Here is a 72,089-nt window from a genome sequence, read left to right as displayed (position 1 = left end):
TACACCAATAAGGACACGAAAATAGGTCAAAACGAGGCCCGAGACACGTCTATAAATAGGATTTTTCCATTGTAAATTAGACATCTTTCGTTTTTGTAAATTATTTTAGCTTTCCCCTTGTAATTCCTCTCCATCTTCTCCATATCTTCTTCAACCTCCATTGAAGCTCCTTCAAAGCTTTTCCTCAAGGAATCATCAAGGTCCGTCCTTAAGATTAAGTCGCCGGCTGCAGAGTAAACAGGTTCCCTGAAAGGGATTTTTGTATCTCCTTTTATCTTTCCTTGTTTGTACTCTTTGATACAGTTGCCGAACTTGACTTATTGTATCTTGTGACAATTATCTTCGCCTTTAATAATAATTTAGCTCTTGTTTTGTTCTATGATTATTTGTTTAATCTCTGTCTTACGCTTTATTCAATTGGTTTAACTCATTCAAAAGCCCCAAAATCTAGTAGGCACATATTGCGAGCTGAATCTGACCTAGTCAGAGCCTAGGAGATTGACGACCTCTTAGTTGATTAAGCGCCAATTTACTGAGCCTTAGACCTAGTTTCGGCCTTAGGGAATCACGCGCTAGGAACCTCAGGAGGGTAAGTAGGGTTAATCGCCTTGAATACAAGTGACTCAGATTAGGTTTTTATTCAATAGACTTGATAATCTATCTTCATTATTATCGTTCATACCATGTTCCTTCGGATAATTTCATTAATGAAAGATCAATTAGGGGTAGAGTAACTTAGTTAGGCGTAGAATAACTTAGTTAGAATTAGATAACTTAGTTAGAATTAGATAACTTAGCTAGGATTAGTATAATTCAACCTAGGAGTAGATTAGTTTAAACAAACCAACTCAAAACCCCCTAAGCCTAGATAACATCCGAGATCGAGTAGCTCGGTACTTGCAGAAATAAATCCTGTGGACGATAACCTGGACTTAAACCAGAAATTTATTACTTGATAACGACGGGGTACACTTATCCCTTAGTGAGTTCTCATCTAACCTTAGGTGAGGGCGCATCAAGTTTTTGGCGCCGTTGCCGGGGATAGTAGATTAATTCTATAAATACCCGACAACCGCCAATCATCAAGTTTTTGGCGCCGTTGCCGGGGATTTATTTCTTCTGCAATATCGAACCAAAGGTCGACTTGTTAGTTTAGGCATTCTTTGTGAATATATCCTTTGTTAATATCATTTATACTTGTTTATATATATTCTTGTTTATAGTAACTATACTTATTGATTACTTAACATTATTTGTACTTACAAAATCGTTCTTCCAGCAACTATGGAAAACAGAGCGTCAAATCCGTCCATGAACGATCTTAACACAAAAATGGATTTCCTTGTGGCTTCGTACATCCATAATGGCCAACCAAGGACACCATTTTGCGAGAGATGCGGCCAGAATCACCCCGGTAGGGTATGCCACATCAACTATTACGTACCTAGAGGTGAGAATGTGAGTTATTTGGGTAATCATCAAAGGTATAATTCTGAACCCTCAACTTACAACTACTACGATCAGGAGCATACACGATATCCACCGACGCCCTACATGGCACCCGTGGATACCCTTCCATGCCCCCATTCTAACTCTGACTTTTATGGCAGGCAAACATAGTACTCAGGAGGAATAATGACCCTCTTAAGAGAGATATCCGTCCGATTGGCAGCCAACGAGGAGGCATGCAGGACCCTGAGTAACCAGCTTGCCACAATCAGACAAGAAGAAAGGGAATGCCACGAGGGGTTCCTCTTACAAGAAGAGGCGATTCAAGCCATCGCCCTAAGGAGCGGCAAGGAAGTGGACACACCCGTGGCACCTCCATCGCAAATGTATCCGTCACCTCAGGTAAGTAGGGAACCGGAAGTGGTAAGCAACCCCGGTCCCGCATCTGAAACTCCAGCTCCTGAAGTAGCTGTAGAAAAAGTAGTTAGGCCTTATACACCAAAACTGTCATTCCCTCAGAAGCAGAAAAAGGCCAACTTAGATAAGAAATTTGCTCGGTTTTCGGAAATCCTTAGTAGATTAGAAATAAACATTCCATTAATGGAAGCACTAGAGGAGATGCCGAACTATGCAAAATTTCTTAAAGACATGTTGTCGAAAAAGAAAAAGTTTGGGGAAAATGAGATAGTGGCTTTAACAGAACAATGCTCGGCCATAATCACCCATAAATTACCCCCCAAACTTAAAGATCAAGGGAGCTTTACCATCCCGTGTAGGATAGGCAATATGCACATAGATAGGGCATTATGCGATTTAGGAGCAAGTATTAATCTTATGCCTTTATCAATTTTCAGGAAATTGGGACTCGGAGAACATAAACAGACAAACATGACACTGCAGCTGGCGGACAGGTCGATCGCATGACCTAGAGGCATAGTTGAAGATGTATTGGTGAAGGTGGACAAACTGATCTTCCCGGTCGATTTTGTGGTCCTCGACATGGAAGAAGATGACTCCGTCCCCATTCTACTCGGGAGACCGTTTCTTGCAATCGGTAGGACACTGATAGACGTCTATGGAGGTAAATTGGTCCTAAGGGTGCAGGACGAAGAGGTAACATTTAACGTTTATGAGTCTATGAAATTTCCTCAAGAGCGCTCCAAAAGTTGTAACTTTGTAGATGCACTAATAGATGAATGTGTTGAGGAAGTTGACCTTGACATAAGAAATGCCTCTTTAGAACTCGGTCTAGGTGGTGAGGAATGTGAAAACTCGAATGAACCATTTGAAGATCTCCCACCTGAAAAATGTTATTGGGTTAAGGGTAGAAAAGAGGACCTTGATCGAGAGATCAAACCTAAACCCAAAACCTCGTTAGAGGAACCTCCAAAATTGGAGCTTAAGCCCTTACCCAATAATCTGAAATATGTTTTTCTTCAACCTCCCACAGATTTACCCGTTATTATTTCTTCTTTGTTGACAGTTGAACATGAAGAAAAATTGGTGGAGGTGCTGATGGAACATAAAGGAGCCTTTGGATGGTCGATCCACGACATCAAAGGCATCGACCCCAAAATCTGCACGCATAGAATTTTCCTTGAGGAAGAGATCAAGCCATCTGCCCAACCTCAACGACGGCTCAACCCTAACATGAAAGAGGTGGTAAAAGTCGAGGTTATAAAACTCCTCGACGCAGGTATCATCTTTCCGATTTCTGATAGCCAATGGGTAAGCCCGGTTCAATGCGTGCCTAAAAAAGGGGGAACAACGGTAATGGAAAATGAAAAAGGAGAATTAATCCCAACTAGAAAGGTTACGGGTTGGCATGTATGCATAGATTATAGGAAATTAAACGAGGCCACCCATAAAGACCACTTTCCCTTACCGTTTATTGATCAAATATTGGAACGATTAGCAGGGCACGAATTTTTCTGTACTTTAGATGGGCTATCCGGCTATATGCAAATTCCTGTGGACCCTTTGGATCAAGAGAAAACCACATTCACTTGCCCCTATGGGACTTTCGCATATAGGCGGATGCCTTTCGGATTGTGTAATGCCCCTGCCACATTCCAACGTTGTATGATGGCTATGTTTTCTGATATGGTCGAGGAGTTCCTAGAAATTTTCATTGATGATTTTAATGTTGTAGAACCTACTTTTGACCAATGTCTTGAAAACTTGGACCGAGTCTTAGAACGTTGTGAAGAAAAGAACTTGGCACTTAATTGGGAAAAGTGCCAGTTCATGGTCCAAAATTGTATAGTGTTAGGACACAAGGTGTCGGGAAAAAGGATCGAGGTCGATCCGGTAAAAATTGAGGTAATTGAGAAACTGCCACCTCCTACCAATGTAAAATTGGTTAGGAGCTTTTTAGGACATGCGGGGTTTTATAGACGTTTCATAAAAGACTTTTCAAAAATCACTAAACCCCTCACTCAATTATTACTAAAAGATGCTGATTTTAATTTCAATGAAGAATGTATGTCTGCATTCAAACTACTGAAAAAGAAATTAATCGAATCACCTATTATGGTAAGCCCGGATTGGTCCCTTCCCTTTGAGTTAATGTGCGATGCCAGTGATCTGGCCGTAGGAGCCTGTCTTGGGCAGAGGGTGGATAAACTTTTTCACCCAATCTTCTATGCTAGCAAAACCTTGAACGATGCACAGCAAAATTATTCAATAACTGAAAAGGAATTGCTAGCCGTAGTCTTTGCCTTTGACAAATTTAGGTCCTATTTGGTACTATCTAAGGTAATTGTATTTTCTGACCATGCAGCCTTGAGATATCTGATGAGCAAGCAGGATGCAAAACCTAGGCTGATCCGTTGGATCTTACTACTCCAAGAGTTTGACATCGAGATCAGAGACAAAAAAGGAGTGGAAAACGTAATAGCAGACCACCTATCCCGGTTAGAGTCAGATCAACAAACCTTAGAGCACGAGGTAATCAAGGAGGTATTTCCGGACGAAACATTGTATTCGGTACGATCTCTCCCCTGGTTTGCAGACATCGTGAACTACAAAGTCGGTAACATTCTTCCCCCTGATTTAGATGCAAGCAAAAAACGTAAGTTTATGTTTGAAAACAAGCAATATTTTTGGGAAGAACCATATTTATTTCGATTCTGCACTGATGGCATAATTACGAGATGTATACCTGAAGAGGAGGTAGATTCAGTGATTAATATGTGTCATTCTAGGGAACCAGGTGGCCACTTCGGGCCAGATAGGACAGTGGCAAAAATCCTCCAAAGTGGGTTTTGGTGGCCACAAATGCATAAAGATGTTAATAGCTATATTAAATATTGTGATGCATGTCAGAGAGTGGGGAATATCTCTAGGAGAAATGAGATGCTTCAACAAGGTATACTCGTGTGTGAGCTATTTGATGTTTGGGGCATAGATTTCATGGGACCCTTCCCCATGTCACACAACAACCAATACATTCTTGTGGCGGTTGATTATGTTTCCAAATGGGTAGAAGCAGAAGCTCTACCCACAAATGATGCTCGAGTAGTGATGAGATTTCTGAGAAAGAATATTTTCACCAGATTTGGGACCCCCCGGACCATCATCAGTGATGGGGGATCCCATTTTTGCAATAGGCAATTTGACATGTTGCTCCAAAAGTATGGCGTAGCTCATAGGGTCGCAACACCCTACCACCCTCAGACGAGTGGCCAGGTAGAAGTGTCAAATAGAGAGTTGAAACGTATTCTTGAAAAAACAGTAGGGAATGCTAGAAAAGACTGGAGCCTTAAGCTGGATGATGCTCTTTGGGCATATCGGACAGCTTTCAAGACTCCAATAGGAATGTCCCCCTATCGTTTAGTTTTCGGAAAATCTTGTCACTTACCGGTTGAACTAGAGCATAAGGCTTATTGGGCGCTAAAATATTTGAATTTTGACCCAAAACTTTCAGGTGAACTACGGCTAACTCAGCTGCACAAACTGGATGAACTCCGGTACAACTCTTATGAAAATGCCAAGCTATACAAAGAACGAACCAAAAGGGTGCATGATAGGAAAGTACAAAAGAAAACCTTTGAAATAGGTGATCAAGTACTACTATACAACTCCCGACTGAGATTCTTCCCGGGCAAACTCAAAAGTAGATGGCACGGACCATTCTCGGTCATCAACGCACACCCCTCCGGAATGGTTGAAATCAAAGGGAGGGATGGAGCCACCCAAAAGGTAAATGGGCACCGCCTAAAGCTTTATCTTGGCAAGAACGATTCGGACGTACAAGTTCTGCGCCTACAGACAAGCACAGAATGGGCGGCCGATCAGTAAGTTGTCTTCTCCACCCTAACTCTTTACACTCGTACTTCATGATTTGTGATGCAATGTTGGAACTTATTGCATGTTTTAGTGTGAGGAGGAGGGGTAGACAAACTTACAAAAATTGTATAAATTTTAAATTTTTGTTGCGTCGTGTCTAGTTTAGTTTAGCGTTTTTTAGGTTTTGTTTATGTTTTTGCATGTTTAGGACCTAAAACCGTGAACCTCCTTCGAATCTAAACTTCGTTATTTGTCCTTGAAGGCTGAGAACCGAATCTAAGATTGCATGACAACTAGTTTAGGTGTAGGACACAATCCTTGTATCTGTAAAAGCATGAGCTAAAGTTTGCATTTAGACCCTACTTTTGAAGAAATGCTAAAATCATTACTTAGGTAGATAACTTAAGAATTGAAGGCATGTGATGTTAAACTTGAGTTTGGGGAGAACTAGTAAACACAAAATTGAAACCCAAAGAATTGTGAGTTGAATTTGAGCCCAAGAGCGAACATCAATAAGCTCTTTTTCTTGACATTTTTGTGTGAATGCTTTGACTTGCGGAAAGATTACAGATTTTGCACCTAATACTGTGTTGAACCTATATACAATGATTTGAGATGGTAGACGATGAAATCAGCCTCATTAGAATTAACCCTTTTCTTTACCTTATTTTCTCTTTTTCATCCACTCGAGGAAGCCCCTTTGAGCCTATATTTTTGTAGTTTATAGATTTTTCTTTCGTTCTAACCCAATTTTTGCAAACCATCACTTGGTTTGTTACTTAACCCTAAGTTTTTTCAAAGCTCACATCGAGCCTTTGTTTTCCTCTAGCGCTTTGTCTTTGTTTATGGCATCATAGTAGCAAGCCAAAAGGCTAAAAAGTGATTGAGCATCATTATCCAAAAAGAAAAAAAAGAGAGAAAAATAGAAAAAGAAAAGAAAAGAGACGAAAAAAAAGGAGAACTTCATTCCTCAGTTCTTAAAATCAAAATGTCTCAAGAAAAAAAAAGGGGAAAAAAATAATGAATAAAAAGCTCAGTCACTTCACATTTGCTAAAGCCATTTTAACTTTGTTTTTCTAGCGCTAGAACTATTAACCCTTGTTGTACCTTTAACCCTCTAACCACATTACAACCCCAATTAGAGGCTGTTTTTGATATCATCGGAGTCATATAGCATAGTAGAGAAACTCTGATGAACGTGCAAAATCAACGTAATCCTAAGCAAGAACATAAGCCGAGAGTAAACACTTTAGCCACCAAAATTGTGTGAATGAGTGAACTACCTATGGTGAGGTGTTTTACTTAGCGATCCCCTTAAACTCGTTTAATTGAACATGTGTCCATTTGCTTAAAACTATGACCCATGATAATTGGAATGCGGCTTTTAGATATCGTGTCTCTACTTTGTATTTCCGAATGCATGTAATTACAGATGCTCGAAGTTGTGTCAAGCACCTAGTCAAACCGGGAGGTTTTCTAGCTTGCTTGTGATGGCGGGTTTAGTTTTTAGTTTACTTGGGGACAAGTAAAGTTTTAAGTGCGAGGAGGTTTGATAGGGGTCAAAAACCCCTATCTTTGGGTACGGTTTTAGGACGGGTTTTAGAGTTATTTGGTTAATAAGCGAGCAATTCTCGCATTTAAATGCTTTTGTGTGAGTTAGTTAGGAATTGGAAACGTTCTATTTACTTTTCATCGTTTAGGCTCGTTTTATGATCAATTTAGGCAAATACGGCCGAAATAGCATGCATAGTAGAATTCCGTTATCTTTTGAAGCTAATTGGTCCGTCAAAAGTCGCACCAAACGAAGCGTTTGCTCAAAATAGGCGATTGACGGATCAATTTGGCTTTTGGACTAATGTTTTTTGGAGTTTTTATGCGTGTGCAGGTGTAAGTTCGGACGAAAAAGGGCATAGAAGTCACTCGGCATGAATCGAGCACGCTTCGGGTGAAAACGCTCGGTGAGCAGGGCCCCACGGGCCATTTCTGCTCGCCGAGCAGGGCGCCAGACGCCTGCTCGGCGAGCAGGGGGCTGCTCGGCGTGAGCAGCCCTGCTCGCCGAGCAGCCTTCCCTGCTGGGCGAGCAGCCCTGCGGGAATTGGTCAAAAAGACCAATTCCGCCCCCACGAAGCCACGTTCGGCCCCACGTCTTCCTACACCAACAAGGACACGAAAATAGGTCAAAACGAGGCCCGAGACGCGTCTATAAATAGGATTTTTCCATTGTAAATTAGACATCTTTCGTTTTTGTAAATTATTTTAGCTTTCCCCTTGTAATTCCTCTCCATCTTCTCCATATCTTCTTCAACCTCCATTGAAGCTCCTTCAAAGCTTTTCCTCGAGGAATCATCAAGGTCCGTCCTTAAGATTAAGTCGCCGGCTGCAGAGTAAACAGGTTCCCTGAAAGGGATTTTTGCATCTCCTTTTATCTTTCCTTGTTTGTACTCTTTGATACAGTTGCCGATCTTGACTTATTGTATCTTGTGACAATTATCTTCGCCTTTAATAATAATTTAGCTCTTGTTTTGTTCTATGATTATTTGTTTAATCTCTGTCTTACGCTTTATTCAATTGGTTTAACTCATTCAAAAGCCCCAAAATCTAGTAGGCACATATTGCGAGCTGAATCTGACCTAGTTAGAGCCTAGGAGATTGACGACCTCTTAGTTGATTAAGCGCCAATTTACTGAGCCTTAGACCTAGTTTCGGCCTTAGGGAATCACGCGCTAGGAACCTCAGGAGGGTAAGTAGGGTTAATCGCCTTGAATACAAGTGACTCAGATTAGGTTTTTATTCAATAGACTTGATAATCTATCTTCATTATTATCGTTCATACCATGTTCCTTCGGATAATTTCATTAATGAAAGATCAATTAGGGGTAGAGTAACTTAGTTAGGTGTAGAATAACTTAGTTAGAATTAGATAACTTAGTTAGAATTAGATAACTTAGCTAGGATTAGTATAATTCAACCTAGGAGTAGATTAGTTTAAACAAACCAACTCAAAACCCCCTAAGCCTAGATAACATCCGAGATCGAGTAGCTCGGTACTTGCAGAAATAAATCCTGTGGATAACCTGGACTTAAACCAGAAATTTATTACTTGATAACGACGGGGTACACTTATCCCTTAGTGAGTTCTCATCTAACCTTAGGTGAGGGCGCATCAGGTTGCTCAGCTTACCCCTTATTTAAGGTGTCCGATTGGAGTCGGTTGCGAGAATTTTTGGGATTAGAGATCCTAAGCGGAGTTTCTTACCACCTCGTTGAAGAGCTCCAACTAGGAAGAAGGGAAGGTTGAGTGGAGTGTAGGTTAGCATGTGCAAGATGAAGCACTGCTCGAAGTTGGAGGCGGATGAAGCTGAGCTGAGTTTGGGGAAGATAAAGGTGGTCAGCATATAGTGGACCATCTTTTGTTCTTTACCCATGCAGGTGCTGGGTATTTCACCCTTATGATCCTTGGGTTTACAGAACCCCTTGAGCTTCTCAGCCGTGTCTTTTGGCACTTTCTCCTTCGTCGTTCTAAACTGAATTCCTTCGTTTGGTAAATCTAGTAAGGTGGCTAGATAGGCAGGGGTTACGATGATTTTCTGACCTTTAACTGTGGTCTCCAAATAGTCAGAGTCATCTGCATCAACATGTAGATTCGAGTAGAATTCCCGTACTAACCTGGGATAGGTTGTTCCTGAAAGAGAGAAGAGACCTTTCCACTTGTTCTTCTCGATCCATTCACAGAATGGTTTCTCAGACGAGACAAAGCTTGGAGAAAACCATCGGCATTTTAGAACCTCCAGATTGGCAATCTTTTTGTGAACCTTAATCATGGTTCTTTTCACTGGTTGTGAGGAACCGGCGAGGTCAGCCTGAGTGGGTTTGTTTGAGGTTTGAGTTTTAGGGGTTTTGTCTTTGCCGGAAGCCATTGTTGAAGGTTTTGAGGTTTTAAGGAGAGAGAGAAGTTCGATTGCAGGAGATTACAAGCGTAAAGAGTGAAGAGTGGGGATTCTTCCACTTTTTATATAGATTTATGGCGGCCCCTATTCATTAACTAGCCGTTTTACCTAGGGACATTCAACCGACAAAGATTCTGCCATTTATGACATCTTCGGCGCATGGGATTTGCCATTAATGTGCGTATTTCCAAGGTGCCAGAGGTTACACGTGTAGGTTCATTTTACGCAAGTGGGTTTCTTTTTTATTTTTCTAGAATTCGAAGCATTTGCGATATTGAGTGCCTAACTTTTGTGAAGATAATTTTTTCTATCTCTAATTAACTCAACATACGTTACTCACTCAACATGTATATGTACTCAGCATAGAGTGATTACTCAATACGTTTATCTACTCAGCATAGAATGTTTACTCAGCTTTTATGCCTACTCAGTATCATCACTCAATATATATGTCAATTCAGCATAGGGTGGCTTTTCCATTTTCAAACTTAGTAAGAAGTAGATATTTTACTCAACATGGCATTTGCACAATCATTCAAATTTCCACTCACATGGCAATTATTCAATACAGATTTAGTTAGAGTGGATTTGACATACTAATTGCTTCCCTTAGTGTGTTGAATTGTTCTCGTGCCAAGGGCTTTGTGAAGATATCTGCAAGCTGATCATTTGTTGGCACATAGGTCAGCTTGATCTCATCTTTTAGTACATGATCTCGGATGAAGTGATGCCTTATGCTAACATGCTTCATCCTGCTGTGTTGGACTGGGTTCTTTGATAGATCAATGGCACTTTTGTTGTCATATTTTATCTCTATTGTCTTTGTTTTGACTCCATAATCCTCAAGCTGTTGCTTTATCCATAGGACTTGAGCAACACATCTTCCAGCAGCCACGTACTCAGCTTCAGTTGTAGATAGGGCTACGGATGATTGCTTCTTGATGAACCAAGATACTAGACAGCTTCCGAGAAAATGACATCCTCCCGAAGTACTCTTCCGTTCTAGCTTATCTCGTCCATAGTCAGCATCAGTATATCCAATGAGTGTGAAGTCATTTGAGGTTGGATACCATAGACCTGCATCAACTGAGCTTTGCAAGTATCTAAAAATTCTTTTCACAGCCGTTAGATGAGATTCCCTGGGTCAGCTTGATATCTGGCACAATAGCATACTGAGTATTGAATATCCGGTCTACTAGCAGTGAGATAGAGTAAAGAACATATCATACCTCGATAGAGTTTACTATCAACTGACTTACTCTTCTCATCCTTGCATAGGACAGTATCAGTTCCCATGGGGGTTGATATTGGTTTGTAATCTACCATGCTGAATTTCTTCAACATTTCCTTGGTGTACTTAGACTGACTTATAAAGATGTCATTCTTACCTTGCTTGATTTGAAGTCCAAGGAAAAAGTTGAGTTCACCCATCATGGACATTTCGAACTCAGTTTGCATCTGTTGGCTAAATTCTTTGCACAAAGATTCGTCAGTAGCACCAAATATTATATCATCTACATATATCTGTGCAAGTAGGGTATGTTTACCTTTTTTCTTAATAAACAAGGTTGTGTCAGCTTTTCCCCTGACATAGTTCCTGGTCAGCAGGAAGTTGGTCAACCTCTCATACCAAGCTCTTGGAGCTTGCTTTAGGCCGTACAGGGCCTTTTTGAGTTTATAAACGTGGTTTGGAAACTTTGGATCTTCAAACCCAGGAGGTTGATTAACATATACCTCTTCGTTTATAAAGCCATTAAGAAACGCACTTTTTACATCCATTTGGTATAGTTTAAAATTCATGTAACTGGCATAGGCACACAATATACGTATAGCTTCTAATCTAGCAACATGAGCAAATGTTTCTCCATAGTCTATACCCTCTTGCTGACTATAGCCTTGGGCTACAAGTCGAGCTTTGTTTCTAATCACATTTCCATGCTCATCTAGCTTATTTCTAAAGACCCACTTGGTTCCTATGGGCTTTTGATTCCTAGGTTTAGGTACTAAATCCCACACCTCATTTCTAGTGAATTGGTCAAGTTCCTCTTGCATAGCATTGATCCAATACTCGTCTTGCTCAGCATCGGCAAAGCTCTTTGGCTCATATATTGAGACGAATGCAACATTGCTGAGGTATTTTCTAAGCTGATCTCTGGTCATTAATTTGTTGTTGGCGGCATCAAGAATGGCCTGTTCTGTATGTCCTCTTGGGATCTTTATTTCCTTGGACAGTGTTGAGTCGTTTGGAAGAGGTGTTTCTACAATCTCTATAGGAATAGATTGGTCAGCAAATGATATTTCAATTTCTTGCTTACCTTGGGTCAGCTCCTGTATAGATGACACAGAGGCTTCTGGTTGAGAAGCGGAAGCTGAGCCTGGTTCATCTTCTTCAGGCTGAGCTGACTTACTTGTCGGGTCAGTTTCATCGAACTCAACATGTAGAGACTCTTCTACAACCTGAGTTCTTTTATTAAATACTCTATATACTTTACTGTTTGTTGAGTACCCTAAAAAGATCGCCTCGTCATCTTTAGCATCAAATTTAGCAAGGTTGTCTTTTGTATTGAGTATAAAGCATTTACACCCAAAGGCACGAAAGTATCCAATGTTGGGCTTTCGACCTTTTCAAAGTTCATATGGGGTTTTCTTAAGTATAGGTCTAACTAGAGCCATATTCAGTATGTAACATGCCGTGTGAACAGCTTCACCCCAGAAGTACTTTGGAAGCCTATTTTCACTCAGCATTGTCCTAGTTATTTCGACAATAGTTCTATTTTTCCTTTCAACAACCCCATTTTGTTGAGGTGTTCTAGGAGCGGAGAAATTGTGGTCAATACCACTGATTTCACAAAATTCATCAAACTGTTGGTTTTTGAATTCTCCACCATTGTCGCTTCTAATGTGAGCTACTCTTAGGTCTTTGTCATTTTCAAGCTTTTTAATCAGTGTGGTAAACATCTCAAAAGTTTCATCCTTGCAGCTCAGCAAGATGATCCAAGTGTACCGAGAGAAATCATCTACAATAACCAAGGAAAATTTCTTACCTCCCAAGCTGAGTGGCTGGATAGGTCCGAAAAGATCCAAGTGTAGTAATTTCAATGGTCTTTTGGTTGAGACAATATTTTTGCTATGAAATGACTTTTTAGTTTGTTTGCCTTGCTGACAAGCTTTACACAGTTGATATTTTTCAAACTTTAATTTGGGTAATCCCTCAACTAATTGCTTTCTAGCTAATTTGGCAAGAACGTCCATGCTGACATGCCCAAGTCTTCTATGCCATAGCCAGGAGTTGTCCTCTTTAGACACTAAGCATATGTTTTTAGAAAACTGTTTTTCTAAGTTTAACATGTATACATTTTCTACACGAGGGGCAGTTAAAATTAATTCATTTGTATTTCCCTCGAGTATTTGACACTTAGTATCATCAAATACAACCTTTCTGCCGCTCTTGCAAAGCTGAGCTACACTCAGCAGATTGTATTTGAGACCTTTAACTAAGGAGACAGACTCAATAGTTGGGTTACCTCCGATAGTACCTGAGCCGACTATCTTACCCTTCTTGTTGTCTCCAAAGCTTACACTTCCACCCCGTTTAAGCTCTAGTGTGATGAACTGAGTTTCATCACCTGTCATATGCCTTGAGCATGCGCTGTCTATATACCATAGTTTTGATTTCTCCACGCATGTCAAGCTGACCTGCAGTTTAAACTATTCATTTTTAGGTACCCAATTCCTTTTGGGTCCTTTCTTGTTAGTATAAATAGGTGCAAAATCATATTTTAACTTGTGACGACATACTTTTGTGGTGTGGCCTGGCTTACCATAGAAATCACAAAAAGGTACCCTTTGTGGGTTGAACTGAGTATGGTCAGCATTATTGTGTTGGGCATGCCAACATACTTTTGTGGTATGCCCTTTTCTTCCGCAGAAGTCACATTGGACAATCCGCTTGTTATGCCAACACACATCCTTTGTGTGCCCCCTTTTTCCACAACACTCACATTGAGTGAATTGCTTACACTGACTAGTATTTGCGTACTCAGCATGGGGTTTATTTCTATTTGAGCCCTTCCTTTGACTCTGTAACATTGTGATATCCTTTCTAAGTTTCCTTGACTCAGATTGAACCTCCGTGACAAACTTATGTAAGATTTGCATGTTGGTATGTAGGTCAGAGTTGTCCTGGAGAAGATATCGGAGGTCACTCAGTTTGACCTCTTCAATCTCATCACAGCGCCTGCTGAGTGCCTTAATCTTTTTGTTACACTTCTTAGTTAGTGTATATAAGTCACTCAGGGCATTTACCATTTCATTTCTAAGGAAAAGTAAGGATGTTACCTCATTGTTGTTTTCCTCCTGCTCGGAATCTTCAGAGAGGTTAGCTTGCTCAGATTGGGATTGGTCAGCTCCATCATCTGCCATGAAACATATGTTGGCTGTTTCATTTTGCTCAGCTACGGATGATGTTGACGCATCACTGTCACTCCATGTGGCTGAGTCTCATATGTTGATTGACTTTAGACTCCTTAACTTTGCTTGTGCCTTCAGAGGTTACTTCAAGCTTCTTCCAAATCTCCTGTGCTGACTCGCAACCTGAAATCTTATTGTATTCTGCAGCATCTAACGCACAGTGAAGCATGTTTATAGCCGAAGCATTATTTTGTAATTTTCTGAGGTCATCCTCTGTCCACTCAGCCTCACTTTTAACGATTTTCTCATCGTTAACAGTTTTGTATGGCACATGTGGACCTTGAACAATTGCAAGCCATGCACTCATGTTTGTGGCTTGAATAAAGTTTTTCATCCTATTCTTCCAGAATGTATAATTTGACCCAAAGAATATGGGAAGTCTAGTGATTGATAGTCCCTCAGGGAGTATCTGTGTTGTTTGGTTTCCTGGAAGGAACCGAGTGCTATTCTCACCCATTTTTAGGGATCAGCTCAAGATTGTTAAATCTTTGAGTAGTGAGCTTAGGCTCTGATACCACTTGTTGGTCCCTGGTAATTAGTTCCAAGGGGGGGGGGTTAGGAACTAATATAACTTTTTCGCATTTTAATTAAGCTGACTGGAAGTAATTTTGAGAGTTTATTAACTCGGCTTTTGGTCAGCTTGGTGAGATATGTTTGAAGACAGCTTTAGTCAGAAGTTGACTAAAGTTGTTTTCTTGTGAGTTGAGAATTGACACTCTTGGAGGTCAGCTTCTAACTCAGCACCACTTATTTTCTCAAGGTCAGCTTAGGAAATTTATATGCTGAGTAAATATAGCAAACAACACATACAATATAAGAGAGAGTTCAGAAATTACTCAGTATCACTTATCCTGGTTCGGCCTCTCTGCCTACGTCCAGTCCCCAGAGTCCTCCGAGCTTTTTGAATCCAATACTGAGCTCTTTAACGGTAGAGCACAAACCAATTACAAGGCAGTTGAATATGCAAGAGTACCTTCCTCTATTCGTCTACTCAACTCCTACTAAGTGCTACAACCCAGCACCTAGATTTCTCTACCACTGAATGCTTACAACCAAGCACTCAGCTTAACACTCTCAATATTCCTATTGATCACAAACTTGTTCTTTTTATGCTAAAGAACACTTTAGATGATTATACAACAATCAATCTAGCATTTACACAGAGAATGAAAAGTTGGTGTAAGATCTTTTTGTATTTGAGTGCTTTCAAGATTTTTTCTCTTTGTATTTTTCTCTTGATCCTTCAGTAATAAACCAAGGTTCTTCATTGTCCTTTTATAGAAGGAAATTCCAGATTTGGATCTTGAATTGTTGTTACCGTTAACACCAAAACGGAACAATTTCTGACCAGCTTCAGACTGCTCCGCCATTCCCTTTCTCTGTTTTCTTCAGGCGTCAGATTTGTCTTCTTGCGTCTGGCTTGTCTGTTTGTGCCAGTTGTCTTTTACCAATAATCCAATGACCCATGACTCTTGGAATTAGTCTTTTATGTGTCTTCGAGGTTCCAATTATTGGTGCAGAAGATTTGCAGACTTTGTCCTTTAGTGAACGGATCCTTCATGTTGTCCTGACAGTCATTCAGCTTTCTTCGTAATCTTCGGATGTTCAACTTCTAAGCTGAGTTCATTCTTGGTCAGCTCCGCTCTGTGTAACCGCTTCTGAAGAAATCTTTAACTTTAGTCAGCTTCGTTTTGCTTCTAAGTTCTACTCCACTCCGCTTACATTCTGTCATGCTGAGTTCCGTTCTACTCAGCTTTGCGTGTGCTGACTGTTGTCCTGTCTTTACTTTATATATATTTTTGCACTCAATATTGAACAAACACATTAGTATAATTAAATCAAAGCATTTAAATTTAATTGCCTCTTAATCATGGATGATTTTGTCAAATCAAAATCTTGTGGAAAGGTGTTTCAACAGAGGAGAGTGTGACTCGCGCTTGGTGGATGAAAGCTCACTCTATTATGCAAAATCATGTGCAAGGTTTGGAGGAACGCCTATATGGGGCGAGTCGTTTGCTTGTGGCTCTAGATTATGATCTCCTACTCTCGCAATCTCTTTAACGCTCGTTATCTCAACTTGAGCAGAGGTTGCTGGTTGTAGAAGAGTCTAGGCAGAAGCTTGTGAATGATCCAGCTATACACGCCAACTCTACGGTAGAAGCTAAAAGTGAGTGAGGTGGGTTTCATCACTGAAACTGTTATTAGACTCTGTTTTTAAGAGCATGAGAGAGAAAGATCTGGATGCTGACTTCAAATTCTAAGTGAACCTTTTCCCTCCTGTAGATAACGAGCATGGAGATGAATTTCCAAATGATGGGAAATTTCCTTAATTTGAGCGTGGCTCTCATCTGATCGGTGAAGATCCTCAACCAGATGACGATGATCCCCCAATAGAATAATTGCTTTGTTTTTCTTTTGTATGTAAAGAATTTATATTTATAAATATAAAGCATTTTTTTCAATTGTTTCTCTTGTCAATTTCTTACTAATCTTTTCAAGGTTTTGCTTCGACATTTTGTGCTATGATTTTATTTGTGAATTACTATACCCAGCCTTGAATTCCCACCCATAGCCCCGTAAAAAGACCAAAATACCCTTTAGACAATTTTTAGAATTTTCAAATCCTCTCAAACAACTTAAACTCTCTTTAATCTAATCCGGACTAATTTATCAACGAAAACATGGATCCGGGCTAATTTATCAACGAAAGGGAGTTATGATACGTATTCCCGTTTGATTTTGATGTTTTTTGGACGTTTTTTGCATCGGATTTTTCTGTTATTCGAAATCAGAATCGGGACATGGGGGCGTGTGGAGATCACGCCATCACCTTTGGTGCGGCATATGAACATCACGCCGCACCACAGGTGACGGCGTATGAATATCACGCCTCACCACAGGCGACGGCGTGATATTCATACGCCGTCACCTGTGGTGCGGCGTGATGTTCATACGCCCGTGTGGCGTATGTGCAATTATTTATTTACTTTTTTTAATTTAGTTAAATTTTTGTAATTTTTAGTTTGTTTAATTTAGTTTAACTAAATTTTTATGTTGTTAATTTTAGTTAAGTGTAGTTGTTGTAAATTTTATTTTGTTTAATTTAGTTTAACTAAATCTTTATTTTATTAATTTTAGTTAAATTTTTATTTTGTTAATTCATGTATTTATGGGTTTAATTCAATAGCGGACTAATTTTTTTTGCCCTCCCGACAAGCGGGCGTGTGGCTATCACGCCCCACCGTGAGGTCGGACGTGTGGCTATCACACTTCACCGTGTGGTTGGGCATGATAACTACACGCCTCACCGTGTGGTCGGGCGTGATAGCCACACGCCCGACCACAAGGTGAGGCGTGGGGCTATCACGCCCGACCACACGGTGAGGCGTGATAGCCACACGTCCGTGTGTCGGGAAGGCAAAAAAATAGCCTTTTCCCACCCTTAACCCATTAAAGGGCATTTTCGTCATTTCATGGGGCTAGAGGTGGGAATTTGAGGCTAGATATAACAACACCCTTTTATTTTAATCTAATAGACATAGATGTGTGCTTGGAGGGATCGAAAGTCGTTTATGTGTTCAAAATGGTGTATGTTAGAGTTTTTTCGATCAGAAATTGTGATCTAAATCCTTGTAGCATGCATAAGATCGACTTTTAATTTAATCTAAGTGAACTTTAACAATCACACTAATACCGACGTGAAGATAAAGAAATGATGCAATTTTTATTATTTATTTTCGATTATCTGTGTAGATAAGAAGTTGAAATAACAATTACAATATAAATTTTTCTTTATCCGATGGAGCATAGAATGGTTGGGGAGTCTCTAGAACTTTCTAAATGTATTAGCATTTAGGTCCAGAGGACAGGTGCTCCATCCAATTCTTTCAATCATAAATGTGCAAGTTTACGCACTCTATTATTTGGTACGAGCTTTCTTATCGAGCTCTCAATTTTCCCTTGCCTTGATGCTGCGTATTATGAGGTCACCTAAGAAGAATTGTCTCAGTCTGACTTTATTGGCATGGACTAACTTGATGTTTTGTATATGTGCTTCCATTCGCACTCTCATTTCTTAAGGAGATCCAACTAACGCCTTATGTTAGTCTCGTTGTCTGCTTCAGAATAGAAGGTTTGGCAGTTGCTCCTATCTCCACTGGAACAAAAGCTTCAATCTCATAGGTGAATAGAAGCTCATAGGTGAATGAAAAAAGTGTTTCACATATGGCTCTTTTAGGCGTTGTCATGTGATTGCTCTAGTCAGTTGGAATCGTGCATTTTCAATCAGTTGCTCCTATCTCCACTGGAACAAAAGCTTCAATCTCATAGGTGAATAGAAGCTCATAGGTGAATGAAAAAAGTGTTTCACATATAGCTCTTTTAGGCGTTGTCATGTGATTGCTCTAGTCAATTGGAATCGTGCATTTTCAATCTTTTCTTTAGACCTTATAATAAAATATTATATTATATGACATGCAAAATCCATATTAATATAATGTGTAACTATTCTAAGTGGATTTTTTTAATAGAAGAGTGCCGTGATTGGAGAACGTTTTACCAACCGCTAGAGATGCTCTAAAATATGTATAAAAAACGTTAAAAATATAACTATCAATTTTTTTTATATGACAACACAATAAAAAGACAAGTTGTTTGATACAATTACCCGGTTCAATCATAAAAACAATATTGAGCGATTTGTATGATAAAAATAAATTAATAGTCTCTAATAACCTCAAAAGATAGGTCCCGGAAGGAGAATGAAAACATATATTATGTACCCATTTTATATTGGAAACATCCAGTGCCAAAATCACTGAATTACGGGTAGACATTTTACCGGAGATTATACATAAACATAAACATGATCCTCATCATATTAAAAGCCTTGAATCCAATTGAACAAAATCCCCCACTTCTCAGCCAAATCACATAAATACTACATCCATGATCCTCTTCCAAGTCTTATTTCTACTAGGAGAAACTTTAAGTATAAACTACCAATAGACACAAACTCGCAAGACTATGAAATTCATATTTAGCATTGCAAATTAGAGGTACCATGTCAACATGTATTGCCGAAACTAGTAAAAGGCTCACAAATTTTTGAATCATCTCGCAAAATGCCACCAACTGCTCATCGATAAGTCACAGATCAAGGCCGTTCTTCCGGGGCAGGATCACGGAGTCAACATTTTAAAAGGCATGTAGACAACAGACTCTGCATCTCAGAATTAATTGCCACTGCCTGGCTCCTGAATTTGGATTGATGTTTTTGCTAAACTTGCCTCCAGTTCAGCTAATTCATCCATGTCCAGTTCATCATCGTCGTCGTCATCAACACCATCATCATCATCATGAGGATTTTCTGCATTGCCTGAAGATGTTGTAGAAGTGCTCGGTCCACCAGCAGAAGAGTTAACATTATCCTGAAGAGAAGCAAAACCCAGTTATTTCAGTTGGCAGTTCAAGAGTGAGCTTTCATTTTCAAAGCCTCTCTTCGGTCTATGGATTACAGGACTTATACCATATCATATGCATCAGCATTCCATCAGAGGACAAGTGGCTATGCGACAGACTCGGTCAACATTAAGTATATAGAAATGCATCAAACATGTACCAGTTCATTGCTTTGACATGGTACATTTGCGATTATCAATTAAGCTATAAACAACCAGAAGAGGCACTAAATGTTTTCCACTTCTCACCCTTCTTTTTCTTCTTGTCATTTCATTAGATTCACTAGAGGGTTGGAGTGGAAAATAACTTCTGTATATATCAGGAATGGCTTCTTTGGAACTGACTATGACTATGTCAAAAATGGCAAAAGACTGGCCAATGCCAACTAGTGGAATAAAATACTAGGGCTGTCAAATTCCAACACTATTTACAGAGACAACCCGCTTGACACAGCCTATTTGACACGAATATCATTTTTGTCTAATTTATATCGTATATAATCATCTGGAATATATAGATCACATAACAAGATAACCCATTTTAACACCCCTATTATTTTCCCTTCATTAACAGATAGACTGAACCACAATATAGTCAACAAGCTACATTGTGCCAAGATGATACTAACAAGCTCCACATATAACCTAGAGTTTACCATGTTACACCCACTCTCTCTTTTTCATGGAAACCATACCTTCTTTTCCGGAGCATCAGATTCTTCGTCTCTCTGGTATTCCTCATATGCTTCAGCATCATCCACAAACACACTAGCATCTGATAGAAATAGCTCACGTCCACTAGAAGGTAATCAAAAGTAGGACAAATTTAATTAGTTAAATATAATTAGACTAGAGTATAAATGATCACATCTCCATGTCTGTTTAAATGAACGAGAGTATTTAATCATCTATATGAAAGGGTGAGCCAAGGTAGTGCAGGAAAAGGGAAGGAAGATATACCTCATTCGGTCATTCTTAGCCCTCTCTGCCTGCTTTGCAGCCAAACCAGCCTCTCTCTCGTCCATCTTTTTCTTCTTCCATTGCATGAACAACTCAGGAGTCATAGGTGTCGTAGTTGTTAATTTGGCACGCTAAAACCAATAGCAGTTATGTTATTAAGTGCAATTGGATAGCAGTGGCAGAAGTATTGAACAAAGCAAGCGAAGGAGATAATTTATTGTGCAAATATATTATCACCTGATTTTCAATCTCCTCTTCGATGGGTATCTTGTTAGCCTCTTCCTCTAAGAGAGACTTCATCTGAGATTTTAACACATATCCAGGCGGTAGAGCATGCCGATAATGACATTCTTTACTACCATTCGGGCAGACCCAAAACCAGCCATATTGTTTCTTTTCAACAGCGTCCAAAAAGTATTTGCAAACCTACAGAAACAAAATCACAAATTCAAATTTCAATTTATATAATACAAATTCTATAGTATCATGTCAATCTGAATTTCAGCACAATTTAGTTTTGATCATAGAAAACCATGCTGCTTCTCAAGGCTAAAGGGATATTACTTTTTATTTCGGGGTACTTGGTTATTCTGATTCAGTTTCATGCTAATGTACATCATATGCCTGAATGCACGAGCTAAACCCAGCAGTACATGTGGACCAAACTCATTGGAAAGAAAAAACACTTCTTTCCTCTTCTTCCTAGTTTCTTTTCAAGCATCACAGCCAAAAAAACACATATATTGCTAGTGCTATTGTCCATCCACTATTCCACTTCAATTCAGCTTTAGCCCTTCACTAATATTCTCACACTCATACTAAACAGATTTTCAAGGCCCTTTCCCTCCTGGGTCTACAATAACTCTAAGCAGTAATCTACTCAAAAAATTAATGTCCCTTACAAGGACAAAGGTATAACAGCCATTATTACATGACAACACCACATAGTGACCGGTTTATTCAATGTTCTGCATTGATAATGGCCAATACCTATAGCGCTGGCGTTTAGCGGCTGTAACAGCCACTGAATGCTTAAAGACTACACTTTTTCCCGATCAGCTCCGGGATGTATTAACTTGTACATTCGCTTCTCCAAACACCGCTTTTTGCAATGAACCCGACCTAAAATTTCAAAGCTTAAGCAACATGACATCTAATTAGATTTCCTTGATGGAAAGGCAACATTCAGGAAAATGAAGAGTTCATAATTCATTGTTGGTTTTAGCAAATTTCCTATAGAAATATTTGATTTATGCTTTTATGGAAGACAAGACACCTCTACAAAAATGATACAATCGCTTGTTAGTCTACAATTTTCATACTATACACTTGATTACAATAGTAATTTAGTTAAAATGCTAATTAGTCTTCCAAATGAACGAATACATCTGTTGCAAGCTAAATCAATTATTGACAATCATAAAGAAAAGACCCTGTTTTATGTATTCATGCCCAGTCGTCTTGACAATCCTTATTGCTTGTAGATACGTTAGATATTTACTGAAAGCAATTTCTGATTTATACAACATGCATTTGTGTCTAAAGACTCTAAACAGGCTATGACTATCAAAAGCAGCTGCAAGAGCCCCATATACTCTGCTACAACTTAGGTACATGTTGTTGCATGGATGTAATGTCTGTCCAAGATTGAATATGGCCAATTGATTTATGTTGCATCAGCAAATAAATAGCAGTCACATATAACGGAAATAGGTTTCTCAGGCCATAATATAACAGTGCCACTATAACACTGGCAAGGTTTTTTCAGAAAATTTGCAAAACAAAAGAAAAGCTGAAAACTAATAAATATTAAAAGAAATCATTAACACTAAGAAATTAAACTACAAAATTAGCATAAAGACATCAAATCTAGCATATATAATCTTCATAAATGAAATTCAATGTATTTAGAATGGGTATAGTATCTCAAAAAGAAATAGCGTACAAAAAGAGAAATCATGATTGGAACAGGAATGAGGCACAACATGCTTCAAAAGAGGATCAACCTCTTTTAAATGGAACGGCAGTAAACACAAAAATAAAGGTTGTTACACAAGCCAAAAAATATGCAGATTACACAATGAAGCAATAAGTACAAGTGTGAAACCCATTACAACAGCTTTTAAGGTATATAATTACTGTATGTGTGAAACCGCCAAAAAAGTTGTCGAGTACAACACCAGTAAACATTTGTTACACTTCTGTCATGGAGATTACTTAAAGCCATAACAGAGACGTACATGATACGAATATTTATTTGATGTTTTTGTTTATATGAGGTTGGTAAGGTGGAATCTCTGCCCTGATCTAATGGATTCCTTGGCTAGAATAGCTAATAGGCTAGCATGCCTCACACGGGTGCAGGGAATCCCGCTTGTGCTCTGATTATCATTAATCACTATATTTTGAGTATGGAATCCAAATAAATACCATTCGGAATTACCCGATTAGCTAAAGATGTAATATTAGACATCATCAAATAAAAGAAAAAGAATAAAAGATACAACACGACAATATCTGTCAACCAAGTCTGTTCTATTCCATTGCAACCATTATTGTAAGCCATGGTAGGGAGACATGCATACACATTGTATATTTCTGGCCATATCTCATCCAACACTTATTCTACAACATTTATTTGATCATCTTTAGGTGTTGACTATGGAACCCAAATAAATACAGTTCAGAATCCGGTGATGGTACAAAATTAGACAATATCAAACAGAAACAAAAGGAATTACCTAAGTCAGAATGTTGAAGGATCAATTCTTTAATTCCTAACGGGAAGAAATACTACTACACAAGTCGAAAAGAGATTTTTTCCTTACAACTTCAATCATCAAGTATTGAGCAGTGAGCACAAAAGCAACTATTAAGATATCGTCTCATATCGAATAAAAACAGAACCTATTAACATCATCACAAAATATTAGAAATAGTAACGGTTCTTTAATTGCTAATAGGCAGAAGAATTACTGTCGCAAAACAAAAGTCATTTTTTTTGCTTTCCATGTCTTTTGCAAAGGTCAAAAGATTAGAAACAACATCTCCCATCTAAAAGACACTTTCTACGATTAGAAGGAAAATAAGTTCAGCAAAAATTAACCATTCAAGTTAAACAGATAAGTACGAAGATGATGAGAAGGCTATACATTACATGAAATAATAGGGTAAAAGAATCAAATCTATTTTTGTTATCTCCAAGAAGCAAACTTACAATGTCAGTAGGTTTGTTCTGATTATACTCATTTTTCTTCGACTCCACGACCTTTTCCAAGGTATCTAGATCCCAATCCTCCATGGTATCTTAAGAGAGAGAGAAAAAAAGGATGTATGAGGACAAAATCTCAAGCATAACTAGCATGGTGTTCAAAACTGAAAAAAAAAAATCAAATAAATTAGGTTCATGATCCAAAAACCTTCGTCGTCACGCTTATCACTATAAATGTCAATCTTTTCTCCTTTCCTCTGAACATTCAAATCATGCGAGAATTTGCATTTGAAACCTTTAGTACACTGTCCCACTTTGAAGAACTCGCACACTATAGACTTAGGATCAACACCTAATCAGATGGGTCATTAGTTAGTACATTTAACCAAAATATGCATAATAAAAAGAAACAAAAGCTTTCAACTAGTTGATATTGCATTCTGTTCGAGGGATATGATTACCAATAGGAACTTTGGGCTGGCTAACAGCAACCTTGAACAATTCGTTCAGCTCCTTCTCTTTGGCTTTATCTTCTTCTTTCTTTTTCTGTTACAGTAAAAAACGTATGTTAGTTCCCTCAAATAGAGTTGAATTTTAGCAAATGAAACATCAAATCAGTAAAAGAACTTGAAGTTAAATGGGAATTTAGGTGAGCAAAAAGGAAAAATGGAAGAAAAGGCTAACCTTAGCCGCCAGCTTAGAGGAGTCAGGTTTGGGCTGTACGGATTGCTGGAGACTCTGAACATATTTCTGGACATTTTTACTCTTATTTTTGTTCTTGAGACCGAAGGTCTTGTCTTCGACGACCTTCTGCTTCTTCGCTAAATCGGCTTTCTGCTGCTTCGGAGGCATCTCTTATTTGCATCCAATCTGAAGACAAACTGGAAAAGAAGCAGGAAGCTAGCGTTTTTTGGATTTGGCGTTAAAACTATATAGAGGTCCGGCGGAGGAAGAGAGGACTCTCGGCGGAGGCGGAGCAGCGATGCAGAGGTGGGGCGTTTTATTTTGGTATGTGAGGGTGGATGGAGAGGATGAAGGAAATGGTATTCTAGAAAGTGCGTGTAGGCTGGGCTAGATTGGGTTGGGCTGGGTTTGAATGACTGAGCTTCATTTAGTAATTTACATATAAATTCACTTTTAAAAAACCATTTATAATTATAATTATTAATTATATCAACTAATTTGAATTTAATCTTCATGTTGCAAAAGAAATCGGAATTTTTAAAAAAAAAAAACATTTTTAACAAACATTTACAATTCTAACTTTAATCTCATATAATGCACATGGTGTATAATAATTCATATTTTGAATTAATCAATTTGCAGTTGTTAATCATGCTTGCCACAATGCATTGAAGTAATTGATTTAATTCATATATTTACATGTGATCAATTTATTAATACAGAATATATATGTATAACAATTTTTGTTCGAAACAATTTATAACTCTGATTTATTATCTCATTTGAACCAAAAGGGGATTAGAGGTATGTCATTTCTTTTCTAGAATCAAAATAAAGAGACAGAGAATTCAAGGTCATTCAATTCTTTTCTCCTTATTTCCCTTTCTGTATTCCATTCTGGTACCTTTATACAAACCAAACACTCCCTTAGTGATTTCAGTAAATATTAGAATAAGTCAACTTTCTGTTACTATTTTATCTGTTACCATCACATCATCGCGGATATAAGTGTTATGAATTATCCACTCATAAAATTATTGTATCGAGACATGTTATTTTTTATGAGTCCAAATTTCTCTTCTCTAATCTCAATCAACCTAGTTCATCTTCCTATGACTTTCTAAGTGTAGGACTACTACCACTACATGCCACCATACAATCTGCCCCTCCACTCTTGGACCACACTATAGCAGATCAGCCTCCTGCTGACCCAACTACGCCTAACGCGGCCCAACCCGACTCTCCTACCGCGCCCAACTCTCCGACCCAGCTCACTTTCCCGGTCCAATCCCTACCACTCTCGCCCGAGCATTTCCAACAAGCCTCCTCAAACACTCTCATGTCCTCTCCTCACTCCCCAAATCCAAATCCTACTACTCCCCACTCACCACCCACTACTTCACATCTAGCAGTACCCCCGACACCCATACCACCTTACTCTCCTCAGATACGCACCCGAGCTCAACATGGCATCTTCAAACCAACGCAGCCTCTGAACCTACACACTCATACCCAACAAAAGCCTTCACCATTACCCACTAGCCATAATAATGCATTAAATGACCATAATTGGAAATTAGCTATGCACGATGAATACGATGCTCTCATTAAAAATAAGACGTGGGTCTTAGTACCCCGTCCGTCTAATGCTAATGTTATTCCAAGTTTCTAGCTTTTCAGGCTTAAATACAATTCAGATGGCTCATTTGCTCGTCACAAAGCACGCCTTGTTGGCAATGGCATCAGACAACAAGCTGGTATCAACTATGGGGAGACTTTCAGTCCAATTGTCAAACCTGCCACCATCCGAGCCATTCTTAGCATCGCTCTCTCTAAAAATTGGAGTCTCCACCAACTTGATGTCAAGAATGCCTTCTTATATGGTGACCTACATGAAACGGTGTACATGTCTCAATCGCCAGGTTTCCGTGATCCGGCTCATCCCACTTATGTGTGCTTACTTAAAAAAATCCTTATATGGATTTAAGCAAGCACCCCATGCACGGTACCAACGGTTTACGACTTTTGTAGCTCAATTGGGTTTCACTCACAGTCGGTGTGATAATCCTTTATTTATTTATCGTGATGGAGCTAACATTGCTTACATTCTTCTTTATGTTGATGACATCATTTTAGCTTCCTCTTTAGATCAACTTCGTGACTCCATCATGTCCAAACTTGGGGCCGAGTTTGCTATGAAGGACTTAGGTCCTCTAAGTGATTTTTTGGGTATTTCTGTCACTCGCACATCTAGTGGCCTCTTTCTCTCTCAATGAAAATATGCAGCTAAAATTATTGAGAAAGCCGGTATGTCAGCCTGCAAACCGTGTCTCACACCCGTTGACACCAAAGCTAAGCTCAGCACCTCCTCTGGCAATCTGTATCATGATCCCACTTCTTATCGTCGCCTTACCGAAACCTTACAGTACTTGACTCTCACGAGACCGAACATCGCTTATGCCGTGCAACAAATTTGTCTATTTATGCATGATTCGTGCACCCATCACATGAATGCACTCAAACGCATAATCTGGTACCTTCAAGGAACTCTTCATCTGGGTCTTCATCTTCATCACACATCACTCAACAAATTGGTCTCCTACACCGATGCGGATTGGGGCGGATGCCCGGACACCCGACGATCAACTTTCGACTATTGTGTATATTTAGGTGACAATTTGCTTTCATGGTCTGCAAAACGACAACCCACACTCTCTCGCTCTAGTGCTGAAGCCGAATACCGAGGTGTCGCCAATATCGTCTCTGAAACATGTTGGCTCTGCCACCTCTCATCCTCGAGCTTCACCACCCTCTCCCCACCGCCACCTTGGTCTATTGTGATAATGTGAGTGCCATTTATCTTTCGGGTAATCCTGTTCAACATCAACGCACAAAGCATATTGAAATGGATTCACTTTGTTCGGAAGAAAGTGGCATGTGGTCAAGTTCAGGTTCTCCATATACCTTCTCGTCACGAAATTGCGGATATTTTCACCAAAGGTCTACCAATTCAATTGTTTGAAGACTTTCGCTCTAGTCTCAACGTACGTCCTCCTCCCGTTTCGACTAAGGGGGTGTATTAGAATAAGTCAACTTTCTGTTACCATTTTATCTGTTATCATATTTTATCTGTTACCATATTCTATCCCTAAAATCTTGTGAAGATCACAATTTGATTGTATTTCAATTACCTATTTAGGGCCTTAATCATAAGGATATTTATTTGTAATTATTGTATAAATATTAGTGAAAGGAATGAACCAATTCTATTAGTAAATATTATAATATTAAAGGATAATATGTAAAAAAATGTTCTTAATATTGACAGTCCAAAGCAAATTTATACATAACTTCGTAAATTATGTAATTATACCCCTAACGTAGTAAGGTTTAACAATTGGATTAACTTTACATCTAACTATAATTATACTCTTATGAATATTGTTATATTCGCTATACGTCTGTGTTATGTTATCACTAATTAGTAATATATACGCATCTGAAATAGATATAATGAGATTATAAAGTGTTTTTTTTTTAAGAATTGTGAAGTGTTTCTTAAATGACTGAATATTAGTTCAAAATTTCAAAGTAAAATTAGTTCAGCTTGTAAATTATGGATAATGTGCAGATATTGCATTTTTTTAATAAAAGAATTGTAGAAGAAAATGGTAAGGAAAAAAAAAAAAAAAGAATATGTATATATCTAACATCCACCACTAGAAAGTGGGAACCTTTCAATTTCAATCCATAGGAGAATGAGCATAAAAATCAAAATTAACGGTTGTTGCACATCAGAACCAAGCTCACTATGAGGGAGCTGGTCATTCTTGGCTCCATTGTTGCTCCTCCTCCTACCTCTTCTACTTCTCATTTTCACTCCCCTAAACCTAAATCCAAATCTTCTCTCCATAATCTCCTCCCTTCTCCTTCCATTTCTACTCCTCCTTCTCGCTCTCCTATTCTCTTCGCCACCTCCTTCTCCCGCCACAATTCCCTTCTCGATCATGCTGCTAATCTCGCCGAAGACGGCCACCTCTGTGACTTCCTCACATTTGCGGATTCGCTTGTTGCTTCTGGTGTCGAACCGTCGCAGTTCTTTTCGGGACTCAGTTTGGTTGCTGTAGCCAAGGGGATTTCCAAGAATCTTAACCAGGGGAATGTGGAATCTGCTGTTGAGGCTTTGAAGAGAATTGATAAGCTAGGAATTCCTCCTTTGAAGCTGTTTGATGCCGTTTCCATGGATTTGCTCAGAACAGGTTGTCTTCGGATTGTCAATCGCTGTAACCTGGAGGAAATTATTGTTTTAATGGAGACTCTAGCTGGTAACTTTTTTTTTTCTTTTTAATATTATTGCTTATTGAATTAATTCCAGTTTATGTATCGTTCTGCTTTCGAGAATAAATCTGCTTTCGAGAATAAATCTGCTTCCATCTAAGTCGAAATTTTCTGCTCGTATATATGCAACTATACATGCTTTTGTGACGATTTTAGGCTAATGTTGTATTCTTGAATGATTCAGTGTCAGTTTGCTCTTGATTGAGATTCTTTGCGGTAACCTGGGGAAATTATTGTTTTAATGGAGACTCTAGCTGGATTTTTTTCTTCTTCTTAGTATTATTGCTTATTGAATTAGATTTAGTTGATTTATCCTTCTCTTTTTAGACTAAATCTGCTTCCAAGTAAGTTGAAATTTTCTGCACGTTTATTTTTTGTGATGATAGGCCAATTGTATTCTCGAATAGTGTCAGTTTGCTCTTGATTCAAATTTTTTGCCTTGAGTAAAGATGATTCTTTTTCACAGGCTTTTCCTTCAACATCAAAGAACTGGTGGAGCCATCTCAAGTTATTAAAATCTGTATTTATAAACGCAATCCACAGATGGCAGTGAGGTACTGTATTTCTTTTTGAATAAGTTGTTCTCTCGGACACAGCTTGTTATCTCATGTTTGATTTCATGTCATTGAATTATAGAAACATGGCTGTCGTATTGGACATGATTTCAAAAATTCTCCTTTTCTTAATCACTGTTTGTCACTATAACTAATTTGCTTCTGCAGGTATGCTAGTCTATTTCCACATGAAGGCATATTGCTATGCACTATTATCAAAAAATTTGGAAAAAGAGGGGATTTGGATTGTGCATTGGAGGTATATGAACTATATAAGCAGCAATCAAGTGTTCCAAATATGTACATTTATCGTGCAATCATTGATGTTTGTGGTCTCTGTCGCAACTTCATGAAATCCAGGTACATTTATGAGGTACATGCCTTGGCTATCTTGGACTTCTAAAATAACTTATTTCTATCATTTGGTTTAAATGCCTTAATTCTTAGCTTTTGGATCTCCTTTAACTTTTGCCGACGAATGAATCATGCATCTTACATTATGTAGGATTTAAATGCGTGTATCCTTTTTGCGCACATAATCAATTTCAGATTTCTGCGGGTTGTGGGGATTTGACCAGCTTCACTGATATGCTAATGATAATAATCAAATAAGGAAGGAGCTGCCGATTGAAGAATAGACATTTGATTTGAGTTTATACCTTCTGCATTCTGATCTATTAGAAAAGCTAGGAGTTTCTGTGTGAATAGCTTTACTGCTGTTCATGGGCGAGTGTACTCAATGTCTCTGTAGGTTCTTTATCGGATCTGCTATACTAAAATAATGAAGCATTTTGAAACCCAGTAGAACCTTATTTTGTTACTTGCATAATTCTAGGTTCATCTTTACTTTGAAACTTTGTTCTCATACTAAACATCTGAACAAAAAGCTGGAAATAATATTTGGAGTTTTTGTTCATATGAATCTTTTTGCAGGACATACTCAGTCAGAAGGTTGTCCCAAATATATATGTTTTCAACAGTCTCATGAACGTGAATGCCCATGATTTGGGCTATACATTTTACGTGTACAAGGACATGCAAGTAACTCTCTCTCTCTCTCTCTCTCTCCTACATACACACTCCATGCACGTACACATGGGGGCAAATACACACAGAACAACATTATGCTCCTTCTTCACGTCCCTTAAAATTGAGCTTTATTTTATTAAATATCCATTCATGAGTATTTTTAGCCCTTTAATTATCATCATTAAGCTTTTGACTTGCTCTGTTGCTATTTATTTTATCAAACATACCAACCAATCAAAAAAAATTAGAGATACTTTGTATCTTCTTAAAAAAATAAAGAAAATTCACGTCTCGTAATACTACTATGAAAATATCAAGCATACGAGTGAACTTTTATTCCTTATAATGCAAGATTAGTTGATTTGATATTATATTTTTCATTGCCATATTAGAGGCAGATTCAATGCATATAGAAAGGGCGGCCAGGTCGCACTACGCGTCCCCGCTGAGCGAGGGTCCGGGGAGGGGTCCCACCACAAGGGTGTACTGGGGGCAAGCCTTCCCCTGCCAATTTATTTGGCAAGAGGCCGCTCCTAAGACTCGAACCCGTGACCTCTTGGTCACACGACAACAACGTTTACCGTTCGCCAAGGCTCACCCTCGCAGATTCAATGCATATATTTTGCAAATTTTGTCAGCCACACAATATGGTAAACCTATTTATTTTACAAGTGCAGACTCTTGGAGTAACAGCAGATATGGCATCTTATAACATTCTTCTTAAGGCATGCTCTCTTGCTGGAAAATTGGACTTGGCCCAAGACATTTATAGAGAAGTAAAACAGTTGGAATCAACAGGACTGGTGAAGTTAGATGTCTTCACATATTGCACAATTATAAAGGTACATCCCATTGGCAATATATATTGCCAGTTAGTTAACCTTCCATGGATAATCTCATTTTTCATTCATTTGGTTCTTTCTGGTAGTATTTGTTATTTCATTCAGTGGCTCTTGTTTGTTCATGCTTCCAGATCTTTGCAGATGCAAAATTATGGCATATGGCGTTGAAAGTAAAAGAAGATATGTTATCATCTGGTGTTAATCCTAACACATATACATGGTCAGCATTGATCAGTGCCTGTGCAAATGCTGGTCTTGTAGAGCAAGCTATTAAATTATTTGAAGAGATGCTTCTAGCTGGCTGTGAGCCAAATTCACAGTGTTGCAACATCCTTTTACATGCTTGTGTAGAGGCTTGCCAGTACGATCGAGCTTTTCGGCTTTTTCAAATCTGGAAGGGAAATGAAGTCCATGATATCTGTAGTGAAGATTACAATTCCAGTGGAGATAACATTTTGAATACGGAGCAAAGCCAGCAGCATCACGTTGCTATTGTGCCAAATGCAGCATTTAATTCACATCATTTAAGCTTTATTAAAAAATTTCCATTCACACCCTCATCAACAACATATAATATATTAATGAAAGCATGTGGTGATGATTACCATCGTGCAAAAGCCTTGATGGATGAGATGAAGTCAATGGGCCTTTCCCCTGATCATATAAGCTGGTCAATCTTAATGGATATATGTGGAAGTTCAGGAAATGTGGAGGGTGCCATACAGGTAAGTGTTTTCATACGAATAATTTTTATTATGTGTATCTGTAATATTGTAAAACTGTGCGGTGCTTGTTGAATGGGGTTCCAGATCCAATAATGTAGCTGATCATATATATATTTTATAATCTTAGCTGATCATATTACTCATCGAACAGCAGGGTGAATATAAACAAATAAAACAAGTTAATGCATAAGCTGTAACTATGCATTATTTAAGTTGTAACTCATTTTAGAAAAGTGTCGCTGTCTCATTCCATTGTAAGCTAGCATCATTCTGAACTGCATTCTCATTCTCCACTAGCTGTTAGCCCCATTCAATTAAAGACTCATCTCTTGTATAACATTAGTATAGTGACTATGGATATTAAGACCCTGTGCATAAAAATGTATCTTTTGGAAGCAACTAAAGGTAACTTAGATAAGGTCCTTCAAGAGTAATGCTTGTGCATCAAGACCTTAGCTAGCTGCTAGCCTTTATGCTTTCATTCTCAGCTCTGTTAAAATGTGTCTGGGCCAGTCTTTTAAGTTTCTAGCCTTTCTCACTTCATGAATAACTGCCAGAACCATTTCTTTTATCAAACAACTTTTGGGCCGTTGATATGCCCTTTTCTTTGTCTGTCTTTTTACTCCATGGTCATTGTGCACAGAATTTCTGTGTTAGTACATACTCTGATAGGGTTATTCCCCTCAGTGCAGATTTTGAAGAACATGCGTTCTGCTGGAATTGAACCTGATGTTGTTTCATATACAACAGCTATCAAGGTACGAACCTTTCTTTTTCCTTGCTTTGGATAATACTCTTTTAATTTAAGTCTCTGGTTGAGCTATTGCGCTTTCTAGTGTAAATTCATGGTGCTCTTTTACAGGTTTGCGTGGAAAGTTCAAATTTGAGGCTGGCATTTTCCTTGTTTACAGAGATGAAAAAAAGCCAAATAAAACCAAACTTAGTAAGCACTTAAGAGGTTCTTTTGCTTAATTCAACAATGCTACTTGTACTGCATAGAAAGTTTCTTGTTTCAGTTTGGCTGCTTAAAGATGTCTCAAAATTAATAAAATGACAAATGGGTTGCTAATGTGAGTTCTTAATCTTTACTTTCACAATAACTGAACATGAAAGTTTTATTTAATTTGCGTAGAAATATCATTCTATGGCAATGTGAAAGACATTTTGCTTTTCCATCACTAATTATATTCAGCTTGCATTTGATATTCTTTTACCTTCTTTCAGGTGACATATGATACATTACTAAGAGCTAGAGTCAGATATGGTTCTTTAGAAGAAGTGCAGCAATGCCTGGCTATATATACAGATATGAGGAGAGCAGGGTATGCATTCAATGAAATTTGTATAGGCATTTTTTCATGTAAAATTGTCATTGTTCTTGTATCTCCTTTCCTAATTAATCAAATAGCTTATTACAATTCCCAAGTAATATAATACTCTGCCATACGATGCTTCTATGTTACTTGATAATCTAAATTTATGTCCACCTTGTAATACCAATACTTTTTTACAACAATTTGTTATGTCATTCATTAGGATAAATTTCTCAATTCGCTACTTCATTTTTAATACAATGATGCCGGAATGCTTACAATCTTGCAGTATTGAAAGTCTGCATGGTCAGTTGCAAAGAAAAAGCATTTACCATCTACAAATTATGCTCATGTCTGCCATTTTCTATTGCTGATACAATAATGATAAAATGACTCATTGATTGCCAATTTAATACAAGAGTTCACGACTTTCATCACAATGCGCTGATATTGCAGGTACAAATCCAATGATTACTATCTTAAGCTACTAATTGAGGAGTGGTGTGAAGGAGTAATACAAAACAATTATCAGAGCCAGTGCGAGTTTGATCCCTACAAAAGAACAAACATTGGAAGACAGCACAGTCTGCTTCTTGAGAAAGTTGCAGCACATTTGCAGAACAGCACTCCTGAAAGATTATCAATTGATCTGCGAGGCTTGACCAAGGTGAAATTCTTAAATACTGTTCTTTGCATAGTAGATTATGGTTCGTAGCACTTAAACAATCTTATTTATATATTAGTTCTGGCCTTAGTTTCTCATTTTCATTATAAAATGCACCTACCTGACTAAAGTATAGGATCTGTTTACTTCATTTTCTTTTCTTTGAATAAAATCATTCTTCACATTTGACGTCAGCAAAGTCACGCCGGCCAACTTGTGAATAAAACTCACTGAATTGTCGATGTGGCACAAAAGACAATTGGCTAAATGCCAACTAAATGTCACACCAAATAGATTTGACTTTCAGAGCTAATGTAGCAGATTGTGGTGGCCACTTGTGTGCCACTTGGCACATCCTAAGCCAAAACAAATAAATAATAGCATCTTTGTTAATATGGCGCTTAGTTGGCATATAGTCAACTGTTATATGTGTAAAACGTCAACATTATGATGATTTTTTGTGCCAAATTAACCGAAATGTCTCGAGGTAAAATATGAAGTAAATTGATTTTATTCAGAAAATGAAGATCGGTGACATTTGTGAAACAACACTTACACTTAGTAACTGTCGATGCAATTTACCCATTTGTGAAACCATTATATGTTTAATTTGCTAATACATCTTCTAACTTATCTTAACAGGTTGAAGCTCGGATTGTGGTTCTTGCAGTTCTTAGAATGATCAAAGAGACTTACACATTAGGTATGGCAACAAACTTGGACTAGAAAAGGACACTAACTACTAACTACTACCCTTCAAGGATTATACTAGGTTGTACATAAGTTTGAATGGGGACTAGGGTTGCAAATGGAGCGGGTTGGGGATGGGACTACTCTCCCCATCTCGATCATCGTTCTGTTAATGAAATGGAGAAAAAAATAGTCCCCATCCCCATGGGAATCCCCATTTCCCGTTACTCAAATTCTAAATAACATTTTCATTTTCTTTAGTGTGATTTAAAACTTTGTCGTATGATAGGATTAGAAAAATATAATACTTATTCATTATTATGTTTTATTTTCTCTCAATGCTCAATTCTTCAAAATTTGGGCGATCCACTTGTAGAATACAAAATAAGTAATAACAAATTTTACAATATTAAAATGTGTGTGTGTATATATGAAAAGGCTATAAAATATATATTTTTAAGAATCCCTTGTGGACATGGTGCGGATGGGGATCCCTGTGGGATGTGAGAGAGAGAGAGAGGTCCCCGCCTTAAGGGATTTTTTTTCCGCATCCCTACCCCATGAGGAAAGTTAATGAGGATGGGGCGGATCCCTGCCCCAGTTGCAACCCTAATGGGGACCAACTTCAAGCATATTGATGCTTCACTAATTTCTGATTGCAGAAGGACATTCGGTAAAAGATGACATGTGGATAAACTTAGGAGTTGGAGAAATAGACATGCTGACTGCAACACCTAAGTCAGAGGTGAAAGATGCAATATTTGAACTTCTCCAGAATGAATTAGGGCTTGAAGTTTTGACTGCAGCTCCTAGACTTCCTGTTCCCCAAGAGATGAATTTGGAACTGGAAACACCAGTTAAATCAGGTTCAGATCCCAACTGGCAAAAAAGTTTTGGGAATGATAGCAGCAGAATGGTGTCTTCCCCTCGCCGACCTGTAGGTCTACATAGGCTACAGGTCACAAGGAAATCACTTCATCGTTGGCTGCAGAAAAGACTGATTTCAACAAAGTGAGTAATCTTATTATACATGTGCCAAATTTTGTATATGATTGTACATGCGCTCTTCGACTTCAGAAACATCATTCTGAGGAGCACAACTCAATGCTGATATACAAGATAAGTTGTAGTTCAATATTTATTTAATAAAAGAAAATTAGCTCTCTCTAATCTCTGTTATCATACCACTATAATTTCCTCTATAGGCTCATCACGCACTCGTGAAAATACTACCTGTAATGCATGATGTTCCCGCATTGTGCATGTATTATTAATACAACCATTTTGTCATTCAACATGCTCAAATTCTCAGGAATTGGATGATCTTAATGCTACAGCAATTCAATTGATCATGAACTATACTGAAAATCAGTTGATGTAATCACTCATGAAACAGAAGAATAAACCTGTACAACAATTGCATTCAAAAGTTCATACAGAATTACGAACATGCTCAAACTTTAGGAAATGTAAATGTTACAGCAATCCAGCTGATCATGAATTAAGCGCCTTTCATTTCCTCTTTTTGTAGCTCATTTTTTTTCTTTTACTCCAAAAAATAGATATAGAGTATTTGGATAGCATCAGAAACAACTGCTTATATAATGTTACAACAATCCAATTGATCATGAGTTGCACTGAAATTTAGTCACTGGTATTATTTATAAAACAGAAGAACAAGTGTATTTGTAGCTCTTTTTTGCTCTTTTACTCGGCCATTATATAGAGTTTTTAGTTAGAATAAAAAATGTTTTGGAAAGAAAAGCAGCTAACATCCACCAGACAACAACAAACAACAGCTAAAGTAAGCAGCTGTATAATAATATATGCATTCAAAAGTTCATATAGAATCAAAAACATGCTCAAACTATAGGAAGTCGAAAATGTTGATGTTAGAGCAATCCAATTGATCATGAATTGTAGTGAAATTTAGTCATTGCAATCATTCAAGAAACAGAAAAATAAATACCCATTTGGTTCTCTTTTTTTAGCTCCTTTTTTATGGGTTGGTATCCATGTTGCACCACACATTGTACGTGGAGAGTCGGTTCTGGTACCAATTGTAACACCCTAGTCCAATACCATATAGATATTGTCCGCTTTGGCCCAAATCCAACACCTTGGGCCTCACGGCTTTAAAACGCATCTGGACGCTTCTCTTTAGTAGTGTTTCTGCGTTTTGTGTCCGTGTCTATTTAAAGGCTATTTTATGAAAGTTATTTTTTAAAAACAATGTTTATGGGTGTCTGTGTCGGTGTCCATGCAACATAGGTTAGTATTAAAGGACAGTTATATTCAACTACTAACAATAACAACAAGAAGCAAATAATAAACAGCAACAGCCGAAACATAGGTTAGTATTAAAGGACAGTTATATTCAACTACTAACAATAACAACAAGAAGCAAATAATAAACAGCAACAGCCGAACCGAACAAGGCCTAAAATCTGTATAATAATATTTGCATTCAGAAGTTCATATAGAATCAAGAACATGCTCAAACTTTAGGAAATGGATAACAACATTGATGTTACAGCAATCCATTGATCATGTACTGTAGTGAAATTTAGTTGATGTTATCATTCATTAAATAGAAGAATAAATCACTAAACCATTTTTCTTGTTCTTGTAACAACAAACAGATTTAATGACCATTACACAACTCAGAAAACAATTCCAATACACACCTTAAATCCAATCCTGCTGCTGCAGCTTCAACGGCAAATAAACCTGAGACAAGTACTGAAACCCGAACGAGCTCAAAGCCTGAATCTCAGCCTTCTGTTTCGTCTTCACCATCAAGCTCAACTCCTCAACCCATCCCGGATTCTTCTTCACAAAATCCTCCTCCAACATATCCTTCCCTGTCTTAATATCCTGCTCAGTCATCGGCAACCTGCATTGCTCCGGTATCTTATACTTATCCAAATCGGATGGTCGAACCCCGAGCCACTTGATATCTGGAGTAGTCAGATTACCACTGTCATATGACATGTTCTTCGATCCACACCCATAGACTGACAAAATCTTTAGCCCATAAGGATCACTATCCACCAATGCTAAAACTGGCAACTTCAACTCCATTCTCATCTTCCTCAAAAACAACCTTGTAGCCACATCCGGCTGACCTTTCGCCGTAACGATAATACAGGGGAATCTATTGTAGAATCTATCCTCTGCTAACCTCATATAAGCTGCATCTTTCTCTACTAACAGTATGAACAATGCATCACTCTGCATATCCCCAACCCTATCAATATTTGGGGGAATTGCTTTCCCTCCCATCCCCATTTTAGTACAATCAATCATATCTCCATTATCACTAAAAATCAACCTACCAACGACGACGCCTTTCTCGGAGGCTACCACATTGAGTGAAGATCTGGTACACCCGAGCATACACGAAACATCATCCAGAACGGCGTCGGAGTGAGTCTGATCTTGGAAAAGCTTGACGTCGGTGTAAAAGAGGTCTCGCTTGGTGACGTGGATGTCTTTGCGGCAGAGCTGATGGATCAGAGCGAGGATTCTGGCGGTGATTGTGGCTTTTCGTACGGAGGAGATGTTGGCGAAGGGACGGAGGGTGTTTTTGTCTTTTAGTACTATGCGGTCGAGCTCAGGGACGTAGAGCTGGTTAGTGGAGGCGCGTGAGGGGACATTGAAGGAGAAGCCTTGACCGGAGAGGATGGATTGAGTGACGGAAAGGACTACGGATTCGATGACGGATTGGACGGAGGAAAGAGAGAGGTCGGAGACTTCCCGGCAAGTGGAGGAGAGGGAAAGGTCGGCGAGGGTTAAGGGCTTTGAGGAGGAGGAGGCGGCAGTGGTGGACTCTAAGAGGGATTGGAGAGTTTGCATGATTGTTGAGTCGGGCTTCAAACGGTTTATGAAAGGGAGTTCAGGTTCGCCGTCAGGATCGGCGCGACGGCGTTTCTTGCCCTTGGAAGTGTCTGCCATTTCTGAGTTTTTGGAGGATAGGCGGGAAATGAATCATTTCCCGGTCCTTATACTAGCCACTAGGGCTGGTAAAACAGTGATAAGGCAAAATGATGAGAGTAAACGATGTCGTTTCTGTAAATTTTCTAGAGAAACTAGGGATTCAAACGTGCATCAAAGGTAGTTTAGTTTGTTTTAATAAAGTTATTGAAATTTTATTTTTTCATTTCAATTTCAATTAATTTAGATAAAGAATTTATTGTTGAAAAGAATTTATTTTTACACACATTACTATTTCTATTATTATTTTGTTAGTAAATGACTACTCTTTTATTCGAATAAAAATAAAAATTTAATAATTTTATTGAAATCCTGTTTGGGAATTAGCTGTTAGCTGTTAGCTTATTTGATTAGCTGTTTGTGTAGACCTGTTTGGTAAAAATTAGCTGATTGATAATAGCGGTTTGTGCAAAAAGACGAATAAAGGCATTAATTTTGGCGCATGGGAAGAGGGAGTCTGTCTATTAGGGTTAAAGAAGTCCATTAATTTTAATATTGCAAAACGCTAATTGAAAAAGTTCCTTTTAAGAGCTTTTTCTAAATTAGCGTTTTCATCCCAAACCTCTCTCCATCAAACATTCAAATTAGCGGTTTCAGTGGTCAAACCTCTAAAGTTGGTCAAAACCGCTCTTTTTATCCCAAAACGCTCTTTACCAAACAGGGACAAAGTAAAATTTGATGACATTTTCAAAACTAACCTAATTTGAGGGTTGTAATCAAGCCGAGACGACTTTTGACCAATTTAGGCTCGGCTCGTCAAAAGTTTGACGAGTTCAAGTTCGAGTTCGAGCTAAACATTCTATTTGTAAGTTGCTCATGAATTGTTCGCGAGACTAGCTTTTCGCGAGTTTATTAACTAGCTTTTCGCGAACAGCTCGTTAATTCAGTTCATGAACTTCGCTCGCGAACAACTCATGAATTATATTTATTAATTATATTGATTTGGAATTTCTTTAACAAAAAACCTATATAGTTTTGAAATCTACAAAACTAAAATTTATACAAAACTAAGTTGCTTTTTTTTCCTCCATTTATAAAAACATTATTATTAAAATATAATTGAACCAATCTTGCTCATGAGCATATTCCTGGACATTATAATTGAATTTGTCATGAGTTGTTCATGAACCTGAATCTACTCGCGAACTTTCGAGCCGAGCTTCGTCGTCGACTCGTTTATAAATCGAACTAAATACGATCGAATTTTTATTGAGCCAAACATCGAACCGCTCATGAATAGCTTGGGTCATTTATACCCCTACATCAAACCCGTGATATTGATGGCATCTTATTTTTAATTTAATACATTAAAACAATTTTTTAGTTTAATATATTATTTGAATAAAGCATTCAAGTCATTTAATTTAATACCCCATTCATTTCAAAATAATTTCACATTTTTTAAAAAATTATTTCATATTATGCCAGTTTTGGTTTTCAAAATAATTTTTTTCTATTTTACCATCATTAATGAGTTAAATATTAATTGTCTTTTTAAGTTATCAACATATGAAGAGTAGTTCAATTCATAAAAAATAATAATTATTATTAAAAATAGATAAAAGATATTTTAGTTTATTTTCAATAAATTTAATGTAAATCAATAATTTTTTAATACAGATAATACGATTAAATGTGACAAAAAAAATTGATTGAACTATATTATTTTTTTAATCAACAACACAAAATATTGTCTTAAAATTGTTAACACGAAACTTTAAATACAGATAATCTGTAGCATATGTTCAATTGAATTTGATATGTATGTTAATTAAGGATTGAACATTTATAATTTAATTGAGTAAATTGTATTTTTTTTTATTTAACATATGAAATCTCTATAAATTATAGGGTCAAATACATGAATATCATAATTAAGTACAAAATTACAACTAAGTCATATCACCAAATTTAATTCTTAATATGTCATTATTTTCTATATGTTATGATTTTACACCATAATTTAAGAAATCTAGACTCCAATTCATACATCATAAAAGTATTTATTTTACTAGTTTGACATAATCTAAAATTATGACTTGACATAGTTGTAAATAGTTTTTAAAAGATGAATTTTTGTGTAATTTTTCCAAAAATTTAATACAGTCTTTGTCCATTGGACCTTATCAATAGAAACATAACATTTATATTCTTTTTTTTACACCAATCATTTTCAAGAAAATTTACTATGTGCCCGGCATACCACCTATGTGGTATGCCGGGGCACTAAAATTAAGACATCTGTTCAAAAAATCAACGTATGAAGAGTAGTTCAAAAAATTTAGAAATTAAGTTGAAGAGAAATTGGAAATCTATCCTCTCATAAACCAAACATTGGCAGTATCTGTTTGTAATGTACCCAATTCTAAAATATCATATTACCCTTTTTATGGTATTAGGTTTTTTATTATTAAATTGGACACTTGTTTAATTTTACTAGGCTTACATACCAAATCATTTTACTTAGTTGGTATGCTAGGCGCATAGTAAATTTTCTCATCATTTCCTAATATGGTGATATGTTTCTCTTCTTTCATTGTTTGGATTTATTATACTTAATCCACCTTAAAATTTCTCATATTTTTCCCTTTATATTTGACCAACTTGCATCAATATGAGGTTGCAAACTTGCAATGATGTTGAATACAATATACATCTATTATAATTAGGGGTTAGAGTAGGGATGGTTCAAATGCAATAGAGAAATTTATTATAGCAGATTGAAGTACTAAATCATGACGAGTCTAAACCAATTTCCATTGTTGACCTTCACGCCCCCCATGACCTACCGTGATTCTGCCTTTATGGATAAGGAAACTCCAATGAGTCGAAATATCATTGATTTACATGCTATAGGCCTTATAGCCATTGATTATGTGAATGATAACAAGCTTGAACCCTGTATTTCTGTTTCTTCTCAACTCAAAGGCCAACTTGTTGAACCATGGAAGGAATACTTGACCGTGAAGCTCATTGGCAAAACTATTGGGTATATTGCTTTGAGAAATCGTGTTATTGAGCTTTGGAAAGCTAAGGATGAAGTTACCACGATTGACATTGGCAATGGATACCATCTGTTTGGTTTAAGAATTTTGGCAACAGAGAGAACGTAATGAATGAAGGGCTTGGATTGTACAGGGCCATTACCTGACAGTGTGTACATGGTCGTCTGACCTTCATCCAATGACTATGGTCTGGATAAGCTTCCCCCATTTACCTATGCTATATTATGAAGAGAGTCTACTCATGGCCATTGAGAATACATTTGGCAAAGATATTAAAGTGGACTTTCGAATACAGCCAAGGCAGAGAGAGACTATTTTACGAGTGCAAGTGGTGCAGTTTTGGATTGAAGATGAGCTATACTGAGTCGAATATGAGTGATAACATATTGTTGGTATGAATTGTGGAGTTCATGGACATGGGAAAGAATCTTGTATCAATCCAAGCATTCGAGTGGGATATGGCAGTCCTCCTACTGCAACGAAAGATACTGCTATGACATGTCAAGATGACCTGCATATCCCTGTCGATCATGAGAAGGAAAATGTAGACCTAGTGGGGAATGGAGTTAACTCGGAATATGGACTGTGGATAATGGTCTAAAGATGTAGGTCCACCCCGAATGCCAAGCCTAGCCAACATAGAGTTTCTGAAAAGACCCCTAAGCTTTTCACTCCCATCAACCTTGCTGCAGCCGAGAACGATGGTGGCCTTATTGAGGGAGAAAACATGAATGCATGGAGATGGGACATTGGTGTTGATTTGACATGTCCTTCCCCGAGGCACTTCCAGCTCAATGCACGCAGGGGAAAAGATGGTATAAGTTATGGTGGCAGAGGTGATTCTTCGATTCGTCCACTTCGGGACATAACTAATCAGAAATGATTCTCGGAATTAAGGCTTGATAATGAGAAGGTTGACATGGCCCTAGATGCTGATATAGGGGAACAGACAGCTCCCCTGATGCTACTGAGTTTACTAGTCGTGGGAAGAGAAGTCGAGGTGATAATGACTCGGGTTTCTGTTGAAGGATTTGAAGCGGAAGCATGTTGGTATTTAGGAACGAATTTCAAAAATTTTCCCTAAACAAACAATCAGTGTGATCCAATCACTCTGATAAACAGTCAAACATCCGATGTCTGACATCAAATCCTTAACCAAGATCATTAAGTTCTTCAATAATCAAATTGATATTTATACTACGAGATTGGAAAAATACCTCTTGTAGATTCCAATCGGGTATTAAAGCTTCTCTAGTGGTGAAGCCTCTAGCCAGTCCACTAAGTCGATTAGATCAAGCCTTACAGAAATTGATTAATCTTGCTCACAATCGAAAACTGATTCCGTATATGATTTCTGAACCGAAATCGTATGTCTATTTTTTTCAAAAATTATCAAGTTATATAACTTGATATATGATATATATATATATCATTCTTATCATAAGATAAGAATGATGGTGTAGTAGGACACGTAGTGTCCTACTACATACATATAATAATAATAATAATAATAATAATAAATTATTAAATATAATAATAAATTATATTATATTTATATAATAGATTATATTATTATTATTAATAATATATATATAATAATATTAATTAATTAACAACGTAATTAATTACCATTATATCTTTTAACGAAATAGACACCTCTCAATACTAACAGCCAACACTTGACAATTGTATTTTGAAAAGGCTATCAATTTAAATTGAGCAAGAATAATTATTTATAATTTCCTCATTTCAATTGAATATCAAACAGTGTTAGAATGTTTTGTCAATCCCATTGACATATTCAATTGTGTCAATTAATTAATTAAAACACTTTTAATTAATCAATTTAACTAAAGCTTGATGCATACAACTTATAAGTGTGTGACTTTCTAGGTTCATCTTTAACTGGCATTGGAGGTATAATAATAACACTTATTAATTATGTTAGGAATCCAATTCCTTGTACTACAAGTGTATCCTATATAAGCTTAGCTTATATATACTTATAGTCATCTAAAGGTCATGATCTCCAGCTAACACACTGCGCCATGACGTCCCAATTAAAGAATGAAGTTACTTGAACTTATAATTAAACTAATTATGAACCATCGATCATAATTTCCATGCACTAAAGTCCTTTCATTAAAAATCCTGATCTTGACTAGAGCCACAAAGTGTCAAGCTCTAATCGTCAAGATGCTAAGAAATATTGATTAAGTCTTTGATAAAATAAGACTCACATTAAGGAACCATTCCTTGATACTTATCTCATAAGACGAGTCTTATTGTCCTGGCCAGGAACTCATTCCATCAAAAACCAATCAATAACTATCTTAGGATTTATCTCTATTTACTTAGAGTAATGAATCCTCTATTAGCAAACTCTTGTTACACTACACAATTAACTATAGCGATTCACTGCCGGATTACCAGAATTAAGATCCCAGTACAAAGCAGGAACAAACTATAATTACCTGTGCAAGAACAACTAAGTTTCCTCAAGTCAAAGGACTATATGCACTATTATGACCTAGATAATAATTATGTTGACTAGGAGTAAACCTTTGTGCAATTATTATCTAACGTCACAGTTCGAACCATTCGCCTCTTCGAATGTCCACATATTTATTCTGATATCAACATATCAAACAGAATGAGATTTTCTGTTTCTGATTAATATCTCATACTAATCGAGAAAATAAACAGATGTGATAGTCTAAGGATAGATGAGTGTCCAATTCATTATCCACCGACTATGAACATTTAAGATTATTATTTTACCAAAGAAATATATCTCATTATTATTAACTCTTAATAATATTATCTCTTTGTAAATAATCTTTGGACTAATATGTATATTCATTAAGTAATTAAACAATACAAATAATTACACATGAATACATATTTTATTAACTGCCATTTGGATACAAAATTCACACTGTATAATATACAACAGGAATGGCCTAGGGCATACCACACTTACAATCTCCCACTAGCATTAGAGCCATTCAGTACAATATTTAAGACCTATCTTCTCAAGATGACGGTCTAACTGTGACTGAGTCATTGGCTTAGTAAATGGATCAGCTGGATTATCAACTGATGCTATTTTCTGCAACGAGATATCTCCTCGTCCAACAATCTCTCTGATTAAGTGATACCGCCTAAGCACGTGTTTGAAGTTCTTGTGAGACCTTGGTTCCTTGGATTGTGCAATCGCTCCATTGTTATCACAATACAAAGGGATTGGACTAACAATAGAAGGAACCACACCAAGTTCGGTGATAAAGTTCTTCAACCACACTACTTCTTTAGCGGCACTTGAGGCGGCAATATATTCAGTCTCAGTAGTGGAATCAGCTACAGTATCTTGTTTAGAACTCTTCCAAACAACTGCAGCTCCATTACATGTAAACACATATCCTGAAGTGGATATAAGTTTCTCCTTATTTGATTGAAAGCTAGAATCTGTAAAGCCTTCAATTAACAGATCACCTCCTCCATATGTTAAGATCATATCTTTAGTTCTTCTCAAGTACTTAAAGATAGCCTTAACAGCAATCCAGTGAGCCATACATGGATTTGATTGATATCTGCTTGTTAGACTAACAGCAAATGCAATATCTAGCCTTGTACACAACATAGCATACATTAGACTTCCTATAGCAGAAGCATAAGGAATCTTGGCCATTTCTGCTCTCTCCGCTGGAGTCTTAGGTGATTGCTCCGCGGAGAGTTGCAAACTATGTCTAACAGGTATCAATCCTCTTTTGGAGTCTTCCATTCTAAATCTCTTTAGAATTTTCTCCAAATAGAGTTTTTGAGATAGCCCTAATATTCTTTTAGCTCTATTTCTATAAAGCTTAATTCCAAGAATATAGGCGGCTTCTCCCAAATCTTTCATAGAGAAGGTAGAGGATAACCAGACCTTAACATTAGTTAACATACCAATGTCATTCCCAATTAACAGAATATCATCAACATACAAGACAAGGAAAGTGATAGCTCTCCCATTAACCTTCTTATAAACACATGGCTCATCAAGATTTTTGACAAACTCATAACTCTGTATGGCTTCATCAAATCTCTTATTCCAACTCCTTGAAGCTTGCTTAAGTCCATAAATGGATCTCTTGAGCTTACACACTTGAGAACTTTCCTTGGATATAAAACCCTTCGGTTGTTCCATGTAGATTTCTTCTTCAAGAAATCCATTGAGAAATGCAGTTTTAACATCCATTTGCCAAATCTCAAAGTCAAAGTGTGTTGCAATAGATAAGATTATTCGAATACTTTTAAACATAGCTACGGGTGAGAATGTTTCTTCAAAATCAATTCCCTCCCGTTGGCAATAACCTTTTGCCACAAGCCTTGCTTTATAAGTATCCACAATTCCTTCAGAATTCAGTTTGCGTTTGAATACCCACTTACAACCTATAGGAACTATTCCTTCAGGTGGAGTAACAAGTTCCCAAACTTCATTCTTATACATGGAATCAATCTCACTTTGCATTGCTTCTAACCACTTAGAAGAGTCAGTATCACATACTGCTTCTTCATAAGTAATTGGATCATCAGGATGGTCAGTACTACCAAAAACAAATAACTCTTGTTCGTGGTCAGTAATTAAACCATACCTATCAGGAGGATGTGAAACCCTTTCAGACCTCCTAAGAGTTGGAGTGATGATATCTGTTGTTTTGGTAGGCTCATCTGGCTGATCAACTTGCTTTGATTCAGCATGTTGGATTTCTTTATTAGATGATTCCTCATCCAATAAAATCTTTCTACCTTTACCACCTTCTTGCAGAAACTGTTTCTCAAGAAAAATGGCATCCCTACTGATAGTAACAATTTGTTCATCAGGGAGATAGAAATAATAACCCATAGATCCTTTTGATTTAGGGTATCCAACAAATCGGCCTTTAGTAGATCGTTCCTCTAATTTTTCTGTTTTCTGTTTTTTTATATAAGCAGGGCAACCCCAAATTTTAACATGATTCAAAATTGGTGCCCTTCCAGCCCATATTTTATATGGTGTGGTAGAAACAGATTTAGAAGGAACACGGTTGAGAATGTAAAGTGTTGTTTCAATTGCATATCCCCAGAATGAGATAGGCAAATTAGTGTAACTCATCATCGATCGAACCATGTCCAACAAAGTCCGATTCCTCCTTTCAGATACTCCATTTAGTTGTGGTGTGTAAGGAGGAGTGAGTTCAGAGATAATTCCATTTTCTTTGAGGAAATCATCAAATTCAGTACTCATATATTCACCACCTCGGTCCGACCTTAGTGATTTAATATTTTTCCCAATTTGATTTTCTACTTCGGCTTTGAATTCTTTGAATTTTTCAAAAACTTCATATTTGTATTTCATTAAATACAAATAACCATATCTTGATTTATCATCAATAAAGGTTACAAAGTAGTGATAACCTCCATGAGCTATTTCACTAAATGGCCCGCAAACATCAGAATGAATTAATTCTAATATTTCATTGGCTCTTTTCATTTGTCCCACAAATGGTTTTCTAGTCATTTTTCCCTGTAAACATGATTCACATGTTGAATAATCAGATTGAGAATTTAGATTCAAAATTCCCATCTTATCCAACTTAGTGAGTCTATTACTAGAAATATGTCCTAGACGGAGATGCCACAAATATTTGGAATTAAATTCTGATTGTTTATCAGTGGAATTATTATTCACCTCTTTTAGGTTGCCAAGCAAAACTTGCTTATTTTCATTTTTGTTATTTGGTATATTTTTATCAACATAAAATAAACCACGATGTAAAACACCAGAACCGATAATCACATTATCAAAATATACTGTACAAGCTTTATTACAAAATCGGAATTCATAATTCCTTTTTGTCAAACTAGATACAGATATTACATTTTTATATGCTTTTGGTATATACAATACATCTTTCAATAACAAAACATGATGGTCTAACATAAGTGAAATATCTCCCACTGCCCTGGCTGCAACCCTTGCACCATTTTCCAGTGTGAGTTCCACTTCACCATCTTCCAACAACCTTCTATTTGCCAGATCCTAAACATAGGAACAAATATGAGAAGTTGCTCCAGTGTCTAAAATCCAGGCATTAGATGAGTTATAAGAAAGATCATTATTTAAATCAACATTTAAATAATTATTAAGAGAAATACCTGATGCAGAAGCTGCACCCTTACCCTTCTCTAAACTTTTCAGAAAGATTGGGCAATTTCTCTTAAAGTGACCTTCCATTCCACATTGGAAACATCCCTGCTTAACAGCACCTTTAAGTTGTGTTGAGGCTTTTGGCCTCACAAATGATGGACTTGTATTAGTGGTCTTTTGAACTTTCTTTTTCTTCTTTTTAGGTTGGGTCTTACCCTTCCTTTTAAAAGAAGATGCAGCCACTACTACAACATCATCTTTCTTTTTATCTTGGTCCACCACATTCTGTTGGTGAACAACCAGATTCTGCAGCAACTGAGCCAAAGTACACTCCACTTTGTTTAATTGGAAGTTTGAAACAAAACCTCCATATGAACGTGGGAGTGAAGAAAGCACAAGATCAACTTGGAGTTCATGAGCCATTGCAAAATCCAAAATTTTTAAAGATTGGATTAAATGGATCATTTCTCCAACATGATCAGAAACATTCTGGCTTTCTTTCATCTTCATCCTAAAGAGCTTACTTGATATCTTATATCGCATAGTCCTGCTGGTCTCACCATACAGGTCTTTTAAGCCCGATAAGATTTCAAAAGATGTTGCTATATTCTCATAATGCTTCTGTAATTCATTATCCATAGAAGCAATAATATAGCATTTGGCCTGGGTATCATCATCTACCCATTTATCATATGTCTCATGTAAAGCCTTTGCTGCATCCTCTTTAGGGCATGCAGGCTTAGGCTTTAGAATTACATATAATAAACGTTGCTGAGTTAACACAACCTTAAGGTTTCTCAGCCAGTCCACATAATTCGGCCCTGTGAGCCTATTACGGTCTAATATCGATTAGAGAGGTGTTGATAACATGTTTGGAATCAAAGAGTAACTGCAGAAAATAAAGATTGATAGTCAGTTATATATTTAAGGTGAATTAAACGAACCAATATGACATGGACTTTTATCATAATGGTTTCCCACTAATTTGGCGAATCCTATACTTCCAAATAGGAAACGATAATTCTTTGGAATGAATTATTAGTGGGTACATTGAATTCTTATAAATTCTATTAGCTTATCCCTCAACTTCACATTGGTATTATTGGGACAACTAATAAATTCACAAGTTGACAACACTTGTCAATCACTTTGCACTATGCTGTGAAATTCAATTTAATACTTTTCTAGCTCCTAGTGTTTTAATCCTCAGTTTCCCTTTGACATTATTGGATTTCCACACTAGATAAATCCAACCCACTAGATCAGCAGATTATATTAAGCCCGAATCAACATTGTTCAGCTTCACATTGGCATTATTACAATGTTAATTGCCTAACATAAACCACAAATTAATTCAATGGGAATTAACTTTCACACTAATCACACAAACCATTTGCATATTAATGCACCAATGGAGAGCCTCGATACAACTCTTGTATCTTTATCGGATTTAATATTTATTTGGAAGATTTCTGGTCTTGCGGTTAAATTAAATTTAACTTAAGGTCTCACTTTGCACATTAACCAATTTAAATTTCTAACATGCAATTTTGCATAAAAAGAAATTTATCTTGAATTAACACTTAATTCAATTTATTAGTTAATGTTTGCACATTATCCAATAACATGTCTTGTGGTGATCAATCTTAGCATTCATCTAAACTTATTGGTATAATTATGGATTGAATAAAATTGAACATGTAATTAATCAAATTACATATCTTTATGTAGTAAAATCAAAATTGATTTTATTACACAATTGACCATTTTCGTACAATTGACCCTCAATTGTTCCTAAATGTAACACTTACATTTAAGGCCAATATATAATTTTAATCACATTTCAATTTTATAACAATAGACAACATATAAACTAGACAACTAAAAATTGTCTAAAGCATGCCCACGCCATAAATTCTGCAATCTGTCAATTTCGACATTCCTTCAATTTTGCTCCAAAATTACAACAAGAGCAAAATAATAAAAGCAAAGCCCCAACAATCCATAATTATATCAATCAAGAGAACACAACATCAATTAACTATAAAAGAACTTAGATGGCTCTGATACCACTTGAAGGATTTGAAGCGGAAGCATGTTGGTATTTAGGAACGAATTTCAAAAATTTTCCCTAAACGAACAATCAGTGTGATCCAATCACTCTGATAAACAGTCAAACATCCGATGTCTGACATCAAATCCTTAACCAAGATCATTAAGTTCTTCAATAATCAAATTGATATTTATACTACGAGATTGGAAAAATACCTCTTGTAGATTCCAATCGGGTATTAAAGCTTCTCTAGTGGTGAAGCCTCTAGTCAGTCCACTAAGTCGATTAGATCAAGCCTTACAGAAATTGATTAATCTTGCTCAAAATCGAAAACTAATTCCGTATATGATTTCTGAACTGAAATCGTATGTCTATTTTTTTTCAAAAATTATCAAGTTATATAACTTGATATATGATATATATATATATCATTCTTATCATAAGATAAGAATGATGGTGTAGTAGGACGTAGTGTCCTACTACATACATATTATTATTATTATAATAATAATAATAATAAATTATTAAATATAATAATAAATTATATTATATTTATAGGGAAAATTACAAAATTAGGTCAAATGGGAGGTCCATTTACATATTTAACCCATTTACTCAACCTATTACATATCTAGACTCATTTTGTGTGACTTTCCAAAAATACCCCCAATATTTACGCGCGGCTCGCCCCATCCCGTCTGACTTCGCATATTCCATACTATGCGAAGTCTGCGAAGTAAATGTTTGGGTTTGCTTGATGAATTTAGTTCGCATATGCGAAGCCTGGATGTGTTTTGAAGCTAATTCGCGAAGTTGTATATAACAAAAAAGGGCAAACAACAACGGATTCTAACATTAAAATCATAACATTATCAAAATTTACAACAAGATTGCCACAATAACGGCATTCAAATCATAACATTATCAAAATTTACAACAAGATTGCCACAATGAACTCTACTAACATTATCAAAATTTACAACAAGATTGCCACAATAACGACATTCAAATCATAACATTATCAAAATCTACTAACAAGATTGGCACCATGGGATGGACGTGTCCTATGGTGCACCCCAAGATTGACACAACCTCTCCTAACGAATCATTTCAGGAGTGAATGTGTCAATCTTGGGGAAGTTCATCCCTATACAGGAAGGAAAATCATCTTCCCTGCAGCTCAGTACGCCGCCTTCCAGAAAGGGATGTTACGTATTCAACCATCTACAGAAAAAATTAACCGTGTTAGTTATGAAAAAGGACGATTTTGGATTCGCGAAATGAAAATTAGCGAAGCATGCGAATGTAAATGTGCAGAGGAAGAGGTGATTTTACTTCGCATAACGATTTTTTCGCGAAGTCTGCGAGGTCTGAAATGTGACTATCTACGTCGCATAACGATTTTTTCGCGAAGTCTGCGAGGTCTGAAACGTAAGGATCTATTCGCAGACTTCGCGAACTAATAGATTCCCGAGGTAGATCCATACGTTTCAGACTCTTTCTCTTCGCAGAACGTCGCGAAATCATCAATACACGAAGTAGATCATCACTTTCCAGGCTCGTTCTCTTCGCAAAGCTTAGCGAAACCATCGATTGCGAAGTGAATTCATGATAAAACGCAGAAAAAAAACAGATACTTACATTTTTCGCCCCTTTCACCCCCAAAAGCGACAATAACAATATGATAACATGGGAAGAACGAAGGAAATAACGTAGAAAAACCATTTCTTTGATGGTAACAAGAAGAAAGAAACCAAGCAACGAACATGAAGATGAAAAACCATGGCTTCGTTTTCTAGGGTTTGGAAGTTGCAGAATCAAGAGATGAAAAGAGAAAAATGAGAAATTCATTGTGATTTTGACGAAATGGTGCAGATTTTGTGCAATTTAAAGGAAGAAATGAAGATCAAAAGTCTTGAAATCATTAATGCAGGAGCAACTTTTCGTATAACCAAGGAGATAGGGGGGAGCGGTGATTCGCAGAGATAGGGGGGAAGTGGGAAGGTCAGGGGTATTTTTGGAAAGTCACACAAAATGAGTCTAGATATGTAATAGGTTGAGTAAATGGGTTAAATATGTAAATGGCTTTCCCATTTGACCTAGTTTTGTAATTTTCCCTATATTTATATAATAGATTATATTATTATTATTAATAATATATATATATATAATAATAATAATTAATTAACAACGTAATTAATTACCATTATATCTTTTAACGAAATAGACACCTCTCAATACTAACAGTCAACACTTGACAATTGTATTTTGAAAAGGCTATCAATTTAAATTGAGCAAGAATAATTATTTATAATTTCCTCATTTCAATTGAATATCAAACAGTGTTAGAATGTTTTGTCAATCCCATTGACATATTCAATTGTGTCAATTAATTAATTAAAACACTTTTAATTAATCAATTTAACTAAAGCTTGATGCATACAACTTATAAGTGTGTGACTTTCTAGGTTCATCTTTAACTGGCATTAGAGGTATAATAATAACACTTATTAATTATGTTAGGAATCCAATTCCTTGTACTACAAGTGTATCCTATATAAGCTTAGCTTATATATACTTATAGTCCTCTAAAGGTCATGATCTCCAGCTAACACACTGCGCCATGACGTCCCAATTAAAGAATGAAGTTACTTGAACTTATAATTAAACTAATTATGAACCATCGATCATAATTTCCATGCACTAAAGTCCTTTCATTAAAAATCCTGATCTTGACTAGAGCCACAAAGTGTCAAGCTCTAATCGTCAAGATGCTAAGAAATATTGATTAAGTCTTTCATAAAATAAGACTCACATTAAGGAACCATTCCTTGATACTTATCTCATAAGACGAGTCTTATTGTCCTGGCCAGGAACTCATTCCATCAAAAACCAATCAATAACTATCTTAGGATTTATCTCTATTTACTTAGAGTAATGAATCCTCTATTAGCAAACTCTTGTTACACTACACAATTAACTATAGCGATTCACTGCCGGATTATCAGAATTAAGATCCCAGTACAAAGCAGGAACAAACTATAATTACCTGTGCAAGAACAACTAAGTTTCCTCAAGTCAAAGGACTATATGCACTATTATGACCTAGATAATAATTATGTTGACTAGGAGTAAACCTTTGTGCAATTATTATCTAACGTCACAGTTCGAACCATTCGCCTCTTCGAATGTCCACATATTTATTCTGATATCAACATATCAAACAGAATGAGATTTTCTGTTTCTGATTAATATCTCATACTAATCGAGAAAATAAACAGAGGTGATAGTCTAAGGATAGATGAGTGTCCAATTCATTATCCACCGACTATGAACATTTAAGATTATTATTTTACCAAAAAAATATATCTCATTATTATTAACTCTTAATAATATTATCTCTTTGTAAATAATCTTTGGACTAATATGTATATTCATTAAGTAATTAAACAATACAAATAATTACACATGAATACATATTTTATTAACTACCATTTGGATACAAAATTCACACTGTATAATATACAACAGGAATGGCCTAGGGCATACCACACTTACATCTGTGCCCCTAGACAGCCCGGAGGGATGTTTGTGTTTGATGTGTGCTTTGGAAGGCTCCTCTGACAACTCTTTTTCCTTTATGATGAAATGTATTTCTTGGAATTGTTTTGGAGCGGGAGGTATAGTGTTTCATTGTGCTCTTCGTCATTTGGTCATGTTTGTTAATCCGCATATTCTGGTGCTTCTAAAGACTCGCCTCCCCGGACATTGAGCAGAAGGGCTTTGTGCAAGCTTCAGTTCAGTAATGTAGACGTTGTTGAAACAGAGGGCTTCAGTGGAGGTATTTGGCTCTTCTGGAAAAAGGAGACAGTTGATATTACAGTTCATATAAAAAAAAGCAATTCATGCACAACGATATCCGTTATCTGGACTTCTCTATCTCAGATATCTCCTTCCTTGCCACCTTTGTTTATGTTCGGCCTCAGAATGCCTCAAACATGATTTTATGGAAGATACGGCTGAGTTAAGTACTACAATCAGAGGCCCTTGGGTAGTTCTATGTGATTTTAACTGTATTTGTGCTGCTAGAGAGAAGAAATGAGGGTCTATGCACGTTTCCAATAGGTGTAGTATGCATTTTTCTTGGATTAATCAGTTAAATTTTGTTGACCTTGGTTAAATTTTGTTGAACTTGATTCACAAGTGGTTACGTCATTAAAAGTGTGATGTGCCCCTACAGACATCCACGATATACTCCTAGCTGACTGAAACGGCCTTGGGACGAATCGTATGGTTCAAGGTTAGCGGTATTGGTTCGGTTTTTCTTTCTGTCTTTGTGTTTCCCTCAAGCGTTTAGCCTTCCTTTGTAACAAAAAGAAAAGAGTTGGGGTGTCTTGATTCCAAAATCAAACCAAATTGAGCACTATCAATACCAAGTCAATATAGAGTATGGTTCAATTCAAATTGAATTGAGTGAACTTGTGGAATTCAACAGGTTTCTTCTGTTAAACTTTGAAAAATAGGAACTGTTTTTTTGTTGGTTTTGTTTCTTTATGAGCTTTTTTTCTTGATAAATTAATAGTTTTCTAAACTAATAAATTATTTCAATAAAAAATTAATGATAAATATTAGAAGAAATAATATTTTGTACACTATTATTCTAATATCATTCTTATATATGCGTGTACACATGAATGTTTTGATCTTCACAGATGAATAAAATCAATCCAATCAGCTAACATCTACAACAGTTGAACTAAATAAGTTGTTAAGTAACGTGTCTTCTTGTTTGAAGTAGTCTTTGCTGTTAACAATAAGTTCCTAGAAACTAGGAATAAGTTAGAGTTTGATTTGGTCTTTGCTGTAATCACGTTTCCTGTATATGTGGGATACGTTAGTTTCTGTTTTTGGATTCCTGTTCACTGTAAAACTATTTAAAGCTTCCTCAGTTTACATTCTAAATAACAAATACTCTTTGCATTTTGTTGCAATTTGTCTATTGTGTTCAATATTTATCATTTGGTATCAGAGCCAGAACAGGCCTGATTAAGAGAGAAGAGTGGGAGAGAAACACGAGAGAAGAGTGTGAAGAGATGGCAGAAAGCAACAATAATAATGGTTTTGTGCAACCAGCTATCCCAAAATTTGATGGCTTCTATGAACATTGGGCAAAATTGATGGAGAATTTCCTTCGAGCAAAGGAATTCTGGAGCCTAGTAGAAGATGGAATAACAGAGATTCCAGCAGGAAGAGAGCCATCAGAAGCAGAGACTAAAGTTATTGCAGAACAGCAATTGAAAGACAAGAAGGTGAAGAATTATCTCTATCAAGCCATTGACAGAGAAATTATGGAAACCATTCTGAACGATGATACATCCAAGAAGATTTGGGTCTCGATGAAGCAGGAATTTAAAGGGTCAACAAGGGTTAAAAGAGCACAACTTCAAACCCTAAAAACTGAATTCGAAATTCTGAAGATGAAAGAAGGGGAAAGTGTCAATGCCTATTTTGGAAGAACACTCTCAATTGCCAAGAGGATGAAATCATGTGGTGAAAGTCTCAGAGAAGCTGATATCACAGGAAAGATTCTTCGATCCTTAGTTCCAAAATTCAACTACGTGGTATGTTCAATTGAAGAATCAAATAATGTTGATGTTTTAACTGTGGATGAACTCCAAAGCAGTCTTTTAATTCACGAACAAAGGATGAAAGGATCTGTAGAAGAAGATCAAGTATTGAAAGTTACACATGAAGACCGAAGTGGACAAGGCAGAGGCACGTTTAGAGGTCGAGAAAGAGGCAGAGGCATATCGTTCTTTGACAAATCTGCTATTGAATGCTATAAATGTCACAATCTGGGACATTTTCAGTATGAATGCCAAAATTCAGAGAAACGGGCTCACTATGCCGAGATCGATGATGAAGATGAGATGTTGTTAATGGCGCAAGTTGATCTCAAGCAAGACAAAAGGAAAGGGATCTGGTTTCTTGATTCTGGATGTTCGAACCACATGTCAGGAAACAAAGAGTGGTTCACACGACTTGATGAAGTTTTTAAGCATTCTGTTAAACTTGGGAATGATTCCAAGCTGATGGTGATGGGGAAAGGGAGTATCAAGCTCGAAGTTGGAGGCCAAATCCAAATTGTGAGTGATGTTTTTTATGTACCTGAATTGCGTATTAACCTGCTGAGTATAGGTCAATTACAAGAATGAGGAATCACCATTCTTATCAAACATGGAGTGTGCAAGTTATATCATCCGACCCGTGGTGTTATAATGAAAAGCGAAATGACAGCAAACAAAATGTTTGTAGTTATTGCAAACATTCTCATGAAATCACCTTCTTGCTTCAATGCACAAATTGAAGAATCGAGTGAAATTTGGCATCAAAGATTTGGGCATCTGAGCTATAAAAATCTAGCATTGCTGCACAACAAAGAGATGGTTCGAGGGCTGCCAAACATCAAAACCCCAACAAAAAAATGTACAAGTTGCATGATGACAAAACAACATAGAGTAGCCATTTCAAAGAAGAGTAATTGGAGAGCCACAAAGAAATTACAGCTCATACACTCAGACATTTGCGGTCCTATTTCGCCTGCCTCCTACAGTCAAAAGAGGTACATATTAACATTCATAGATGACTTTAGTCGAAAGCTGTGGGTTTATTTTCTGAACGAAAAGAGTGAAGCTTTTGTGACTTTCAAAAATTTCAAAATAATGGTGGAGAAAGAGTGTGGTCTATCAATGTGCAGCTTAAGAACAGATAGAGGAGGAGAATTCAACTCCAAAGAATTTTCAGAATTTTGCAAAACACAAGGCATAAGAAGACATCTTACTACAGCGTATACGCCTCAGCAAAACGGAGTTGCGGAGCGTAAAAACCGTACAATCCTCAATATGGTGAGATGCTTGCTTGAAGAAAAACAAATGCCCAAAATGCTTTGGCCAGATGCTGCGAAGTGGACATGTCACATTCTCAATCGGAGTCCCACTGCCTCTGTGAAAAATAAAACTCCAGAAGAATGTTGGAGCGATTTGAAACCTAATATTTCAGGGTCTTTGGCTGCATTAGAAATGTACATGTACCTGATGCTAAGAGATTGAAGTTAGATGCAAAAAGTCAGAAATTAGTCCTGATCGGCTACAGTGTGGAGTCCAAAGGATATAAGCTGATTACTCCTTTCACAAAGAAAGTAACCATCAGTAGAGATGTCATCTTTGAAGAAGATGAAAGATGGGATTGGGCAAAAACAAAAGAGGAGACTACTGATGTACTTGATTGGGGAGAAGAATATGAAGAAGCCCACAATCAAGGAGATGAAAGAGAAGAAGAAGCAGATTTAGATGAAGAAAATACAGCAGATGTGGATGAAGACATCACCTCCAATGACGACGCAAAAAATTCAAGCTCCAACAGTGATGTTCCAAATTCAGCAAGTTCCAGCTCTAACTCACTCAATTCCAGCCCCAACAATACCTCTAATTCATCTCTCTCAATCAGAGAACGAAGAGCTCCTGCCTACTTAGAAGATTACACAAGTGGAGAAGGATTCTCTGAAGATGAGGTACAAAACTTTGCTCTATGTATATCTGCTGATCCCATTTTCTATGAACAAGCAGCAAAATTGAAGAAATGGAGGGATGCAATGGATCTTGAAATCGAAGCAATAAAGAAAAATCAAACTTGGGAACTTGTAAAGGCTCCTTTGGAAGTGAAGGTGATAGGTGTAAAGTGGGTGTATCGAACCAAGCTCAACGAAAATGGAGAGATTGACAAATGTAAAGCACGCCTCGTGGCAAAAGGGTATGCTCAAGAAAAGGGAATTGACTACAATGAGGTCTTTGCACCAGTAGCACGATGGGATACTATTCGCATGGTAATTGCAGTAGCAGCGAAAAATGGTTGGAAGTTGTTTCAACTAGACGTTAAAAGCGCATTTCTGCACGGAGAACTCAAAGAAGACGTCTACGTCGCTCAACCACAAGGCTGTGAAGTTAAGGGAGAGGAGAACAAAGTGTACAAACTAAACAAAGCTCTTTATGGCTTAAAGCAAGCTTCAAGGGCGTGGTTTAGTAGAATTGAAGGATACTTCGTCAAAGAAGGGTTCGAAAGAAGCTGTTGTGATCCTACCTTGTTTGTAAAACAGGAAAACAACAAGATTCTAATTATAAGTCTCTATGTTGATGATCTTGTTTTTACAGGCAATGATTTGATTATGATACAAAATTTCAAAAACTCTATAAAGAAGGAGTTCGAGATGACTGATCTAGGAGAAATGAAGTATTTCTTGGGAGTGGAAGTTCATCAAGGAGTAAATGGCATTTTCATCAGCCAGAAGAAATATGCCAGTGAAATGCTTGAAAAATTCGGGATGAAAGGGTGCAATGGAGTCAGAAATCCAATTGTTCCAGGAAACAAACTATCAAAGGAGGAGGAAGGCACTCAAGTAAATGGAACCTTGTTCAAGCAGATTGTTGGAAGCTTGCTATATATGACTGTCACAAGACCAGATTTGATGTACAGTGTATGTCTCATAAGCAGATTTATGTCAAAACCAATGGAGATACATATGTTAGCAGCTAAGAGAATCTTGAGATATATTCAAAGTACTGCTGACTTTGGCATTGTTTACAAACGAGGCTGCACAACTGAGTTAATGGCATATACAGACAGTGATTATGCTGGTGATATAGATGATCGAAAGAGTACATCAGGATATGTTTTCGTATTAAGTGGAGGAGCTGTAGCTTGGGCGTCCAAGAAGCAACATGTAGTGAGTCTGTCAACTACAGAGGCAGAATATATCGCTGCTGCCTCATGTGCGTGTCAATGTGTCTGGATGCAGAGAATTCTGAAACAAATTGAAGGTACAAAAATTGACTATGTGAAGGTTCTCTTTGACAATTCTTCTACTATTAAACTTGCAAAGAATCCGATACTTCATGGGAGAAGCAAACATATTGATGTACGATTTCATTTTTTAAGAAATCTTGTAAATGATGGGTCAATTAAAATGGAATATTGTGGCACGAATGAGCAAGTTGCAGATATCATGACAAAACCGTTAAAGCTTGATCAATTTGAGAAGCTTAGAGAAGCACTTGGTGTTCGAAGCAGCTTGGGTATAAACTAACTTGCTGTAAGCAAGTTTAGTTTAGGGGAGAGTTTTGTTAAGTAACGTGTCTTCTTGTTTGAAGTAGTCTTTGCTGTTAACAATAAGTTCCTAGAAACTAGGAATAAGTTAGAGTTTGATTTGGTCTTTGCTGTAATCACGTTTCCTGTATATGTGGGATACGTTAGTTTCTGTTTTTGGATTCCTGTTCACTGTAAAGCTATTTAAAGCTTCCTCAGTTTACATTCTAAATAACAAATACTCTTTGCATTTTGTTGCAATTTGTCTATTGTGTTCAATATTTATCATAAGTTCTAAATTAAATTTAAAAAATAAAAAAAACAAAAACAAATCAGAAGTCCATTTTTCGATTTGATTTGAGTTGCTGTTCAATTACTAATTCAAATTTGTTCACAAGTTAGGGTCCCTAACTATAATAAATTAACAGGTTCAACGAATAAAATCTTTTATATCTATATGAAGGATGAAGATTAATGAGTTTGTATAAGAAAACATCAAGAAACTAGGCATAAACTGGACCAAAAAAGAAAAAGTATACCATTTCTTCACGAGCAACAAGCTTTCAGTATGTCTTCAATATTTGGATCATCTCCTGCTTCTTTATCCTAAATAAGTCCAAACCAGTAAATTATATCAGTTAGAGATAATAATAAAAGTTAAGACTTAGCTATTGTTTGGAAGGAGGTTAATGGAAGTTAATGGAATGTAAAATATTAGATTAACCTTGTTTGAGAGTTTTTTTTAGAGTAAAACTTTTTAACTTTCATTTCCATCTTTTTCATTCCCTTCCGTTACCTTCTTTAACTCTCACCTTCATTAACCTCTCAATTCCCAAACAAAGACTTAGTTATTAGCTTAAATAGTTTCTTGATACGTTATTTTAACAACGTAATATTTGTATGTGTTGTACATGCTTGAAGCACAATGAATATTCACGTGCGGAGGGGTCAAAGATAATGAGCATCATCTATCAACTTAAGTTTTTAGTTTTTAGCTCAAATGGTTTCTTGACAGTATCACAAGGATGTCCAGGAAAAAGGTCATTATTTTGCAGTGTTCATTTGTTACGAACAGAAAATGAATCCATTTTTTTTATATGAAATAATTCCTATTCAAGCCCGATCATAACATTTTAGGGGCCCTAGACGAAATAACAGATAAAAAGCCCTTAACCAGATAGCCCAAATTTGTTAATAAATTAATGTTCTCATATAGGATAAATTTGACAAAAAAAGAGAGAGTAAAGCATTAGTAAAAGGATATGCTATGTGAGAAACAAAGAAAAGTTCATGATTTTATTTTTTACCAACGTAATAAAATGTAAGAAAGTAAAACAAGACTGATTTAATTTCCACTGAGGGAAGTCATATCGGCTTCCAAATTCTCCCAAGTAAGTTTGTTCACCATATATAATTCAAGCCCATATGGTCAAGCCACTTTACCTCACTCCAGTAGTGTCAAAATGAGGTACCGTGTAGTAATTGTGTTGTTTAATCTATATATTCTACATGATTATATATGATATAGATGCAAGAAAAATGATAATCGTATTAAACTGGTCATGTTCAGGCAGATTGTCCTTATAAATCGTGTTGTTTTGTCAGAAATTGACAGCACTGACTCATTCCTTATGACATCATTACTTGACTGCACATCAAGTTTAAAACTACTAAATTAATGGGAGAGAACAGCAAAGGATATGCACTAACCCTGTGGATGTATGATATGTTTGTTTTACCAGGGCCTGCAACTATAATTCCACCTTGCTGCCTGAAAAGCAGAAAACAAGAGTGAAACTCATATTTATCAAACAAAATTTAACACCTATGTGGATAACAAAGTGTTCTTGAACCAGACAAATTAAGTTGAATATTGTAACAGCATTCCATATAACAAGCTTAAAAATCTCACGGTCAAAAGGAAAATTAATAGAACAAGGAATGTGGTAACAAGATGGTTCACGTACCAGCCACCTCTCGAGACGGTATCCTTTTCAAAAGAAAGTTTCCAGTCTTGTCGATAACCTTCCATGTACAATTCTATTATCTTAAGGCCTGCCTACATTTATTGGAAAATTGGCCCAAAGGAAAGCTCAGTGAAACCACAAGAATCCTAGATTTTGCATGTATCTCATCTATTAACCACATCTATAGAACTATGCCTATGATTAAATGTAAAGAAGCTTACATACTTTGGGTGTAAACGTTGCTAAAACCCCAGAAACAAATTTTAAAGCTTCATAGGATGAGTGGCTAGGATCTGCATAAACTTCTGCAAGAAAAAGAAAGATGAGATTTGACATTGCAATAAGAAGAAAGCCAACTATTTAGAAAGGAAAAGTTCCCTATTTAACTGTTAACTACTATAAAATGACATAGTTAAGCTCAATTTCTATAAGCAGCATACCTCCTTTAAATTTAGTTTGCTGAGAGAATGTTTTGGCCTGGATCAAGTGAATGGTAATGATTATGATCAAACGCATCAATCCAATTTAAGTTTATATTCAACAAATTACAGATAATTAAGAAAACGATGAAAACAAACAAAATATGAGTAAAATTGCATGATAAGCACATAATCTACCATAAGTCTCTTAATTGCAGCAAATATCCATGGCCAAAATATATATACCTGTTCAACGCTGCCAGGACCAATCAAAACAAGTTCCACTCCTGATGAATCCATGATCTCCTATGAAAAAATTTACAGAACTTGATTGAGCTCTGAAATGGCACTTCTTAAACTTCTACTGAATATGCCCAAACTGAAGATATAAACAATTTTAATGAAGTCAAAAACATGTAAACCAGTCTCCGGATCATGTCATTTACCTTCTTGGAAGCAAGATAATCAGCGCGTTTCCTGCAGAAGACACAACTGAAAACCAACAGAAAATATAAGATGGAATTAATATGCCTAATTGAGCCTCAAATTAGTGCTAAAACCAATCACAATTTACCCAAAATGCCGAGCAAATGCAACAACAGCTTTCCGGTCTTTCCAGATATCAGAAATCGGAATTCCATTTCCATCCAAATCAAACACTTTCACCGTATTCAGTAAATTCGCGGAATTCTCATCCACCGAACCCGAATACTCAATTCCTATCAGACAAGCTCATATAATCAGCTATTAATTGAAAATCAAGCATAGATTGATCAACACTTCTTTCAAGTAATAACAATATACAGTACTTGCCAGTGGATCCTGATGTTGCAGAGCAGACGACGAGGCTTTGACGCGCGGCGTCGGCCAGTAATTTAGTTGGTCTACGGCGGTCGATCGTCGAATTGGAGACAAAAATAGGTATCGAAGTCTTACCAGTGGTGGCGATGACGGCAGGTCGGGAAATATTTGGGAAGAAAACGGGGGAGAGAGAAACTGCCATGGCTGGCCTGGCTCCGACTAGTTTCCATAGTTAGCTATGGAGTAATAGAGTGGGCTCTGTTGTGGCCGTTGGTTTCTTCTGTGGAAGGCGGGAGTTCCACGTGGAAAATAATTATTTATTTATGAAATTGAATTTTTTTTATTGTTACTCCCTAAGGTCCACAATAGAAGTTTTTTAAGATTAATGCACACTAATTAAGAAATGCAATTAATTTTAAGTAAAAGACTTTGTTACCCTTGTAATAATTGCATCCACTAGTAACTTTATCTATTCTCAAGACAAAAAGTCAACTTAAATAGGGGTATATTTGGTAAAAGTAAATTAATGTGCATAGATTTAAGCAAAATGTCATGTATTGTGGAACAAAAAAAACTTTCTAGAAAGACTTCTATTGTGGACCGGAGGGAGTATTATTTTAGCCCTTGTTTGGGAGGAGGTTAATGGGAGTAAATAGAAGTAATGGAATGTTAAGTATTAAGTTAAACTTGTTTGGGAGTTATTTTTTGAGAGTAAATGGAGGTTAATGGGATTAAAACTTTACTTCCTCTAACCTCCAAATTGGGGGTTAATGGGAGTAACGTAAACTTTTTTAAAATTTCTTGTCTCTGCAGAGTAAATTTAACATTCTTTCCCCTCCAAATTTAAACTCCCAAACGAAGTTAAACATTTAACCTCATTTACATCCTATAAACTCTCAAACAAGGTTAATTTTTAACTTTCTTTTCCATCACTTCCCTTCTTTTTTCATTACCTCCTTTAACTCTCACCTCCATTAACCTCCAAACTCCCAAACAAAGGCTTAAGAAATTTATGAAATTGAATTAAAGGTGAAACCTTTGAAGTTTGGGAACATCCTATATTTTGATAAATTAGTTATCATATAATTAATTTTAGGGTAAAGTTCAAATAAAACCCATGTGGTTTCAATAATTTTCAGATAAAGGACCGTGGTTTACTTTTTGTCAAAATGAGGACTGAGGTTTTCAACTTTAGCAAAACAATGACTTTTTCGATCGATACTATTAAAATCACCCTTAACAACTTAAAAAATGTAATATTTTAAGAACTACTAATATTCTAAGCAACTTTAATTCTTCAACTTTTTTTATTTCGAGATTATTTAGATGATGTTTGGTAAAGAGAGAGAAAGTTAATGTTTAGAGAGAGAAAGTTTCAAAAAAGATGATTTTCTAAAATCGAAAATGTAGTTCCATAGAAAATATGACATTGAACAACTTTAATTCTTGAAAATTTTCATTTTCAGGTCGTTAAAGATAGTTTTAATAGCATTATTAAAAGTGCGAAACCTCAGTCATCGTTTTTACAAAAAGTAAACCACAGTCCTTTATCTGAAAATTAGTGAAACCACATGGGTTTTATTTGAACTTTCCCCTTAATTTTAAACTTAATATTCAATAGATTAATTTGTTAAAATTTACTAAACAAATTTAAAGGTTGAATTCTTAAAGTTCAATTTCACCGGGTTAGATTTCTATATTTTTTATTGCTTTTTTAGTTTGTGTTCATATATTTCATCGGAACTATTTATCAGTTTATTATGTCGTTTATGCTTTTTTCGGATTTAGCAAGAGCGGAAATGGTTTATCTTGTCCGTAGATCAATAAATCTACGTGGTTGCAACAAAAAAGATGATTCAGATCCGAATGTTCGGAATGGTCTAAAGGATAAAGTTTGGATTGCAGTTGTCTTTCTATAGATTTGGATTAACGAGAAATATATTGTTGTTTTGTGTTTTTTGTGCCTTTTATGGGCTCTTTTTGCTCTTTGTAGTCATTTCTATCCGTTCGTGGATATTGTATTTGCTTTAGTTTGTAATTATGTGTGGTTTTATTCCTTACATTTTGTTTGTTGTACTTCTTCATGTTTTATCTAATGAAATTACAAGCATTTCTCAAAAAAAAAAAAATCATCTAAATTAATCTTTAATTGTCAATTTTACAAGTCATTTTGATAATAATTTTTTATATTTTATTTTTAGGAGGAAGGCAAAATATCTAAACCAAACAGAAAAAAAAACATATATATACTAATATAAATTGTTGAATGGATGTTAGATGTGTATTAAGATTTAAAATTACATATATTTAAATGTAAGATTATTTTGAAGGGGTTTAATTTTTTAATGTTTTTTTTATGTAATTAACCTTTATACTTCTATTATAAATAACTAAAATTTCAAAACGTTAATTAATATATATTTTCAAATTTAATAATAAGTTTAGAGTATTTGATAAAATATTATATCTGGCACCATGCACGAATCTTCAACTAGTTTATATTAAATTAAAGAATAAATTGATAATTTTTATATAAGTTATAAATTTTAAATACACGAAAAAACTTTTTTTGGAAATTAAGTTTTATTAATGTGTTTCAACCGGGTAAGAATGGAACATCTATACTATATATAATTACGGAAGCAGAGAGAAATGAGAAGAAGTATTTTAGATGTCTTTTTGATGAGTTGTCAACGTAGTAAAAAATCAGATTAAAAATATTTAGGATAAATTCAAAAAACAACCCCTGTGGTTTCATGTTGTTCCAAAAAAACCCTTGTGGTTTGTTAATACAAAAAAAAGGACTGTGGTTTGCGCCGTTACCCGAAAAACGGAAAATGGCTTAACACCGTTAGTTTTGATGACGTGGCAGAGGGTAAAATTGTCCAAATTAAAATAAATAAATAAAATAACAAAATTAAAATTAAAATAAATAAATAAAATCTCCAAATGACCACCTTCTCTCTTCTTCTTCTCTCTTCTTCCTGGATTTTCTTCTTCTTTTGTTACAGATACTATCTTCTTCTTTTTCTAATTTCATTGTTTTCACTTTCTTTTTAATCACTGATTATCAGTTGAAGATGAAAATAACTCTGCAAATCTCAGGAAGCAAACCACAAAACACAGCAATAACACCACAGAAAATAACTCCGCATATCTTAGGAAAAAACCACAAGAGAAGAACTGTGCTGAACAGAAACGGCGAACTCAGAACAGAGGAAGTGCTGGCAAAAAATCGCAAACGCAGAGAAGAATCCCAGGAGATTGATTCGCAAAGTTCAAATAGCGCAGAAGAAGAACTGTGTAGAGAGAGAACGACTGCGCTAAAGGAAGAAATCGACAATGAAATCGCGATTTTCAAATGGCACAGAAGATTAATTTGTCTTGGGAAAGGAAGGGAGCTATGGTGACTGGAAATTTCCAAACGTCCCAGGAAAATCAAAACATCCCGGGAACCAAAATGCCCAAACCAAAACGTCCAGAATTTCTTAATTATGGCGTCGATTCTCGAGGAATTCAGATCGATTCTCGAAGAAGAAGGCTGCTTCTGGAATGATCAGATTTCTGCTGTTTGCGCGAAGAGGAAGAAGAAGATTTATGCTGTTCGCCGTGCCGGATCGCTGCTGGAGGAGAGGAGAAAAGAAGAATCTCACCAGAAGAAGAGAAGAATGGCGAGGGATGCAGGAAAGAAGAAGAGAAGAGAAAAGAAAAAGAAAAAAATAAAAAAAAATCTCACGCAGGAAAGAATGGTTTTAATTCATTCTTGTTTTAATTCGTGAAAAGAATGGCAACAGAAGAAGAGAAGAATCTCACGCAGGAAAGAAGAAGAGAAGAGAAAAGGAAAAGAAAAAAATAAAAAAAAATCATTTTTCCAATTTTACCCCTTGCCACGTCAGCACTTTAACGGTGTTAAGCCATTTTCCGTTTTTTGGGTAACGGCGCAAACCACAGTCCTTTTTTTTGTATTAACAAACCACAAGGGTTTTTTTGGAACAACATGAAACCACAGGGGTTGTTTTTGGAATTTACCCAAATATTTAATTAATTAAAAATAAATATTTAATTAATTAAAAATAAGAAATTTATATTTATAATATATTAAATAATTACTAGCCTATTAATTAATTAAAATAATAAAAGAAAGCAAGAGTTACGGGAAGATGAAAAAACACAAAGCAAAGGAATCCAAAAGTCACAAATAAACTTCTATATAAAGCATGATAGATAGTATTCCACCATTATATTCATTGGTCACGATAGATAGTATTATATTTCTGATAATTACGGAAGCAGAGAGAAATGAGAAGAAGTGTTTTAGAGGTCTTTTTGATGAGTTGTCAACGTAGTAAAAAATCAGATTAAAAATATTTAATTAATTAAAAATAAATATTTAATTAATTAAAAATAAGAAATCTATATTTATAATATATTAAATAATTACTAGCCTATTAATTAATTAAAATAATAAAAGAAAGCAAGAGTTACGGGAAGATGAAAAAACACAAAGCAAAGAAAATTCAAAAGTCACAAATAAACTTCTATATAAAGCATGATAGATAGTATTCCACCATTATATTCATTGGTCACGATAGATAGTATTATATTTCTGAAGGTAAATATTCGATTTTTTTCATATGTTGTAGTTATTTTATTCTCAATTATGTTGTTGTTTTATTTTTATTAAACAATAGTTGTTATAATTTCATCTTTCAGATTCATTTCTGTTGTTACCCAGGTTCTATACCTCTCGCTATCTTATCCATGTTTTCTTTTTTTTATTTTTCTTTTTTTTTCCAAACTGATAGCTTCAATTGAAGAAATCCGACAGAAATAAAAGATGCATGAACAACTAAAACCGGAAAACACAAAAGTGTCAAAAATTACAAGAAATTCTTATGTTTTTCAAGGTAATTATTCGATTTTTTTTAATATATTGTAGTTATTTTTGTTCTCAATTGTGTTGTTGTTTTCTTTTTATTAAACAATAGTTGTTATAGTTTCATTTTTCAGAGATGAAATTCCATTTCTATCGTTACCCAGATTCCATACCTCTCGCTACCTTATCCATATTTTCTTTTTTATTTGTCTTTTTTTTCAAAATGGCTAAAATAAAGATTTTGTAAATTTGTATTCTTTTTTAGTATATGTTGCTAGGTGTTATCGTTTTGATTGCTAACTCTTAACTAAAATTTAGATTTTCGGCTTTATATGAACTCAATTTTTGGTTTTCTCAACTGTGCTGTTGTTTCATTTTTATTAAATAATTGTTGTTATAGTTTCATCTTTCAGAGATGAAATTCTATTTCTGTCGTTGTCCAGATTCCATACCTCTCACTACCTTATCCATGTTTTCTTTTTTATTTATTTATTTTTCAAAATGACTAAAATAAAGATTTTGTATATTTGCATTCTTTTTTAGCATATGTTCCTAGGTGTTATCGTTTTGATTGTTAACTCTAACTAAAATTTAGATTTTCGGCTTTTTATGAACTCAATTTTTAGTTTTAATTGAAGTTAGATTAATTTTTCTAATTCGGAACATGTTGAAATCCACTCATTTTTTTAGTTTGAGTTTAGCTAATTGATATGGATTGTATTTTTTATTTGGGTAAATTTCAAAAAAAACCCCTGTGGTTTGGCCGATTTCCAAAAAAACCTCTGTGGTTTGTTTTTACCAAAAAAAAGGAGCGTGTTTACGCCGTTACCCGAAAAACGGAAAATCGGTTAACGGCGTTAAAAATGCTGACGTGGCGAAGGGTAAATTTGGAAAAACGATTTTTTTTATTTTTTTTATTTTTATTTTTTATTTTTTTTCTTTCCTTCTTCTTCTTTCTTCTTCTTCTTCTTCTTCTTCTTCTTCTTCCTTTCTTCTTCTTCTTCTTCTTCTTCTTCTTCTTCTTCTTCTTCTTTCCTTCTTCCTCCTCCTTCTTTTTTTTCTTCTATTTTTTTTTTAAATTTCCGATACCCCTGGAAATTTCCAGATTTCTTCGGAAATTCCCAGATATCCGTCGTTTCCTCCATTACCACCGTTTGGTCCGCTTCCGCCATTGTTTGATCAAGTAATTCTTTCTATGAACGACAAACATATTAAACGCAAACATATGAACGACAAATCTTCCTCGTTAAAATTCCACCCACTGATTCTTCTAATCTTCATAATTTAATCCTCCCCCGATTCTCCTTCCATGTCCTCTTCTTCTTCTACATTCAATCTTCACAATTCTACAGGTCATCTCCTCCCCCTCCTCCTCCACCGCCCCGCCAACTCCGCCCAACTAATTCGAAATTCAAAAGCAACTAACCCAATCTATGATGAGAGGCGAAGTTTCACAAGTGAGCCAAAATCAGTTAGAACAAACAAGTAGAAGCCACGAATCTGGAAATTCCCAGATTTCCGATTTTGGAAATCTGGAATTTCCAGATTTCTGGAGTTCCAGAAATCTGTAAATTTCAGATTTCCAAAATCGGAAATCTGAGATTTCCGATTTAAAAAAAGAAGAAAAAGAGGAAGGAGAAGAGAGAGAAGAAGAAGAAGAAGAAGAAGAAGAAGAAGAAGAAGGAAGGAAGGAAGGAAGGAAGGAAGGAAGGAAGAAGAAGAAGAAGAAGAAGAAAAGAAAGAAAAAAGAAGAAAAAGAAGAAGGAAAGAAAGAAAAAAGAAGAAAAAGAAGAAGGAAAGAAAAAAAAGAAAAAAGAGAAAATTTAAAAAATTCGGAATTTCCAATTTTACCCCTCATTTTTAACACTGTTAATTCATTTTCCGTTTTTCGGGTAACGGCGTAAACCACGCTCCTTTTTTTTGGTAAAAACAAACCATGGGTTTTTTTTGGAAATCGGCCAAACCACAGGGGTTTTTTTTGGAATTTACCATTTTTATTTTTATGCATTTTAGTACACATAGATATAAAGTTTCACACGATAGTTGTCCATTGAAGTTTGAGACATATTAAATAAAATATTAAAGAGATATTGGAATATTATACTTACAATGAAGTTTATTTCAATATAAATTATGTTATATTATTATTATTATCAAGAAGTTATTTTTTCCCAATTTTCTAGACAAAGAGATTGTAAGCGTCTAATTCGCTTGATAAGATGTTTATTCTTGAAGAATGTGGATTATGCTAGATACGAATTCAAAATCAATGTAAATAAAAATAAATTTTGATGCTCAAAATCCTAAAAATGTACATTAATTATAGATATTGAGATAATTGCTTCTGCAACATTGGCTTATATAATTTTTAACTATTATATTATGGTTCGTACAAAATTGTTAGTATTTCAAGAGTTTTTAACAGATGAAAATGAAATATGATCATAGGACAAATTATTGAAAAATATTAATTAAGAAAATATTATTATTTGAATCTCTTCAAATTCTCAAATGTTGAGCATAATGATTCTAATTAATATAATTAATTTCACATATTAATTATAAAACGTTTTTTTTTTTGTACTGAGTGGTTACCATTGCGATTTAATTCTATTTAACTAAAATTAATTTATGGACTTAATACTTCATTAAGAAAAAATAAAATGTTTAATTAATGGGCATAAAATATTTTCACTCTCCTCTTTATACGCTTATGTCTCGATATTCTCTCTTATTTTCAAAAAAAAAAAAAATCCGAGAGGAAGATGGTTCTCTCCTAATTATCTTTTTCGTCCCTTCATTTTTTTTCAATTCTTTTGTTTGTTTTTCTTACTTACAAAATTCAAGAATATATAATTATTAGAAAATATTAATGAAGTCAAATAAGTGATATCTGCGAGTATGGCTGATATTCTATATAGTGAAAGAATGAAGAACAAATTGATTGAATGTCTTGATGAGATATTACGAGATGAAAATAGGAGAAATCATCATCTTAAACTGATTCAATTAGATATATTGGGTTATTGTAGCAGAATGAATAATTGAATTCGAATACTTAGTGATCATGAAATTCCATCAACCAAAATAATTATCATCAAGATGAATTTGTGACTAATTCTTACGAATTTTATTTTTTTATATGTAACATATTGAATTGATAAAGTTTCTTCATATGCAACATTAGAAAAGTATTGATTGTAATAGTTTATAGAATAATATATTGATGTTGCTTCCATTTTAACATAGATTGTAATTCTTTTGTATCGTAGATGTAATATTTAATTTTAATTGTAGTTTAATTCAATTTTTGTTTAACCTATATTGTAATTCTTTTGTATCGTAAATATAATATTTAATTTTAATTATAGTTTAATTCAATTTTTGGTTTTTTTTATTATATTCTAATATATTTCTTAATTAATCTGCTATTTTATTATTATTGTTTCACAAAATATTTGGAATATGAAAATGTATTAAAATTCCTAAAAACTACAATTGAATTTTGTAAAAATAAATAAATTATTCATCTTTAGTTAAAATTCTATAAAAAAGTAGTCAATTATTTTTAAAATCAATTTAATTTGAATTATCATTTAAAAAATATATATTAATTTCAAATATACATAATATAAATTTTTTTCATAGCATGATATAAAATTATTTAAAAGTAAATATGTCAATTTATTTATTTATCTAAATTATATAAAAGTTTCATACCCCGTGCATCGCACGGGTTTTTGACTAGTTATATTAGTAACAAAATTCGAAATTTAGAGAAAAACATAGGACAAGGATATAAATGAGCCGACTGAGCAATAGCATGAGTCGCTTCATTAGCTTGTCTCCGAACGAACTTGACTGAGTAAGGCTCTGTTCTTTATGACCGAAAAAACTGAACTGAACTGAATTATACTGAAACTGAAATAATAATATAATTCTTTAAGAATATCAATAATTAAAATAAAAATTTGATAAAATCAATAATGGTTCTAATAATAGTAATAATAATAATAATGAAAAAAATAATTATAATTACAATAAGTAATGATAAATTACTGAACTAAACTGATTCCCGAACTGAACTGATTGTTACTGAAATTAAGTAATAAAGAACAGAGCCTAAGAGTCATTTAGAAGAAGCAAAGACCGACACCGACCAACCAACTCTGACTGGTCTTCATTACTAAAATAAATAGCATCAACTACCCACTTCATTGCTTGAATCAACGCCAAAACCTCACTATCTTTTACTTCCAGCAAACTTGGAAGCATTATTGATTAAGCCATGATGAGACCTCATTAGGCATCACAAAGAATAGCCCCAAGACCCACTTCAACAGATGTTGCAAAAAATGCAGCGCTTGTATTGCATTTGTAACCTGTTGGGCAGAGAAATGCAGCTACCAAATTTGTTTCACCCCTAACCAAGAACAGAGTGTATCCATGGCCATGAATTTGATATGTTCCAGCGATGTGGAGATACGACTCCATAATTTGTCATTACAAAATCTCCAAATACTCCACAACAACATCAAAAATATGCTAGAGTATATTTTGGACAGACTAAAGAGTAAAGAGAAGAAGAATTGTGAAAAGTTGTCCGCGTTCCGAGCGACAACAGCCATTGAATCTGCAAGACCAGTCAAACACCAAACCTCTCGAGCGATAGGACATTCAATAAATAAGTGCCAAGAGTCTTCAATATCCCCATTACAATGCACACAAAGACTATCAACCATAATTCTTTTTCCAAGAAGGTTGATTGTAGTAGGAAGACAATTTCGGGTAAGCATCCATGTGAAGATGCGAACTTTATAAGGGACTTTAGTTCTCCAAATAGATTTCCACTCTCATTCAACGTGATATTGCTCTGTAGCAACCAAAGAAACGACAAGTTTATAAGCACTTTTGACCGTATAGGTGCTAGATGGGTTAACAGGCCAAATAACTTTATCCACCCTATTTCCCCAATGCAGTGAAAGTTTCAACCTCTTGTATATTCCTAGACAAAAATAGTTGTTCCATAAGTTCAAC

The 72,089-nt window shown here is 35.9% G+C and overlaps 4 protein-coding genes across 8 annotated transcripts; 1 reads left to right on the top strand and 3 right to left on the bottom strand.

Moving 5' to 3' along the window:
* Window positions 1–19,009: 19,009 nt before the first annotated feature.
* Window positions 19,010–24,817, bottom strand: LOC136209050 (zinc finger CCCH domain-containing protein 11). Its single transcript, XM_066000400.1, has 8 exons — window positions 24,471–24,817; window positions 24,248–24,332; window positions 23,995–24,138; window positions 23,793–23,881; window positions 20,813–21,001; window positions 20,576–20,706; window positions 20,311–20,413; window positions 19,010–19,585 (listed from the first exon to the last, which is right to left on the bottom strand). The coding sequence occupies exons 1-8, from the start codon at window positions 24,636–24,638 to the stop codon at window positions 19,391–19,393; spliced, it is 1,104 nt and encodes a 367-aa protein (XP_065856472.1). The 5' UTR covers window positions 24,639–24,817; the 3' UTR covers window positions 19,010–19,390.
* A 3,402-nt stretch (window positions 24,818–28,219) lies between these two features.
* Window positions 28,220–35,795, top strand: LOC136209875 (pentatricopeptide repeat-containing protein At5g02830, chloroplastic). Of its 2 annotated transcripts, none has more exons than XM_066001488.1 (12): window positions 28,220–28,795; window positions 29,275–29,362; window positions 29,531–29,735; window positions 30,296–30,403; window positions 31,069–31,233; window positions 31,365–31,958; window positions 32,651–32,716; window positions 32,821–32,901; window positions 33,183–33,280; window positions 33,728–33,938; window positions 34,578–34,638; window positions 35,288–35,795. In XM_066001488.1, the coding sequence occupies exons 1-12, from the start codon at window positions 28,282–28,284 to the stop codon at window positions 35,638–35,640; spliced, it is 2,544 nt and encodes an 847-aa protein (XP_065857560.1). In that variant the 5' UTR covers window positions 28,220–28,281; the 3' UTR covers window positions 35,641–35,795. The 2 variants fall into 2 exon arrangements, with proteins under 2 accessions (XP_065857560.1, XP_065857562.1); XM_066001490.1 differs by lacking the exon at window positions 28,220–28,795 and adding an exon at window positions 29,039–29,066 and having other exon boundaries at window positions 29,276–29,362.
* On the bottom strand, window positions 35,485–38,618 carry LOC136209877 (DNA topoisomerase 6 subunit A). The gene is made up of 2 exons (XM_066001491.1): window positions 37,313–38,618; window positions 35,485–35,622 (listed from the first exon to the last, which is right to left on the bottom strand). Exon 1 carries the CDS (start codon window positions 38,580–38,582, stop codon window positions 37,314–37,316), a length of 1,269 nt encoding a protein of 422 aa, XP_065857563.1. The 5' UTR covers window positions 38,583–38,618; the 3' UTR covers window positions 35,485–35,622; window position 37,313.
* A 14,715-nt stretch (window positions 38,619–53,333) lies between these two features.
* LOC136209603 (thioredoxin-like protein AAED1, chloroplastic) lies at window positions 53,334–62,411 on the bottom strand. 4 transcript variants are annotated; one of them, XM_066001123.1, is made up of 10 exons: window positions 62,189–62,411; window positions 61,950–62,094; window positions 61,822–61,867; window positions 61,622–61,681; window positions 61,397–61,433; window positions 61,182–61,261; window positions 60,957–61,048; window positions 60,700–60,760; window positions 59,529–59,595; window positions 53,334–53,705 (listed from the first exon to the last, which is right to left on the bottom strand). In XM_066001123.1, exons 1-9 carry the CDS (start codon window positions 62,376–62,378, stop codon window positions 59,536–59,538), a joined length of 771 nt encoding a protein of 256 aa, XP_065857195.1. In that variant the 5' UTR covers window positions 62,379–62,411; the 3' UTR covers window positions 53,334–53,705; window positions 59,529–59,535. The 4 variants fall into 4 exon arrangements, with proteins under 4 accessions (XP_065857195.1, XP_065857196.1, XP_065857194.1 ...); XM_066001124.1 differs by lacking the exon at window positions 53,334–53,705 and adding an exon at window positions 56,251–56,458; XM_066001122.1 differs by lacking the exon at window positions 53,334–53,705 and adding an exon at window positions 58,461–58,708.
* Between the last annotated feature and the right edge of the window lie 9,678 nt (window positions 62,412–72,089).

This window comes from Euphorbia lathyris, chromosome 10 (assembly GCF_963576675.1).
Source record: "Euphorbia lathyris chromosome 10, ddEupLath1.1, whole genome shotgun sequence".
NCBI lineage: Eukaryota > Viridiplantae > Streptophyta > Magnoliopsida > Malpighiales > Euphorbiaceae > Euphorbia > Euphorbia lathyris.
The sequence above is the reverse complement of the archived record's forward strand: the minus strand, read 5'-3'. Positions and strand labels throughout refer to the sequence as shown.

Excerpts from the sequence above, each read along its gene's own strand:
- LOC136209603 (XM_066001123.1), bottom strand. The coding sequence starts at position 62,378 with ATGGCAGTTTCTCTCTCCCCCGTTTTCTTCCCAAATATTTCCCGACCT. Across the intron at positions 62,095-62,188 it reads TGCAACATCAGGATCCACTG|GAATTGAGTATTCGGGTTCG; the intron begins GCAAGTACTGTA and ends CTTGTCTGATAG. Across the intron at positions 60,761-60,956 it reads ACCGTCTCGAGAGGTGGCTG|GCAGCAAGGTGGAATTATAG; the intron begins GTACGTGAACCA and ends TCTGCTTTTCAG.
- LOC136209050 (XM_066000400.1), bottom strand. The coding sequence starts at position 24,638 with ATGCCTCCGAAGCAGCAGAAAGCCGATTTAGCGAAGAAGCAGAAGGTC. Across the intron at positions 24,333-24,470 it reads CCTCTAAGCTGGCGGCTAAG|AAAAAGAAAGAAGAAGATAA; the intron begins GTTAGCCTTTTC and ends TTACTGTAACAG. Across the intron at positions 24,139-24,247 it reads CCAGCCCAAAGTTCCTATTG|GTGTTGATCCTAAGTCTATA; the intron begins GTAATCATATCC and ends CCATCTGATTAG.
- LOC136209877 (XM_066001491.1), bottom strand. The coding sequence starts at position 38,582 with ATGGCAGACACTTCCAAGGGCAAGAAACGCCGTCGCGCCGATCCTGAC.
- LOC136209875 (XM_066001488.1), top strand. The coding sequence starts at position 28,282 with ATGAGGGAGCTGGTCATTCTTGGCTCCATTGTTGCTCCTCCTCCTACC. Across the intron at positions 28,796-29,274 it reads TTTAATGGAGACTCTAGCTG|GCTTTTCCTTCAACATCAAA; the intron begins GTAACTTTTTTT and ends TCTTTTTCACAG. Across the intron at positions 29,363-29,530 it reads AATCCACAGATGGCAGTGAG|GTATGCTAGTCTATTTCCAC; the intron begins GTACTGTATTTC and ends TTGCTTCTGCAG.